At 44.3% G+C, this 71,014-nt stretch overlaps 3 protein-coding genes, 4 non-coding genes and 1 pseudogene across 12 annotated transcripts; 2 read left to right on the top strand and 6 right to left on the bottom strand.

Moving 5' to 3' along the window:
• Positions 1–13,715: 13,715 nt before the first annotated feature.
• On the bottom strand, positions 13,716–18,784 carry LOC123093864 (SKP1-like protein 21). Of its 3 annotated transcripts, none has more exons than XM_044515923.1 (10): positions 18,474–18,784; positions 17,303–17,449; positions 16,995–17,219; positions 16,488–16,679; positions 16,291–16,401; positions 16,093–16,168; positions 15,193–15,281; positions 14,941–15,101; positions 14,418–14,539; positions 13,716–14,123 (listed from the first exon to the last, which is right to left on the bottom strand). In XM_044515923.1, exons 2-10 carry the CDS (start codon positions 17,336–17,338, stop codon positions 14,107–14,109), a joined length of 1,029 nt encoding a protein of 342 aa, XP_044371858.1. In that variant the 5' UTR covers positions 17,339–17,449; positions 18,474–18,784; the 3' UTR covers positions 13,716–14,106. The 3 variants fall into 3 exon arrangements, with proteins under 3 accessions (XP_044371858.1, XP_044371859.1, XP_044371857.1); XM_044515924.1 differs by having other exon boundaries at positions 14,445–14,539; positions 15,184–15,281; positions 18,474–18,774; XM_044515922.1 differs by having other exon boundaries at positions 15,184–15,281; positions 18,474–18,773.
• Positions 18,785–20,294: 1,510 nt separating this feature from the next.
• Positions 20,295–24,307, top strand: LOC123090358 (plasma membrane ATPase-like; annotated as a pseudogene).
• Positions 24,308–26,520: 2,213 nt separating this feature from the next.
• Positions 26,521–29,128, bottom strand: LOC123089627 (silicon efflux transporter LSI2). The gene is made up of 2 exons (XM_044511256.1): positions 27,874–29,128; positions 26,521–27,257 (listed from the first exon to the last, which is right to left on the bottom strand). Exons 1-2 carry the CDS (start codon positions 29,027–29,029, stop codon positions 26,989–26,991), a joined length of 1,425 nt encoding a protein of 474 aa, XP_044367191.1. The 5' UTR covers positions 29,030–29,128; the 3' UTR covers positions 26,521–26,988.
• Positions 29,129–37,116: 7,988 nt separating this feature from the next.
• On the bottom strand, positions 37,117–37,188 carry TRNAC-GCA (transfer RNA cysteine (anticodon GCA)). The gene has a single exon. It is a non-coding gene; the product is annotated as a tRNA-Cys (tRNA).
• Positions 37,189–48,782: 11,594 nt separating this feature from the next.
• TRNAW-CCA (transfer RNA tryptophan (anticodon CCA)) lies at positions 48,783–48,854 on the bottom strand. Its single transcript has one exon. It is a non-coding gene; the product is annotated as a tRNA-Trp (tRNA).
• Positions 48,855–50,945: 2,091 nt separating this feature from the next.
• On the bottom strand, positions 50,946–51,017 carry TRNAC-GCA (transfer RNA cysteine (anticodon GCA)). Its single transcript has one exon. It is a non-coding gene; the product is annotated as a tRNA-Cys (tRNA).
• A 548-nt stretch (positions 51,018–51,565) lies between these two features.
• Positions 51,566–54,498, bottom strand: LOC123093863 (small nuclear ribonucleoprotein Sm D2). 4 transcript variants are annotated; one of them, XM_044515921.1, is made up of 5 exons: positions 54,320–54,498; positions 54,116–54,219; positions 53,933–54,007; positions 52,027–52,131; positions 51,566–51,933 (listed from the first exon to the last, which is right to left on the bottom strand). In XM_044515921.1, exons 2-5 carry the CDS (start codon positions 54,137–54,139, stop codon positions 51,817–51,819), a joined length of 321 nt encoding a protein of 106 aa, XP_044371856.1. In that variant the 5' UTR covers positions 54,140–54,219; positions 54,320–54,498; the 3' UTR covers positions 51,566–51,816. The 4 variants fall into 4 exon arrangements, with proteins under 4 accessions (XP_044371856.1, XP_044371855.1, XP_044371853.1 ...); XM_044515920.1 differs by having other exon boundaries at positions 54,116–54,177; XM_044515918.1 differs by having other exon boundaries at positions 53,933–54,010; positions 54,116–54,177; positions 54,320–54,482.
• Positions 54,499–56,805: 2,307 nt separating this feature from the next.
• Positions 56,806–56,887, top strand: TRNAS-GCU (transfer RNA serine (anticodon GCU)). Its single transcript has one exon. It is a non-coding gene; the product is annotated as a tRNA-Ser (tRNA).
• Positions 56,888–71,014: the final 14,127 nt, after the last annotated feature.

Raw genomic sequence — 71,014 nt, 5'->3', positions numbered from 1 at the left:
CTCATGGTCAATTCTCTCCTCCCTGCAGCATGCTATACTATGGCCACATGGTACTCCAGACAGCTGCCATCTCCTGCAGTCACAAGTGTGCAAGCACAAGTCAACTATATAACTTGAGTTACCAGACTGAACTTTGAACAATTGTTGGCCAGCTTCTAAGACATGGCAATTAGCAGCAAACTCAGTGTTCTTGTCTAGTTTCTTCCTGATCTTTGGGCATATTCTCTGCCCTGCCCACTTCTCTATGGCCTTGATACGTCTCCAACGTATCTATAATTTTTGATTGGTCCATGCTATTATATTACCCGTTTTGGATGTTTATGGGCTTTACTTTACACTTTTATATCATTTTTGGGACTAACCTACTAACCGGAGGCCCAGCCCGTATTGTTGTTTTTTGCCTATTTCTGTATTTTGAAGAAAAGGAATATCAAACGGAGTCCAAATGGAATGAAACCTTTGGGAGCGTGATTTTTGGAACGAACATGATTCAGAGGACTTGGAGTGGAATTCAAGCAACATCCGAGGCGGCCACGAGGGTGGAAGCCCCCCCCCCCACTAGGCGCGCCCCCTATCTCATGGGCCCCTCGGGCATCCACCGACCTACTTCTTCCTCCTATATATACACACGTACCCCGAGAACATCAGAACAGACCACAAAAACCTAATTCCACCGCCACAACCTTCTGTATCCGCGAGATCCCATCTTGGAGCCTTCGTCGGCTCTCCGTCGGAGGGGGAATCGATCATGGAGGGCCTCTACATCATCTCCAAGGCCTCTCCGATGAGTTGTGAGTAGTTTACCACAGACCTTCGGGTCCATAGTTATTAGCTAGATGGCTTCTTCTCTCTTTTTGGATCTCAATACCATGTTCTCCTCGATCTTCTTGGAGATCTATTCGATGTAACTCTTTTTGTGGTGTGTTTGTCGAGATCCGATGAATTGTGGGTTTATGATCAAGTTTATATATGAGAAATATTTGAATCTCCTCTGAATTCTTTTATGTGTGATTAAGTTATCTTTGCAAGTCTCTTCGAATTATCAGTTTGGTTTGGCCTACTAGATTGATCTTTCTTGCAATGGGAGAAGTGCTTAGCTTTGGGTTCAATCTTCCGGTGTCCTTTCCCAGTGACAGCAGGGGCAGCAAGGCACGTATTGTATTGTTGCCATCGAGGATAAAAAGATGGGGTTTATATCATATTGCATGAGTTTATCCCTCTACATCATGTCATCTTTCTTACTGCATTACTCTGTTCTTTACGAACTTAATACTCTAGATGCATGCTGGATAGCGGTCGATGTGTGGAGTAATAGTAGTAGATGCAGGCAGGAGTCGGTCTACTTGTCACGGACATGATGCCTATATACATGATCATGCCTAGATAATCTCATAATTATTTGCTTTTCTATCAATTGCTTGATAGTAATTTGTTCACCCACCGTAATACTTATGCTATCTTGAGAGAAGCCACTAGTGAAACCTATGGCCCCGGGGTCTATCTTTTATCATATAAGCTTCCAATCTACTTTTATTTGCATCTTTACTTTTCCAATCTATATTATAAAATACCAAAAATATATTTATCTTATCATACTATCTCTATCATATCTCACTTTCGCAAGTGGCTGTGAAGGGATTGACAACCCCTTTATTGCGTTGGTTGTGAGTTCTTGTTTGTTTGTGTAGGTGCGTGGGACTTTTGAGGAGCCTCCTACTGGATTGATACCTTGGTTCTCAAAAACTGAGGGAAATACTTACGCTACTATTGCTGCATCACCCTTTCCTCTTCAAGGAAAACCAACGCAAGCTCAAGATGTAGCAGGCCTCTCTCTGTTTACTCACTAGCCTTTGCATGATCTTGTAAAAAATGTATTCCAGCATTGACAACACTGGCATTTCTCTGCCCTCCAGAATGTAGCTGTTAAATACTTCAGAGTTATTGTTCAGCAGAATATCACACTTGGAAAAGACACTAAAAATGATTTACACCATGTCTTTGGATCAAGTCTTTCAGTCCAGTGGAAGGCAGTTGCACTGTGTCCATCCATTTTCTCACAGTTTTGGCTCCACTTCACCCTGTTTGGTGCTCTTGCAATGGCCCACAGATCTTGCTTCAGCAACTCTCCTTTGTGCTTCTTATTGAAATTCTGATAAATATGCCTAACACAAAACCTATGCTCAGCATCTGGCCAGATTTTTTGCACAACATTGATCAAACCTTTCTCCTTGTCACTCATAATAGTGAAAGGAGCAGTATTTGTGATGTTAAGGTCATCTCTCAAAGTAGTGAGAAACCACTCCCAAGAACTTGTGCACTCTACTTCTACCCAACACATTGCAATGGGGAAAATGCAGTCATTAGGATCAATACCTACTGCACTAAGTAACACTCCTTTAAACCTATTTTTCATGTGACAACCATCTGTTGGGGAACGTAGTAATTTCAAAAAAAAAATCCTACGCACACGCAAGATCATGGTGATGCATAGCAACAAGAGGGGAGAGTGTTGTCCACGTACCCTCATAGACCGATAGCGGAAGCGTTATAACAACACGGTTGATGTAGTCGTACGTCTTCATGGCCCGACCGATCAAGCACCGAAACTATGGCACCTCTGAGTTCTAGCACACGTTCAGCTCGATGACGATCCCCGGACTCCGATCCAGCAAAGTGTCAGGGAAGAATTATGTCGGCACGACGGCGTGGTGATGATCTTGATGTTCTAACGTCGCAGGGCTTCGCCTAAGCACCGCTACAGTATTATCGAGGTGGACTATGGTGGAGGGGGGCACCGCACACGGCTAAGAGATCCAAGGGATCAATTGTGGTGTCTATGGGGTGCCCCCCTCCTCCGTATATAAAGGAGTGGAGGAGGGGGCCGGCCAAGGGGGGTGACGCGCCCAAGGGGGGAGTCCAACTCCCACCGGGAGTAGGACTCCCCCTTTTCCTATTAGGAGTAGGAGAGGGAAGGAAGAGGAAGGAAAGGGGGGGCCGGCCCCCCTCCCAATTCGGATTGGGCTTGGGGGGGTCGCGCCCCTTCCCTTGCTCCTTTCCCCTCCTTTCCACTAAGGCCCAATAAGGCCCATATACCTCCCGGGGGGTTCCGATAACCTCCCGGTGATCCGGTATTGTCCCAATCTCACCCGGAACCTTTCTGGTGTCCAAATATAGTCGTCCAATATATCGATCTTTATGTCTCGACCATTTCGAGACTCCTCGTCAAGTCCGTGGTCATATCCGGGACTCCGAACAACCTTCGATACATCAAAATATATAAACTCATAATGAAACTGTCATCGTAACGTTAAGCGTGCGGACCCTACGGGTTCGAGAACAATGTAGACATGACCGAGACACGTCTCCGGCCAATAACCAATAGCGGAACCTGGATGCTCATATTGGCTCCCACATATTCTACGAAGATCTTTATCGGTCAGACCGCACAACAACATATGTTGTTCCCTTTGTCATCGGTATGTTACTTGCACGAGATTCGATCGTTGGTATCTCAATACCTAGTTCAATCTCGTTACCGGCAAGTCTCTTTACTCGTTCCGTAATACATCATCTCACAACTAACTCATTAGTTGCAATGCTTGCAAGGCTTAAGTGATGTGCATTACCGAGAGGGCCCAGAGATACCTCTCCGACAATCGGAGTGACAAATCCTAATCTCGAAATACGCCAACCCAACATGTACCTTTGGAGACACCTGTAGAGCTCCTTTATAATCACCCAGTTACGTTGTGACGTTTGGTAGCACACAAAGTGTTCCTCCGGTAAACGGAAGTTGCATAATCTCATAGTCATAGGAACATGTATAAGTCATGAAGAAAGCAATAGCAATATACTAAACGATCGTGTGCTAAGCTAACGGAATGGGTCATGTCAATCACGTCATTCTCCTAATGATGTGATCCCGTTAATCAAATGACAACACGTGTCTATGGTTAGGAAACATAACCATCTTTGATCAACAAGCTAGTCAAGTAGAGGCATACTAGTGACACTCTGTTTGTCTATGTATTCACACATGTATTATGTTTCTGGTTAATACAATTCTAGTATGATCTAGATTACACTGTAATGATTCTAACACCCATGGAGCCTTGGTGCTGATCATGTTTTGCTCGTGGAAGAGGCTTAGTCAACGGTTCTACTACATTCAGATCCGTATGTATCTTGCAAATTTCTATGTCTCCCACTTGGACTAAATCCCGAATGGAATTGAAGCGTCTCTTGATGTGCTTGGTTCTTTTGTGAAATCTGGATTCCTTCGCCAAAGCAATTGCACCAGTATTGTCACAAAAGATTTTCATTGGACCCGATGCACTAGGTATGACACCTAGATCGGATATGAACTCCTTCATCCAGACTCCTTCGTTTGCTGTTTCTAAAGCAGCTATGTACTCCGTTTCACATGTAGATCCTGCCACAACGCTTTGTTTAGAACTGCACCAACTGACAGCTCCACCGTTCAATGTAAACACGTATACGGTTTGCGATTTAGAATCATCCGGATCAGTGTCAAAGCTCGCATCAACGTAACCATTTACGATGAGCTCTTTGTCACCTCCATAAACGAGAAACATATCCTTAGTCCTTTTCAGGTATTTCAGGATGTTCTTGACCGTTGTCCAATGATCCACTCCTAGATTACTTTGGTACCTCCCTGCTAAACTTATAGCAAGGAACACATCAGGTCTGGTACACAACATTGCATACATGATAGATCCTATGGCTGAAGCATACGGAACTTCTTTCATCTTTTCTCTATCTTCTGCAGTGGTCGGGCATTGAGTCTTACTCAACTTCACACCTTGTAACACAGGCAAGAACCCTTTCTTTGCTTGATCCATTTTGAACTTCTTCAAAACTTTGTCAAGGTATGTGCTTTGTGAAAGTCCAATTAAGCATCTTGATCTATCTCTATAGATCTTAATGCCCAATATGTAAGCAGCTTCACCGAGGTCTTTCATTGAAAAACTTTTATTCAAGTATCCTTTTTATGCTATCCAGAAATTCTATATCATTTCCGATCAGCAATATGTCATCTACATATAGTATCAGAAATGCTACAGAGCTCCCACTCACTTTCTTGTAAATATAGGCTTCTCCAAAAGTCTATATAAAAAACCAAATGCTTTGATCACACTATCAAAGCGTTTATTCCAACTCCGAGCGGCTTGCACCAGTCCATAAATGGATCGCTGGAGCGTGCACACTTTGTTAGATCCCTTTGGATCGACAAAACCTTCCGGTTGCATCATATACAATTCTTCTTCCAGAAATCCATTCAGGAATGCAGTTTTGACATCCATCTGCCATATTTCATAATCATAAAATGCGGCAATTGCTAACATGATTCGAACAGACTTAAGCATCGCTATGGGTGAGAAGGTCTCATCGTAGTCAAACCCCTTGAACTTGTCAAAAACCTTTCGCGACAAGTCGAGCTTTGTAGACAGTAACATTACCGTCAGCGTCAGTCTTCTTCTTGAAGATCCATTTATTTTCAATTGCTTGCCGATCATCGGGCAAGTCAACCAAAGTCCACACTTTGTTCTCATACATGGATCCCATCTCAGATTTCATGGCCTCAAGCCATTTTGCGGAATCTGGGCTCACCATCGCTTCTTCATAGTTCGTAGGTTCATCATGGTCTAGTAATATGACTTCCAGAACAGGATTACCGTACCACTCTGGTGCGGATCTTACTCTGGTTGATCTACGAGGTTCAGTAACAACTTGATCTGAAGTTTCATGATCATCATCATTATCTTCCTCACTAATTGGTGTAGGTGTCACAGAAACCTGTTTCTGTGATATACTACTTTCCAATAAGGGAGCAGGTACAGTTACCTCATCAAGTTCTACTTTCCTCCCACTCACTTCTTTCGAGAGACACTCCTTCTCTAGAAAGTTTCCGAATTTAGCGACAAACGTCTTGCCTTCGGGTCTGTGATAGAAGGTGTACCCAACAGTCTCCTTTGGGTATCCTATGAAGATACATTTCTCCGATTTGGGTTCGAGCTTATCAGGTTGAAGCTTTTTCACATAAGCATCGCAGCCCCAAACTTTCAGAAACGACAACTTTGGTTTCTTGCCAAACCACAGTTCATAAGGCGTCGTCTCAACGGATTTTGATGGTGCCCTATTTAACGTGAATGTGGCCGTCTCTAAAGCATAACCCCAAAATGATAGAGGTAAATCTGTAAGAGACATCATAGATCGCACCATATCTAGTAAAGTACGATTACGATGTTCGGACACACCATTACGCTGTGGTGTTCCTGGTGGCGTTAGTTGCGAAACTATTCCGCATTGTTTCAAATGTAGACCAAACTCGTAACTCAAATATTCTCCTCCACGATCAGATCGTAGAAACTTTATTTTCTTGTTACGATGATTTTCAACTTCACTCTGAAATTCTTTGAACTTTTCAAATGTTTCAGACTTATGCTTCATTAAGTAGATATACCCATATCTGCTCAAATCATCTGTGAAGGTGAGAAAATAACGATATCCGCCACGAGCCTCAACATTCATCGGACCACATACATCTGTATGTATGATCTCCAATAAATCAGTTGCTCTCTCCATAGTACCGGAGAACGGTGTTTTAGTCATCTTGCCCATGAGGCACGGTTCGCAAGTACCAAGTGATTCATAATCAAGTGGTTCCAAAAGTCCATCAGTATGGAGTTTCTTCATGCGCTTTACACCGATATGACCTAAACGGCAGTGCCACAAATAAGTTGCACTATCATTATCAACTCTGCATCTTTTGGCTTCAACATTATGAATATGTGTATCACTACTATCGAGATTCAATAAAAATAGACCACTCTTCAAGGGTGCATGACCATAAAAGATATTACTCATATAAATAGAACAACCATTATTCTCTGATTTAAATGAATAACCGTCTCGCATCAAACAAGATCCAGATATAATGTTCATGCTCAACGCTGGCACCAAATAACAATTATTTAGGTCTAAAACTAATCCCGAAGGTAGATGTAGAGGTAGCGTGCCGACTGCGATCACATCGACTTTGGAACCATTTCCCACGCGCATCGTCACCTCGTCCTTAGCTAATCTTCGCTTAATCCGTAGTCCCTGTTTCGAGTTGCAAATATTAGCAACAGAACCAGTATCAAATACCCAGGTGCTACTGCGAGCATTAGTAAGGTACACATCAATAACATGTATATCACATATACCTTTGTTCACCTTGCCATCCTTCTTATCCGCCAAATACTTGGGGCAGTTCCGCTTCCAGTGACCAGTCTGCTTGCAGTAGAAGCACTCAGTTTCAGGCTTAGGTCCAGACTTGGGTTTCTTCTCCTGAGCAGCAACTTGTTTGCTGTTCTTCTTGAAGTTTCCCTTCTTCTTCCCTTTGCCCTTTTTCTTGAAACTAGTGGTCTTGTTAACCATCAACACTTGATGCTCCTTTTTGATTTCTACCTCCGCAGCTTTTAGCATCGCGAAGAGCTCGGAATAGTCTTTCCATCCCTTGCATATTATAGTTCATCACAAAGCTCTTGTAGCTTGGTGGCAGTGATTGGAGAATTCTGTCAATGACGCTATCATCCGGAAGATTAACTCCCAGTTGAATCAAGTGATTATTATACCCAGACATTTTGAGTATATGCTCACTGAAAGAACTGTTCTCCTCCATCTTGCAGCTGTAGAACTTATTGGAGACTTCATATCTCTCAATCCGGGCATTTGCTTGAAATATTAACTTCAACTCTTGGAACATCTCATATGCTCCATGACGTTCAAAACATCGTTGAAGACCCGGTTCTAAGCCGTAAAGCATGGCACACTGAACTATAGAGTAGTCATCATCTTTGCTTTGCCAGACGTTCATAACATCTGGCGTTGCTCCAGTAGCAGGCCTGGCACCCAGTGGTGCTTCCAGGACGTAATTCTTCTATGCAGCAATGAGGATAATCCTCAAGTTACGGACCCAGTCCGTGTAATTGCTACCATCATCTTTCAACTTTGCTTTCTCAAGGAACGCATTAAAATTCAACGGAACAACAGCACGGGCCATCTATCTACAATCAACATAGACAAGCAAGATACTATCAGGTACTAAGTTCATGATAAATTTAAGTTCAATTAATCATATTACTAAAGAACTCCCACTTAGATAGACATCCCTCTAATCCTCTAAGTGATTACGTGATCCATATCAACCACACCATGTCCGATCATCACGTGAGTAGTTTCAACGGTGAACATCAATATGTTGATCATATCTACTATATGATTCACGCTCGACCTTTCGGTCTCCGTGTTCCGAGGCCATATCTGTTATATGCTAGGCTCGTCAAGTTTAACCTGAGTATTCCGCGTGTGCAACTGTTTTGCACCCATTGTATTTGAACGTAGAGCCTATCACACCCGATCATCACGTGGTTTCTCAGCACAAAGAACTTTCGCAACGGTGCATACTCAGGGAGAACACTTTTACTATGATAATTTAGTGAGGGATCATCTTATAATGCTACCGTCAATCAAAGCAAGATAAGATGCATAAAAGATAAACATCACATGCAATCAATATAAGTGATATGATATGGCCATCATCATCTTGTGATTGTGATCTCCATCTTCGAAGCACCGTCATGATCACCATTGTCACCGGTGCGACACCTTGATCTCCATCGTAGCATCGTTATTGTCTCGCCAATCTTATGCTTCTACGACTATCGCTACCGCTTAGTGATAAAGTAAAGCATTACAGGGCGATTGCATTGCATACAATAAAGCGACAACCATATGGCTCCTGCAAGTTGTCGATAACTCTGTTACAAAACATGATCATCTCATACAATAAAATTTATCATCATGTCTTGACCATCTCACATCACAACATGCCCTGCAAAAACAAGTTAGACATCCTCTACTTTGTTGTTGCAAGTTTTACGTGGCTGCTACGGGCTTAGCAAGAATCGTTCTTACCTACGCATCAAAACCACAAGATAGTTTGTCAAGTTGGTGTTGTTTTAACCTTCGCAAGGACCGGGCGTAGCCACACTCGGTTCAACTAAAGTTGGAGAAACTGACACCCGCCAGCCACCTGTGTGCAAAGCATGTCGGTAGAACCAGTCTCGTGTAAGCGTACGCGTAATGTCGGTCCGGGCCGCTTCATCCAACAATACCACCGAACCAAAGTATGACATGCTGGTAAGCAGTATGACTTATATCGCCCACAACTCACTTGTGTTCTACTCGTGCATATGACATCTACGCATAAAACCTGGCTCTGATGCCACTGTTGGGGAACGTAGTAATTTTAAAAAAAATCCTACGCACACGCAAGATCATGGTGATGCATAGCAACGAGAGGGGAGAGTGTTGTCCATGTACCCTCGTAGACCGGTAGCGGAAGCGTTATAACAACGCGGTTGATGTAGTCATACGTCTTCACGGCCCGACCGATCAAGCACCGAAACTACGGCACCTTCGAGTTCTAGCACACGTTCAGCTCGATGACGATCCCCGGACTCCGATCCAGCAAAGTGTCGGGGAAGAGTTCTGTCAGCACGACGGCGTGGTGACGATCTTGATGTTCTACCATCGCAGGGCTTCGCCTAAGCACCGCTACAGTATTATCGAGGTGGACTATGGTGGAGGGGGGCACCGCACACGGCTAAGAGATCCAAGGGATCAATTGTTGTGTCTATGGGGTGCCCCCCTCCTCCGTATATAAAGGAGTGGAGAAGGGGGGCGGCCAAGGGGGGTGGCGCACCCAAGGGGGGAGTCCAACTCCCACCAGGAGTAGGACTCCCCCTTTTCCTATTAGGAGTAGGAGAGGGAAGGAAGAGGAAGGAGGGAGGAAGGAAAGGGGGGCCGACCCGCCTCCCAATTCAGATTGGGCTTGGGGGGGCGCGCCCCCTCCCTTGCTCCTTTCCCCTCCTTTCCACTAAGGCCCAATAAGGCCCATATAACTCCCAGGGGGTTCCGATAACCTCCCGATGATCCGGTATTGTCCCAATCTCACCCGGAACCTTTCCGGTGTCCAAATATAGTCGTCCAATATATCGATCTTTATGTCTCGACCATTTCGAGACTCCTCGTCAAGTCCGTGATCATATCCGGGACTCCGAAAAACCTTTGATACATCAAAATATATAAACTCATAATGTAACTGTCATTGTAACGTTAAGCGTGCGGACCCTACGGGTTCGAGAACAATGTAGACATGACTGAGACACGTCTCCGGTCAATAACCAATAGCGGAACCTGGATGCTCATATTGGCTCCCACATATTCTATGAAGATCTTTATCGGTCAGACCGCATAACAACATACGTTGTTCCCTTTGTCATCGGTATGTTACTTGCACGAGATTCGATCGCCGGTATCTCAATACCTAGTTCAATCTCGTTACCGACAAGTCTCTTTACTCGTTCCATAATACATCATCTCACAACTAACTCATTAGTTGCAATGCTTGCAAGGCCTTAAGTGATGTGCATTACCGAGAGGGCCCAGAGATACCTTTCCGACAATCGGAGTGACAAATCCTAATCTCGAAATACGCCAACCCAACATGTACCTTTGGAGACACCTGTAGAGATCCTTTATAATCACCCAGTTACGTTGTGACGTTTGGTAGCACACAAAGTGTTCCTCCGGTAAACGGGAGTTGCATAATCTCATAGTCATAGGAACATGTATAAGTCATGAAGAAAGCAATAGCAATATACTAAACGATTGTGTGCTAGGCTAACGGAATGGGTCATGTAAATCACATCATTCTCCTAATGATGTGATCCTGTTAATCAAATGACAACACATGTCTATGGTTAGGAAACATAACCATCTTTGATCAACAAGCTAGTCAAGTAGAGGCATACTAGTGACACTTTGTTTGTCTATGTATTCACACATGTATTATGTTTCCGGTTAATACAATTCTAGCATGAATAATAAACATTTATCATGATATAAGGAAATAAATAATAACTTTATTATTGCCTCTAGGGCATTTTTCCTTCACCATCAATGAAAATAATAGGTCTGCATCCCTTGAGCCACCCCCTTTTACATGCATCATAAGACCAATATAGAGTTTTCAAACATTCCCTGCCCAGTGGGAAATCTTTGTCTTTAACAAGCTCAGTTGACAGAAGAAATGTAGACCCAGGGTTGGTATTCCTCAATTCATGACCATAGTCCCAAAGCCTACTGAACTGCTCTTCTTCATCACCATGGATCTCCTTAAGTTATGCAGTACTTGCCCTAGCTAGATTCCATCCGTTAGGGGTGACATGAAATTCCTTGGTGATCTTTCTTGAAAATATACCTAGTGACATCTTCTGGTCATCTCTAAACTCATCTATGAAGTACTTGCACAGGAATTTTGCTGTCAGTGACCTTATCTTCCATTTCTTCTGACACATATGTTCTCCATAGTAAGTCTTGATGACAAATCCCCCTGTCCTGTTGTCATTGCCAGCATACAAATACCATGGGCAACCATTTTCACAAACTGCTTCAAGTCTCCTCTTGTCATTCTTTAACTTCTTGATCTGCACTCTGTTTCTAACTGAATATGCAGTCAGTGCATGTCTTAGCTCAACCACATCAGCAAATACCATCCCAACTTTAAAAACGGGGGAAATCATGTACACCTTTGCATTGAAGGCTTTAAACTTGTACCTTAGTTCATCTGCTTGCTCAGTTGATAGGTTGAGATCTTCATCCTCAAGCAAGTGTTCAGGCTCCACATCATCCTCATCCTGATCAGCTTCTTCATCAACATCAAAGTCAATGTTGTGATCATAAAGATCATCATCACCATCATCTATGTCATAGTCACTATCACTAAAATCAGAATCTGAAACAACTACATATTCAATAACTGTTTCTCCATCTTCAGTTAGCATGTTGTGCTCAGCACCCTCAATAAGCAAATTGTGTGGGTCTGTTCCAATTGGTGCAATCTCTGAGAAGGGATCTTCAGTTAGCATGTTGTTCTCAGTACCCTCAATAAGAAAACTCTGTGGGTCTGTTCCATTTGCTGCAATCTCTGACAAAGGGTCTTCTACAAACACTGAAACTAGGCTATGGGAAGGGAATGCACTTGCTGCTGCAAAACTTGTTGTTGTTATCAAAGGTAGGGGCAATGTGCACACCAAGTCAGACCTGAAGTTGCTGATGAAATCTGTATGGTCAACCATGACTACAGGCATCTTATGCTCAGCACTAGCTCTGATCATATGCTGCACATCCTCATCACTGCTAATTCTGATCAAATCATCTGATATTGGTTTATTTGGTTTGCTGAAGTAAATGATGTGCTCACTCACAGGATATCCCAACCAAATCAACTGTTGTTCAAGGAATGCATAGGAGAAAGTGCCAGAGTCAACATAGTCTAGCACCTCAACAGAAGGGTTCCAGTACTCCAGGTTACTGATTGGGCCACAGAAAATTCCACCATGCTCAAGCTCCAGTGTAAAAGATGGACTGTCCACCCTTTCTCCAGTTGCTGCATCACACACTGTATTCAAAACAAAGATGCATCAGATTTAACATACTTGAACAAAAGCTTAAGGTTCAGTTAACATACTTGAACCTTTCAGTTAACTACAGTAAGTTGAAAAGATTCGGTTATACAGTAACTGAAAAAAATCAGTTAACTACAGATAACTTAACATATTAAGAGAACTAAATAAAACTAACCATAAATGAAATACAACATTAGCAAACCATTAACAAAACCATTCAATTCACTGAAACTTCGCTGCACATACCATTAGCACTACCAAAACTATACTAAATGGTGTATAACAAAATAGCCAAGTTTATAATCTGTACAAAACATCTTCAACAGCAAAAAGGAGTTAAATTTCACAACACAAGCTGATGCTTGAGTAGAGTTCAAGCTAAAGCAGAAGGAAAAGCCAACAACAAAGGCATAAACATCTAATTTGTCTGCCATAAACCCTAGCTATCATGTCGAACCCAAACCTAAACTCATCGGCCGAAACCCTAGCTGCACTTCGCCATACATGATCCTAAGCAAAAAACACCACTACACGACCCCGATTCCAGCACAAATGGACGCGATTCAAGCTGCAAACGGCGGGGCGACGAGCTCAGAGCAGAGCAGAGGCGGGGCGACGAGGAGAGGGACGAAAAGAAAGGAGAGGCGGGGCGACGAGCTCACAGTAATCAGGATGGTATACACCGAACGGTCGGACGAGATGAGCAGATGCCGGCGTCTCCACACCGCCGGCGAATGGCGGCGACGACGCCTCCGTCGCTGACGTCACCATTGCCAAGCCAGCCTGTGAGCTTTGTCGCCCCCACAACAACCAAGTGAATCCTCTCAAACCGGCCGTGAACTCGATTCCGACAGATTTAATTCAGGTGTGCTATATTGCGGGTTGATAAAAGGAAACGGCACGGGGTTTTGTGCAAAAGTGCGTGCGTTGACCGGTCCAGCCACCTGTCTGCCAATTGGCGAGCTGTGATTGACCTGGGACTAAATCATCACATAAGGTGCAAGTTGTGGTATGGTGGAGTCAAGTTTTGCAACTTTAGGACTAAATCGTCACATTCTGTGCAAGTTAGGGCACTTGGGGTGCTATTACCTCATTTTCCTGTATGTATTTCAACGTCAGCAACACACACACACATTTTTGGTACCATCAGGAGGAAGCAACCAAGCAGACTTTGCATAAGTACCAACCAACGGAATTTCTTTCACAGCAGTGACGACATCATCATTTCTTACAGTTGCACACTCTGCTCTGTCCAGGAAAATTGCGACGACGGAAAAAACAGAGTCGACCCAGAATGAACAAACGCTATCCAAGAAATAACACGACCGGACCGGAAAATTTTCCCCCTTGATCTATCTAAAACCTTGCTATGCTTCATCCCAACTTTGACGAGCCGGACCCTGCGCCAGAAATGGCAAAGGGAAACAGATGCACATTGTCTGCAAGCTCGGTTCCGAGTTTCAAGGCCTTTTCGGCAGCAGCTGCTCACTTCGGTCTCTACCTCTCTTCGAAGCTGTATGTGCACAAGTTTCCTAGGCTTCAGCTTGCTCATCCTGCCGCACGCCATTCACCTGTGATTGAACCCTGCGGCCACATACAAATTATCACTTGACCCAGTTATGGAATGAGCTGGTGCAAGAATGAGGTAATTCCTACTTTACGTTGGACTAACCAAACACTGTCCTTTACTCCCTCCGTCCCATAATATAAGACGTTATTACAACCGATATACTCATACATCTGTTGTAATAACATCGTATATTATGGGACCGAGGGAGTAGTATGTAAAACCTTCTGTTCTTCCAAAACTACATTCAGTGGAGTGGGCTAAATTCTATACTCACTACCGTTTCAACTATTCTATATGGAAAAAATTACCAGAAAATCTCTGCAGAGAACCATTACCACCAATCAGCTGCGACTCAATTCTTCTTTCTTGACCCAAATGCATTCTTTCAGGCCAAACAGAATTCAGCCTCCTAGCGAAATCTTCAACTTCCCTGTTTGTTCAGAAATGAAGCATGCCATTAATGCGCATGAGGGCTTTGGCACAGGAATATGGGCAGTAAATTCGTTATAGCATTTTCAGTACACATAACAATAGAATAATCAAATATAAACATTTAGCTTGCTCCATATTACAGCTGAACCATTTGATATATCCTCAGTTCTGAATTCTAAACACAGCGACTTCTATTGAACAGCAAGTGAGCACAAACAGGGGTTTCATTATTTCAGGAAAATGACATCTATTTGTAACTGAGCAACACAATAGTAGATGCACAATAAGCACCCCATAACACTTCAACCCATTAGGAAAAATAATGTGTCAACATAGTACAAAATCAGAAACTAAGCTAAGGGCCTGAATAGATGTACAAAAGAGAGATAGATTCCTTACCTATCAAGCTCTTCCTGCATTGCAGGATCAAGTCCATCATCAAGATCACCATCTTCAAAGGGGTACTCATTATCATCTTGCACATCTGAACTTGGGCAAGGAGCTCTAGAAATATTATTAACAGCACCCGCATTGCATGGTACCGCACGGGCACCTTCCTCCTGAACTCAACAGATAGAAAGATGTAAGAAATAAAATTATTCACATAGCATACACTGAAAAATTAGGGTTACAACATATAACCTTATTTACATGTTCAGGGTCAGCCTTTGGGAGGTTCTTCGGATCCTTCCTTCTCTTGTTCTTTTTCTTATTCTTACCAGCTTTCCCACCTCCAGAACCTGTCAGTCAAGTGGACAGCTGGTTACATGCAGTCATGAGGAAAGACTGATGGAGAATGTTTCCATGCTGCATGCTTGCATTGTAGGTATTGGTTTATCTTGAAATGGTAACCAAGCTCAGCCAATAGGTCGATCTTATAACAGAAGAAAATCACAAGGGAGCAACAAAATACTCCCTCTGTCCGGAAATACTTGTCGGAGAAATGGATAAAAGTTTATGTATTTTGAACTAAAACACGTCTAGATACATACATTTCTCCGACAAGTATTTTCAGACGGAGGGAGTACTTAACATTAGTTGACAAATCAGAAGTGCCTAATAGATGTGCCATCGTAAATTAGATTGGTCCTGCAGCTGACTATTCTTAGAATCATCACACTACTCCCGCATTGTCCCATTAACAAGAATATATTCATTACTGTTCCTACTGGGCAGCGAATCACCCAGATAATCTAAAGCTTTACAGTACCAAGGTATCCACACCACATTTTGGAACAATTCAATCTACACTAACCATTTTCAAAAGCCAATTCCAATCATTATCCCAGTCAGACATAAAATCCGTAAGGTGCACCCAGTGAAGAAACCAGTTACAGAAATATGGGAGCTCATGAAAAGCTGACCGACCAAATGCTCAATTACTACTAACTGGCAGGGAATTATGGGCATATGCATTCACTACGGTAATAACTTGATCCTTGAAATATAGCCAACGCATATGCATTGGTTCAGGACAGCAACTTTTGTTAGCAATTTATGATTACTATATAGAACAACATATAGCCAATATAACTCGGTCCAGTTACATACCTCCATCCCCATTTATAAAACAAAGTAACTCGTCCAAAGATCGCTCATCCTTTTGCTCTTGCTGTACCTGAATATCCTGAAACAAACCCAACATAACATGTAAAATTCAAACATGAGCAAGACAACTAGATGAAAGAGATAAACATCATTGCACAACATATCAAAGCATGCAAAACAGGTGAAATCTATCAAAATTACCTTTAGTTTCTGGCGCTCCTGTAGTTCTTTCCGTTTCTTTGCATACAATCGATTCAATAAGCGAATCCTGGGATCATCGTTTATATTTTTCAGTGGCTCCAATTTTTCTTCCTGCATGTATGTAAGCTCACAGTAAGTGCTGCCTCAAATTAATAAAGAAAACTCCTGCTGATCCTCAAAAAGAAAAGGTTACATGCCTCCGTTAAGTCATCTGGTAAATGAAAAATATCACGGATTTCCTCAGGTGTCTTCCCTTCAATGATTCGAGCAAGTGCTCGACTAGTAAGATCAACCAATGGCTTTAATTGAAGACTGTCAGCTGCAGATGTCAGCTCACAAAGTTTTTCGGTGTCTATCCTAACAAACTTCTCATCAAATGACTTCCGCTCCTGCGCAATAAACAAAAAGCCTAATAAGATAACTGGAACAGAGGTAAGCTTGTCGACTATTTTTAAATGTACAATCCTAACAGAATACAACATCCAAGTCGGTGAAACTTTTTCCCAAGAAAAATAGTTGAAGCATTCAGACAATCATCCTTATGGTGAGAAAGTAATTCCATAATATCATGTGATTAATAAGGAAACAAAAACAGTATATAACAATCTAAACTTAGACGATGTCCATGGGTTGAAGATGCAAAAAAAGGGAAAGCAGTAAAATAAGGTAAAATGGAGAGGCCAGGAAGTTAAAACATACGGTACCTTGTTGGAGCGCCCTGGGACTTGATGAAACCGACAATAGTCAAGAATCAAACTCAAACTTGATGGATTAACTCTTTCTGGGAGAGCAATAGCATGATTTTTGGATGATCCTGTTCCATTTTTGACAATTTCTCGACATATCATAGGGCAGAACATGGCAACCTCTTCCTCCACTTGCTGTATGGATCCATCAAAGCACTGAAGCCAAATATAAGTCTTCAACGACTGCAAGTTGATAATAAAACTAGTAATGAGTATTTTTCCTTCAAGGCAAACGAATTCCAAACTAATAAATGCACGGGTCATACCTCTGGTTTTATTACTGATAACTCACTTTCTGACATTCTTGCCAATGCCAGAAAAAATATATGGGAGGAATTGGATGCAGCAGAAAATTTACAAGTAACTCCTTTTTAGGTATTCCTCAACCGAGTACTCCAATGGCCAGCAAATAACTGTGCAAATACAAAATTCAGGTATCCCTTATTTACTCTTCTGAACAGGCAATGAACTTAATTTATTTTCTTTGGATTATGCAAAAGCAAGTGATAACCATATCTGAAGAGGGATTTCACATCTAAAACCCTTTTACTCAATGTGGTGCATAATCAAAATTGCCACAAGGAAAGAAACAAGCTGCTGTCCCTGAAAATGTACTGCTGGGCTCACGGCATCGGTTCTGCGCAACATAACTATAGAAGCATACAATTCCAACGAAATGGATTACGCACACACATTCAACAGCTGAGTGGCATGTCAAACATGACAAACTCATCTGTAGCCACAGCCTCAGTTTAGTTACTGTTTTAAGAGGAGCACTATATGGACCAAAGAGCAGTGGCAGACATATTGGGAAATCTAGTATGCGCGCCTTACTCTGATATATGATGATGCCTTCAAAGATTCAATGGCAATAAGCAACAGAAATATGATTTGGCAAACTACACAGCAGAGAGAGCAATCAGTTTAATGGTTTCAGTGAACTATTGTCTTGGACTCTGTGGTGATGGGACAGATTGGAAAAACCAATCTATGCACCTTATTCGATTTTACAGACGTCAATGGGAAGGAATTGAGTCCAATTGAATCCGGCATCCAGCAATGGGAAACAGTCGTATGGGGGAAAAGTCACTCCTAATCAAATCAACAGAAATTCGTCCCTGGGGCGCCCGTTAGGCCCGGCGAGCCCAGGCGCGCGGACCCTGGAACCCTAAACGGATGGGAAACGAGGGCCGAACCCTCGCGCGAAACGCAACCGCGCCCGGAAATGGGGGTTAAACCCTAGCGGGGGAGAAACCGCCGCGGAGGGCGCGGCGGGCGCCCTGGGCGGATTGCGAGGGCCGCCAGCCCCAGAACCCCCGCGGGGGCGCCGGGGCCGGCGGCCAAAACCCTAGCGAGTAGGCCCGGGCGGCGCGAACGCGGGGGCGGACGCGGGGAGGGTTCGAGTGGTTGGCGGCGGCGGGCGCGGGGCGGGCGTACCTTGGGGCGGCCGGGGCGGGCGGCGAGGAGGAGGGCGGCGGGGAGGGAGGGAGGGCCGCTGCGGCGGCGGTGGCGAGTGGCGGCGGCGAGGGGGGGGCGGGGTGGGGAGGGGAGGGAAGGAGGCGTGTGGTGTTATTTGGTTGGTGGGCGTGCGCCTGCCTGCGGTTTGGTTCGGTTCGGGACGGAAAATGGCGAGCGGAGGAAGCCGAAGCGACACGGGAGTGCGAGCCCCCCTCACTCCCTTATCCATCTGCCTCGCCCATCCGGCCCACTGGCGACGCTCCCTCGCTCCCTCTACTAGGCCTGGGCCTGCCTCTTGCTCCGCTTATGACCCACTGGCCGGCGGGGAGGGCGACGGCGGAGGAAATGGCGGAGCTGGTGAGAGAGAGAGAGCGAGCTCCCTCGCTGACCCGCCGTGAGTAATCCTGCTCGCTTGGGGCCGTCTGATATGGGCCCCTCGTCGTCAGGCCCCTCGTCTGGGCTCGTTCATTCTTAACTGCTCTGCATTTCTCCATTCATCACCCGTTCATTCTTAACTGAAGAACGAATTCCCTCCCAGAAAAAAAAAACTGAAGAAACGAATATCAGCATTTCTGGCTTCAAATTCAACCTCGCCCAACTGATGGGTGATTCGGTACACAGATTCCGCAGTAATTCTGCTAACCATTTGATTCGAGTGCTAAGTAAGTTGCCTCGGATTGTGATTAAATTGTTGGCCTGGCCTGTTCTTTCGGTCTTCACAGCTGCATAATCACCCTTTGATTGTGATTATGGGTTATTCAGCTGAATGAATATATACTCTCTGTTTTTAACATTCACCTAATGTATATAGTTCAACCACAAGTGACCACCACTACTCTTGAATCTTGACTACCTTCTCAGTTTATTTAGGCTTCATTTGGATGTTAAGGTGGATATTTCCAGGGAGTAGATGCACCGGTTGAAATATTCTTGGCCAACTAGAAGACCCGTGGAAAATTGGCATCGGCATTTGGTTCAAAAGTGCAAATCCCCCACACTACAGAAGCGCAGGCGGAGACTACCGAGAGGAGAGGCAGCTGCGGAGGGCGTCGCAAGCAAGCGAAACAGGGGAATCTTTGCCGATGTTGCGAGTCGTGGATCTGATCCCGGGGACATAAGGGGGGTTGGGCCGACAAAACCACGTGGACTCGAGCGTCCAAATGTCCACGCAGTTGGCCCGGGGCTGACTCTCCACGCGGGCTTTCCACCCAGGGAACGGGCCGGGATCCCGGGAGGATCCCTCGCTACCAAACGAGCCCTTAGTGTGTTTTTAGTCCCCTTCTCTTCGAGGTGGGCCATGTCGGTCCCAGCATGGAGTGCTAAACACATATTGTCATCTATGATTGTCACAATGCACGGCTTGATGTTTGAAATTTGGCGGTCAATCTCACCAACTGTACTCTCTGTGTTTATGGCAAATTCGCATTATGTTGTGCTGCTTTGCAAGTTAGAGTAACATTGTTAAATATTGATCAAAAAACACAGTGAATGTTGGTACAACTCAATGTGGTAACAGCTAGATTTCCTATTTCTTTTCCCTAGATCCCAGAGAGCCCCTCTTCGTCAGTAATACCGAGCTCACCTCTCTCCACCCATTCTGATCAAGGCAACTGTTGGCTATCAGCTCTTCTCGACGAGAGATACAAAAAGGCATAACAATCAGTAACTAGTTTACCATCCACAATTTGTATCTAATTTGGAAAATTATTGTTAGCCAGGTCATGCAGAGAATCATTTCGTTTACAGGTTTGTGAATAAAATGCAGCTTCATAAGGTCAAATTTATTGCCCCTGCAGGAGGGCAGCATGTTCAGAGTATTCCTGATGACGATCTTCTCGCTCTGGGGATGGCATCATCGATCTCTTCCCCGAGTACAAGACCATGGTCTGTGTCATACTCAATTCCATGTCATGGGTTACTGTACTAACTACAGTCGTGTGTCTCTCGCCATCGCATCAGCTGATAAGAGATATTACATGCTGGCCGCGGTCATCTTTTTACTAGCTACGACCTTGATAGCATGCTTTACTGTAAAGCTTGTCGTGGATTATGCTAAGGCACCACTGGAGGCGAAAGCATACGCACCGAGGGCCAAGGTGCTGAGAGATGGGAGTTGGGTAGATCTGCACGCAGCAATCTGGTCCCTGGGGACATGATATTTCTCAAGGGTGGGGACATTGTCCCTGCCAATGCTCGTGTCCTCCGGTTTCTGAAAATCGACACCATTGATTGGTGGGATTCCAATGGCAATGCCTGTTGTCCTCTACCTGGCATTAGCATTGGGATCTCTAAGGCTTTGCTTTCTGGGAATTGCTAGCCGAGGAACAGTTGCACTTGAAGATATGGCCAGTACGGATGTGATGCTCTTCAATTTGACTGGTACTTTGATGTGCTAAGCCATGTTTTTTCCGGGACAAGATTGAGTTGTTTGCTAATGGTGTTGACAAATATCAAGCTATTATATTAGCTGCACGAGCATCAAGATCTCAACATGAATTCTATATAGAGCCAATTGATGCAGCTATTCTGAGCCTCTTGGATGATCCAGAACAGGTTTCCTTTCCTCTCATTATGTTATCTTTTAATGCCTATGTGTATTAATGTTTGGTAAACTTAACAAGCATACTGATAATGTAGGCAAGAGCTGGTATTGAGGTCTTAGAGCACCATGCCCGCTTCTTTGTTGCACTGAAGATGATGTTCCTAATTACATACATTGATAGCAATGGATCCAAGTGCTGCGTATTCAAAGGTGATCCTGCGAAGGCAAGTCACAGTGTCAAAAATGCATAGAGGCAAGCAAACAAGCCCCACTTCCATCACCATGCACGCATTTGCACATATTGTGTTAGTACAGGCTCATTCCTTGGTCATCTTTTGTTTTCATGCTATAGGTGGCTCATCAATGTGGCTGCAGCAAAGCAGTCAAAGAGAAAATAAGCATGGTAATGGATAATTTTGCTCTTGATGGGTATCAAGCCATAGCTGTAGGACACCAGGTGTGCAACTGAATTTCACATTAATTAGAATTCTGCAATACCCAAATTTATTGCATGTGTCATTTAATTTATATTATTTCCTCCAGGTGGACTCATGCTGGGAGTTCATTGGTCTTCTACCTTTCAGAGATGACCTTAGAAGTGATAGCGTAGATGCTATTGGTAGCCTTATCAATTTTGTTTTGGATATTAGAATCCTCACAGGTTATTCAACCGTTCAGCTGTCTTGTCATTTCCTGTAATAAATAGTTCTTCAGCAAACAGTTCATTTTCTCTCCTCAGAAAGCTCATTGTTGACTACAAAGCAAGTATGTGGAAAGCTTGGAAAACTAGGCATCAATGTGTTACCTGCCCACTCAGTGTTGGAGTTACCTCGTAATAACAGAGAAGCTCACTTAAACATCAATGGGATTTCCGATCTCTTTCCAGGTCTGTTCTTATCTTTGGAGCAATGTCCATTTTTCACATTTCCTTTGTATCTTTGGAAGAAGTTTCTGTTTATGTTGACAGTTTGAGTAGTACTTCTATCCTCTCAAGAAAGTTACAGCACACAATTTTAATAACGTTAAGGCTTTGATATATGGAAGGCACAAAGGTACTAGTCTTACGATTTTGCTATCTTGATTTATTAGTGCAGAGGATAACAGTGATATAGTGAGAAGGCTACGAGATTTCGGATGTCTTTGTGCAATGGTTGGGTATGAATTTCTTGATCATGATGCCATTGGTGAAAGCCATATTGGAATTTCAGTAGCTGAGGCCACTGATTGCACCAAAAGTGAATCTGATCTTGTTTTGACTCAGTCTGCCCTGTTACCTATTGCATCAGCTGTGCAAATCAGTAGGGAGATCTGTCAGGTTATGAGGGGTTACACGGTATGTCATTCGAATGTATTTAAATGTTTGGTTGCTGACATGGTATTTGTTGTCTAAATCATGATAGATGGCTGATCACTTGCAATATGTTGCTTTTGTTGCAGATCTACACTGTCATCAACTGTCCATCTTGTGAGTACAATTATGACTGCATATTGTGTTAATAGTTTTTATAATTGACTGTATTGTGCAATGCTAACATGGATCATTAATTTTGTTGAAGGTTGGTTTCCATGTCATTTTACTCTTGTGGAACTTTAACTTGTCAAGTTTCCTGGCTTTGGTGATTGCCACTTTTAGCTATTGTGGGTCTCAACTGCAAAACGTCCACAACCTTACTCTACCTTATACTCCCTCCGATCCAAAATATAGGTCCTTTTAGACTTCGCCGCAGTAATTAAGGGTGCATGTGCAATGCCAATGCTACCCTTCAGTTATTTCTACAACTTCCTTTCTTTTCTCCCAAATACCATAATTTCCTGAATTACAGGCTCAATTCTTGATGAAATGAATGAGGAGCGAAATAGGAACAACATGAGAAATAGTTCAATGTGACCTTAGTAGGATCTACATTTCGGTTAAAGTTGAAAATGCTAAAAATACTTGCATTATGGATTGGTGGGATTGTATTATTTGTATCTTCATTTCAGTGTTCAATTGTTATTGTCCTTTTTACTTGCACGTACATCCTTTGCAAGTTGAAAGGGTGGAACTGAGTAATTCACCAGATAGATGGAGAGTTAAGAAAATCATTGCAAGCGGTGTTGCTTCTGGTAGCTACATCATTCTGAGTACAGCCATTTTTTTCAGGGCGGCGACACTTCCCGACTTCTTTTCAGTGAGCTTTCTTTCTTCCGGTCTATATACGTTATTTTGGTGTTGAACTGATGTACAGTATAAATTTGAAGGTAGATCGCTGATGGGCTCCGATGAAGAAATTAGAGCTGCTTTGTTCCTTCAGATGAGCATAGTGAACCAGGCTGTACTGTTTGTTAATTCTGACAATTGCTACCTTATCAGATGTCCTGGACCTGTTGTAGCATGTACTTTTATTTTTACTCAGATGGTGAGCTCACCTCCTCTTATCTATGTGTTTTTGTTGCGACCCTTCAATGACTGCATGATAATTTCGATCATCAAACTTCGGCCTTCTTGTGAGCATGATAATTTGGCACAGGATCAATGTGTCTGGCTAGGAATGATTGGCTAACAGTTGATGATGTTAAGAGTTAAGCCATTGTATGGAATAAATCTTGTGCTATTAGCACATTGTTCAAGTAGGATGCTCATGCCATTCTTTCCTCCAATCAGTCCCCCGCCCCCTGAAAGAAAACATAACAGATTTGTATTCATCCTATGAAGATCGTGTTGTGTAGAGATAGTAAAGTTTCTTAGTGCTAGGTATGTTTCTTCTCGATACTCATCATATTAACTGTTTTCTGTCAGGTGGCACTGGCAACCCATAAAGCTGTATATGGTGACTTGGATTTGGCACTACCAAAGGGTGTTGGTTGCCTCAGAGCAGGATTGATATGGCTGTACAACTTTGTGGTGCTCATGACCCCTGTTTTAATTTGTAAGTTTGCTAGATATGGAATTACTTGATGTTCTTTCCTTCAACCATCTGTTGCAACAGTAATTAATCTTCTGCTCTTCCGCAGGTCACTCATGGAGGCGTGCAAACATGACTACTGAGAAGTTGTTGACAGTATGCATACATTCAGCATCATGCGTATGGCTTTGCTCTGGTCACTGTATGTAATACTTGGTGTCAGGCTGCAGCAGCCACTCTCTACTTTAGATGCCTCAAGTATAGGAAATATTTTTGTAGGTGGTCATTTCGCAGTGTATAACCTGTAAATGCCTCAAGTAAATATATCTCGATTGCCAAGTTATGCATTGGCCCCTCTTTATTCAGAAAACACAATTCCGGTTTCACAATATTGTACAGAAGTGCATTTCATTTTTATTCTATGCTTTACGTTAGATGTTGTTTTTATATTTTAAATTCTTTGTGTTTTAAAATCAATTTATGGACTCTAACCCCTTCTGATGCCTTATTATTTGCCCTGTACCATGATGTCAGCTAGCTGAAAAGAGTTCATCGCCAACATGGCACTTTACTGAAGGTACTAGGCTGAAAGGGTCAACTTCAAGTGTGAAGATTAGTAGATGTATCAAAATTGTAATAAGCATACTTCTCTTCTTGATTGGTTTGTCATCAAGACAGTATAGAAAGAATCAACACAGGCTGTGTCCTGTAAAAACCCTTGAATATGGTAAATATATATTTCCATCCTGTAAAATGATATTCGTCTGAACTGCCATTCAGGTAACTGCATAATGTATCGACTATTAGGACTGCGACGCAACAACTTAAGGAGTCCTTCATAGATACTTTCTACGTTTCCAAGTGATGCGTAAAGATATCTTATCTTACCACATTATGAGTTAATTTAGTTATCGCGGTGACACTTGTGCAGGTCATGGGTGGCCATGGTCGCTGGGGAGACTCTCCAAGCCTGCATTTGCATATGCCCAATTGGCGCCTGCCCCAGCAATAGTTATATGGTGGTGCAGTTGGCATGTGTGATGGTGGTTATTGGCAGGTGAGTTCCCAGCGTCATTCTTAGAAAATATTGCTATATTGCAGATATTTATACAGTAGCAAAAAATGTGTTGTCGGATGCGCAACGCTGGTATTGATATCGTAGTGGCATGCCTGCGTGCATCATCCTTGAAATGTCATTTCAATTTTAAACTACGATGTAGATATTTATGTTTATGAAGTGGAGAATGTGTTGTCAGATGCACAGGAAGTCCATTGCACTATAGGAAGGTTGCATCATCCTTAAAAAGTATGCCACCAATTTTAAAAATGTGTTGTGAGATGGGCATTGGAGCAGGCGAGGCCAGCATCACCCTGTGAAATATAGAAGAGGGGTGGTTAGCAAGATATGAAGTTATATGGCAGGAACTATCTTGGGATTGGCTGGCCATTTCCTGCAGAGAGAGGCCGTTAATTAAATGTAGCTTTTGTTGACCCTTTTTCCCTTGGATTAATTAGTGCCAGTGAGGAGAATATACTCTTGCGATATTTTCCTCGTGTGTTCCGCACATTTTCCTTTGAAATGCATAATGGGGAAAAAAGATAAGACTTTTGAATATTAAGTGTAGACACTGAGAGCATATATATACTTAAGACTCAATCTTACAAGATTTGTCAATCACCGACTGTATACGCTTGCGCAAAATATTCTATACATTACTAGGCATCAAGTTCCAGCTCATGAATTTGAGGGTCCGAACAAACTATAGTTCTATTTGAAGATTATTTGTGTTGTTCTTAACCTGAAGCCTGTTTAGGACGCGTAACTTTGGGTTTTGGGGATTCAAGGTTTAAAGTCCCGCCACCATTATTTTTTTTCTACAAAGGGGAGATGATCATCTTTTGGAGAACAGATCCTTACTAATTCCAACTGACTATCATCAACACTTGTGTACGTAAACGCGCATTATTTCACTCATAAATACTCCATTTAGCTTCAACTTTGAGGAGAGGCTTGATCCACAAGTACATGGCAAACATGCTACATATCTAACCGCCGGGATATTAGCAGCATAAATGAGACTTGAAGGCAAAAACTCTTCTGTGGATTCACCACCCCTCTGTGTCCCAACCTTTGATTACTGGAATAAAAAGAACCTTGATGCTAAATAATTGCTTTTGTTTGCAAGATGGGAATACCCTCTTCATATGTAGTGCATGAGTATATTCTGTTGGGTAGTCTGCTATCTTGGTAGCAAGACAAACAGCATGAGGCTAATTTTATTATACTATGCCAGTAGACCAGGTGTTAGATACCATGATTGCCTCTTATACTACAAAACTAAAGGCAGTGAGATTTGCCATTTGGAAAGAGACGCTTGCTTGCTTGTCACCATTCTTATAACAAAGAGACAGAGGACCTGATTCCCTGTCTCTGGGAGCCCCCAACAGCTGCCTAACAATACTTTAGTATATTTTAGTAGTAGAAAACAAGCTTATGATATATTTATGCTTGTACTTATTATGTAGTGATTAATAATTAGGAGAGGAACCAACAGGAGATTTCTTTTCTTTTTTCTTCAAGTACCACCTGCCACATACATACACAAGATGACAAGATAACATTACTTAAATTCCCTTACATCTTGTCATATGTATGCATATAATGCATCATGCAACCACATGTGTTGCACTTGCATATATACATATGTGTTCTCTGATCTGATGAAGCAAATTCATTAGTCCATGCAGATCAATCACCAGTACAGTCCACGGTGCACTGCTTAAATAATTAGCACACCGTGCGTGATAATCATCTCCCTCTCCTTCTCTTCTCACCATTACATACATACATATACTAATTAATCAACAACGCACACAGCAATTAACACACATACGAAAACGGAGGCTATGACCTATACGTACGTACGTACAAAGTGCCCGTATATGCGCTTGTGTATGCACGTACATATGTACAGGCTGCTGGTATATATAAGGAAAGTGTATATTGCATATAGTTGGATCGTCGGTCGGCGGTGGCGAGGGCGATGTTGGTAGATGGATAGGGTGGCTACATCTTTCCGATGAGGGGGATGCCGACGGCGGTGACGATGAGGGTGGAGGGCACGCCGAAGATGAGGTGGTTCCAGAAGGTGAGCTCGTAGGCGTTGCGCGGCGCCCGGCGCGCCTGCTCGCACACGATCAGGTTCGCCGCCGACCCCAGCAGCGAAAGGTTGCCCGCCACCGTGCTCACCCACGCCAGCAGCAGCCACGACCGAGTCACCGCCGCCGGGGAGATCAGAGCCGCCGCGGTCGCCACCTCGTTCCCCATCAGCAGCACTGCACATACCAAAAACACATGACCATCACTTACACCGCCCAAGCTTTTGGGGAGGGGGGCAGTGCCCCCCTACAATAATTTACATCTCTATAAGATTAGTAGTAGTGATAGTTAGAGTATTTAAGTGACTGAGGATAGAAATAATCTTCTTAGAATTACTAGATTTATGGGTCTTTTGATGTTGGCCACTGGTCACTTATCACAAGCAACACCAAATTAACTATTTAAGCTAGCTAGAGTCTAGTGTGAGTGAGTGATGACTAGATAGCAATTCTGGTCCGTTCCATACTTAAAATTTTGCTTGCTGTATTCGGCAAGAAAAACCATGCATCATGCATGCCTGCGTGTGCTAACTGCAGCCGCACCAACATAATTTAATTACTACTTTCATATGCAGTTCCAATTGGTATTTTCCATAACTCTTTTTAGATCAATATTTTCTATTACTTTGAGTGTTTTGTCCTGTCACAGTGTCACCCTTCTACGTGTGACAAATTAGCTAGCCAGGTGTGTGGGTCCATGTATGTGTGTTTTAAACTCCTCTACATATATTATTTTTTCTGTGCATATTTGTTGTACAAAATCCATGCATGCAGCATGCATGCGTATGTATACCTGTTGGTACGTTGGAGGCGAGGTTGGAGAGGAGGAGGATGATGACGGAGAGCACGGAGATGCCGCCGGCGCTGTCCACCTTGGAGTAGGGCGCCATGAAGTTCCAGATGGCGCCCGGCAGCCCCGTCTTGTTGAACCCGCTCACCGTGATGAACATGCCGGAGAAGAAGACGAGCAGCGAGTAGGAGACCTTGACGAGGCACGGCTCGGCGTCCCGGAAGTCGACGACGACCAGCGCGATGGCCGTGGTGATGGCCGTCCACGACATGTTGAGCCCGGCCATGTATGCTACCACCATGCCCAGCGTCACGATGTAGGCGAAGCTCTTGAGGAACAGCTTGCGCCGGTGCTCCGTGCACTGCATGAACCACGGGTGCTTGGTCGAGATGTTCTCCTCCATCATCGACTCGTTCCCGTCGTCGGCCGTGGTGCCGTTGAACGGGTGCGGGCTCTTGAGCGATGCCACGGACGGCGAGCGGCCCCCCTCCTCGACGACCGACATCTGCTTGCCGGCCGCGTCGGGGGCCACGCCCTCCAGGTCCTTCCAGTACATGCAGAGCAGCATGACCATGTTGACGGCCATGCCGGCGAGCATGGCCGGCAGGATGCCGATCAAAAACTTTGGAAACGAGATCTTGCTGTTGAAGGCGATGACCAGGTTCTGCGGGTTGCCGATGGGGGTGGCGCTGGAACCGATGTTGGCGCTGGAGGCGAGGGCCAGGAGGAAGGGCTTGGCCGGAAGGTTCCGCTCGGCGGCGAGCTCGAGCACGAACTCGGTGAGCACGACGCAGCAGGTGTCGTTGGTGAAGAGCGCGGAGGCGAGCGCGGTCACCACGCAGACCCGGCAGAGCAGGTCGCGGCCGCCCTGGCTCTTCCAGGCGAGCAGGGTGCCGAGGTGCTTGAACATGCCGGCGTTCTTGAGGTAGCCGCCGACGACCATGGTGGAGAAGAGCAGGCCGAGGATGGGGAGGTCGATGGAGGCGTAGGCGTCGTCGGGGCTGATCACGTGGAAGACGATCATGAGCACGGCGGAGAGCAGCGACCCCGCCGTCCGGCCGATGGGCAGGAAGGGCACCGACGGGAACACGGCCATCATCCAGAAGATGGCGAAGGCGACGGAGCCGAGCACCACCTTGGGGAGAGACGCGAGCGCCATGGCTGGCTGGCCGCCGGTGTAGCTAGCTGTCTAAGGTGGTGGCTGGTTAGTGACACTAGCTAGCTAGGCCTCGATGGGTTGCATGCACCGGTGTGGTGGCTGGGCTGGGTTGTGCTGAGGAGGACGGTCGTGGGTCGGGGGTATATGTAGGGCTTGGCGGGGTGGTGAGGTCATGGAGGGTTGGAGCTAGCGGCACTCCACTGTCGCTAGCAGGGTAGGGCGCAAGGGGCCAAGGGGCTAAGAGTCAAATGGTGTGAGATCAAAAGGGTAATGTAAACTAAAGGCGCCGCTCACGCCGTCGCCGCCCAATGTACGTCTGCATTGGGATATTATTGGCCCAAAACTATCTACCACTCCTACTAGCTAGGTGTAAGAAAATACATACATATGAACTTGGACAACGTACGTATCACCAACCAATGTATGCATGCACTTGGGCAACACTATGTACGGCGCATCATAGGCTTATGGCACCCCCCCCCCCCCCCCCACCACCACCACCACCACCACCACACAAACACACACACCTCTACTTTCTCCGAAAACCTATTTGTTGTCGATGTGGTCTCATCCGCGCCCCTCCCTCTCTTTTCTCCTCGCGGTCACCCCCTTCACCCGGTCCTCTTGATCATGCCATTTCCCTCTCGCTTGCTTGTCGCCGCCCGCCACCGAGGTAGGGGCGCCGCAGCGACCCACTAAAGCATCATGATGCTCATTACTCATCGAACATCCCAATGCATTCCCATTGTGTGCAGTTGTTTATAGCGAGGTCACTCATTCAGAAAACGCGGTAAAGATGCAGGCACTCACATGCATCCTAGCGATGAACTACGAAATCTTCGAAATGATTCGGCTAAAAGCCTATCAGATATCGCCGATCAATTCTGTCAAAAAGAGGTGTTGTGAGATAGATCAACCCTTGACATTGGCCAAAGGTATATAGGCAGCCTGAGCCTTCACTCTCCATGGAGCTGCCGACACGCTCGATCTCCAAACAATGTATGGAGTGTGCTTCCAAAAGGTGTTAAGTTAGTGCACTTTGCTCACATCGTCAAAAAGGCTGATCGATCGACAGACCCCTGATCCATCCCCTCTCCACAAAACCACATATATACACCACTAGTATATTAGTTACTGCCTGATGATTTTCCAGCTGGTCCCGCACGATCAGGACGGGGAGATTAGCGCGTGCTCGTCGGTGCTAATCTTGCGCTGACGCTGATTAGGACATGTACAATGGTTGATAAGATAGTTTTATCTTAAGTTTTGCATGTAATTAAGAGATGACAAAAAACATGTCTACAATGGGTCATCTCTTAGTCTTATCTTCAATAACAAGCTATTCCTAAAAATGTGGTGAGACATATTGTGCTAAAAGATCATCTCTTGTCTTCTCTTAAATAAGAAAATACAAGCTTTTTCTTATGAATTCTCTCTCCTCCACCTCATCATTTATCATATGTGGCATTGCTAAGATAGAACCATTGTACATGCCCTTAGCTGGCTAGTTAGGCCGTCGTTCGAGCTTCAAACTAAACCAGCTGACAGATGGAGAAGTTGAGCCCGGTATATATTGCTCACTTTGTTGTAAATTAATTATTACTTGGAACTCCTAGCTTTGTCTTAAGTTCCACTGTTCAGGGCCTCTTCTAATCAAAGGATTTTTCCTAGGAATTTTGAAGGTTTGGAATCCTTAAGAAATTTTTTCTATGTTGGTCGTTGGTTCACATGGTTGAATCCTATAGGATTTTTTGGTAATGTTTTCTTTGTACTAGTACATTAATGTTAGCATCCACTCAAAGCTCTTGAAACGACTTCTTTGATTTTCTTGTGATGCAACTAAACAAGCCAAAATCATGTAGAATTCAAAAGGGCATGATTATGTAATCCTATGATTTCTTTTTTGATTCATGCATTTTAAAATCCTGTGAATCAAAGATGCCCTTAAAATCCTGTGACCAAGTATGCAAAAAAATATGTTAATATCTACAACATCATTTATAGTATATTTATTCATGGCAAATCTAATGAAACTTGATATTGTCTATATTAACACATGTTTCTACAAACTTGATCAAACATAAAGAAGTTTGATTTAGGACAAAACTAAAACTTCAAGTAATTCAGAACGAAAGAGAGTACTAATCAACTCGCACTGCCACTTTCAAAGCTAGCTGCTGGCTAAATTACAGATGTTAATTAGATGCCGGTCGACTGCTCTCTTTCATTATATGTACTTTGGGCAAGTGTCAGCTTCAACCTTTCATCAACATGTTGATTAATCTTTTAACTAGTATAATTAAGTTAACCGCGCGATTGATTAGAAGGGGCCACGGCCGGTACTCTCACGCCATTGGCGCTGGCCAGCATTAGACGCACGAGAGAACTAACACGATATGATTAAATAGGATGATGTGTCGGTCTGGCATCCGTCGTGGAACATTTCGTGGTGGGGCGTGGCATATATGTGTACGGCACGATCCAAGTGTGTGCTGCCATGATGCAAGCAACCATGGATGACACAAAAGAATATATACTACTCCACCAAATGTCACATCTCTTCCACATGGCAAACTCTAGGGTTTTTATCGCCTTTTCGAACGAAAGGGGCATGCTTAACTGACGAGAGTGGGTCTTTTAGCACATCCTGCTATCTAGGCCATTTAGCTTTGCATCAAGATCCGTGCTCCCTTGCTATATAAGTTCTTTTTGTACTTTGGTGTGACATAAACATCTAGAATGAGGGAGTTTAGAACAAGATTTATTATTACTTTCGTATTTATGGTGCACCAAGAAATCGAAAAGATCTCTGCACAAACTGTGAGCGTGCACGGTTACACTCCCACGAGGCGGCCAAGACAACAAAAAGAAACCTAAATCTCATGGTGGATCTTTTAATTTGTTTGTGGCATGCTTTTGTTTGGTACTAATTTCTTAAATAAGTTCCCCTTTTCGACGAGTTCCTTAACTAAGTAGTGCTTTTGCAAAGCTCGATCACTGACCATATCCGTTAATAAACAGTGGTTGAACATGTGTATGAAGATCCACAATACTCTAGCTAAGTGCAATGTGAGGTTAAAAAGTTCAACCACTATTTAATTGTTTTATTGATTGATTAGCTCCACTGCTTCCCAAGTGGTCTAGGTAGTGAGCATATAAATTAGGGAACCTAATCACCAAATTGCCAATTAAGGGGGAAAGCTAGGCTCAACTAGCTAGAACCGGAAATATCACACACCACACGCCATACGTGCATGCATGTTGCCCTGCAAGCAGCACGCCAAGTGGAATGGATCTCCCAGCCCACTATCGACATGCATGAAATATCTACATGTAGTGGTTCTTAAGGCGGCTACTAATTACCTCAAGTGGTTAGTTAATTACTATCGTGGACACAAACGCATGATCTGATTTGTCCTCCTCGATTGTGTATTCAAACTAGAACTTCCTCCGTCCGGAACTAGTTGTCGCTCAAATGGATGTATCTAGACAGAGGGAGTGGTTGTTAGGATATTAAACGCATGATTTGATTTGTCCTCCTTGATTGCGTATTCAAACTAATAGTAACACGATGAGTGTACTATAGCATACCACATAGGGCGGACTAGTTGCATCTAGCATTTTCGCATATGAACCCTACGTGTTGGTTGGGAGGTTCTCTCTTCTCATGGGTGCAGGTTCTCAAGGGCGTGGTTTGAGAGGTTTGCCCTGCCATACAACCATGCCCCTTCATCTACATGAGCTCTCCCTTTTGTAACCTTTCATAAGGAAAGTTCCATCAACAGGTTGGAGCATATATTGACACGTATATATAGCTAGGGATTTACACTAGCAAATAAATGTTAACTCTTCTGACAGGTAATGTACCACTTGCTCAAACCCGATTTACGTGGCACATGTCTGGTAGGGTGAGTTGGTATGTGTGCGCGCGCTCTTGCTCTCTTTCCTCGTTCTATAAGGATTATAGCATATATGTTACGTTGGTGTTTTCCTCGTCGACTTGCAATGTGCGGTCAAACTTTGTACACATAATACCATTCAAGTCCAATGGCCCTTTGAGATTGGACCCTCTTATCTAGTGACCGTTTGCTGGAGGGGTGGCATTTGCGAACGTTTCGTGGCATTTTTAGTTGGTCGGGGGGAGTGGCAGTTTCTTCAGAAGAGCATGGCATTTTCAGAAGAACACAAGATCTATGATCATGCTATGTCGACGTGTCCCTGCGTCGTGTCCTTGATGAAGGTGGTGGATTGAAGCTTGGCTTTGGGGATGAGAATCCGGAGTTCAACCTTGTGTTGGACTCGCCATCATCGGTGCACGTGCGGTGATTCCTTCTTGGAGACGTAGCCTAGGAATTGTGTATTTTTCGTTTTGATGTCGGCTTGTAACATACAGTTAGTGGTTATCTGTTGGAGTTACTGTCAAGAGGCATGCGAACTCGGGTTTTCTTTTCGCTTTATTTTTGGGTCGATGTTGTTCGGCTGCTGGATTTTTAAATAATATATATGATTATATGCATCGTCCTGGTGCAAAGGCCGAGGTTATCCTCCTTTTCAAAAAAATGACATTTTCTGGAATGAAGAATCAAAACCGTCATCCTCCCAGAAAATGCCATGTTCTTCTGAAAAAACGGTCACCCCGATACAACTAAAACTGCCACGAAAGAACGTTCGAAATGTCATGCTCTCCCAGCGAGCGGTCGCCAGTTAGCTTTTCCATTGAGGTTTCAACATTTTATCGGACTAGAGTCTAGCTGAATCTAGATTTTAGTGGGCCCAGGCCCGCGTAAAATTTGAAAAATACTCCCTCTGTTCCTAAATATAAATCTTTTTGGAGATTCCACTATAAAGAGCATGACATTCGGATTAGACGTCTTTTAGAGTATAAGTTAACTCATTTTGCTCCGTATGTAGTATATAGTGAAATCTATAAAAGGACTTATATTTAGGAACGGAGGAAGTAGCATGTATGCAGTTGGTAATTAGCACAAGCAAGGAGTTAGGAAATCTACATGCACGTCGTATGCAGAGAGAGTTTCAGACGGGCAGTTGGGCACTCTCGGCATGCATACGTCAGGCATGACCAATCTAGCACGCTAGCTAGCTATAATCAAGCTAGCCACTGCGATCAAGGAGAAGAATTGCTGCTACTAATTAATCTCCAGAGAAACGGCATCAGCTAGTGAGCTAGCAAATGCATCCAACTTGTAGTAGCTAGTTATCTGTCTGGTACTAGTACTAGGCATATGCAAGCTCGACCGGCCGGCGACTGAACATGTCGGACGATCACAGCCTCCCATCGATCCCGTGGGGATTAGCAGCTAGCATACATAGCTCCGTGAGGCTCTGATCGATCCAACGAACGAACTACACGTTGCACAGACAACAGAGATTGACCAAATCGGTGCTGATTAATCGCGTTTGGACAGACAAGGGAGACAGATCGATTCGCAAAACCTATTATCAGTGCCCATCTTAACCAGTATAATTTCTCATTAAAGCCTAGCTAGTAGTATACATTCTGTCTGACCCACTTTTCACCTGACGGGCTACATCGTCATATAGATCACCTTTTTTTTAAGGGAGGATAAACCCCGGCCTCTGCATCAATCGATGCGTGCAGTCATATAGATCATATAGATCACCTATGCTAGGTTCTGAAAATTTATGTGTACTAGTGTTGTCCCATCAATCCATGACTTAAAACATAAGTACATAATTCTTCATATGTAAGTGCATGCGGCGTCAGATTTCAGGGCGCCTTTGGCTCTGCACCTCCCGATCGGTTTGGCTGCATGCATGCAGATGATGGATGCGCGGTCCTGATTTGATGCAGGGTGATTGTGTTGCTACCTAGCAGCTTCGCTCCTCTCTGTCTTTACCACTTGCTTGCATTGGCTCCAAGCAAAACAAAAGGTAGGAGCGATGTTACTCCCTCTGTTTCATAGTTCTTGTCGTGGTTTTAGTTTGAATTTAAACTAAAACCACGACAATAATTACGGGACGGAGAGAATAGATAGGATTGTACGTAGGACGGCAGGAGGAAGGTCGCCTTTGTTCGTCTCTATACATGGATATTTTCATCGAATCTGGGTAATTTCTTGTGGCGGGAAAGTATATTAAGCAATAGGGTGACGGTTTTCCAGTATCAAAACCTGAAACTAATACAATTACTAAAGAAAGAAAGAAAAATGACTTTGGCATTTGATTGCCGTTTTCTCTTCGAATTAACGAGCAATAGTGTGTATGAACTCTTTATGTTTGTTTCGCCTCGTGATCTGATGTTAAGAGAGTCAATAACATCTCCCATTTATCAAAAATCTGATCGTTTTCGTCGATCGCGACAGAAAGCGCTTTTGTTTTGCTCCCATGAGTGAGTGCATCGGTTTCAGTTGCAGAATGATTACAAACGGTCGATATAATCCATCAGTAATGTCTTGGGCTATGTATCTTCTTCACCCTGCGACTTGTGGAGCCTGCGTCAGCACCAACATCCTCCTTAATTCCTACAAGAAGTCAGTCGCTAGTTCCTCACCTAATCTGTATTGCTCTTTTCTTTCTTTCTTTCTTTCTTTCTTTCTTTGCTGGTTATACTGTTTAGGTTCTCACTCATGCTCATCCATCAGATGCATGGCCATTATCTCATTCATTTCGAGTAATTGACAAAAAACTACCACATTTCACGTATCCGTCCCACAGAACTACCACATTTTGAAAACTGACCAAAAACTCCAGATTAGTGCTAATTTCGTGACAAAAAACTACCAGATCGAGTTGAAGACCGATTTAACCATTTTAAACCCCTTTCTGACAGAGCTGGCCCACCTGTCGGGGCTGACGTGGCGGGAAAGTCAACTCCATTTATTTTTTACCGTTAAGTTGACCGTTACGACAGGTGGACCCCACACAGCATCACCTTCTTCCTCCACCATGCCCCTGCCTCTCGTCTTCTCCAGGAAGCCAGCCAGGAGCAGCCGCTCGAGGTCCGACTCGGGGAATGCCTCTCGTCTTCTCCAGGAAGCCAGCCGGGAGCAGCCGCTCGAGGTCCGGCTCGGGGAATGCCTCTCGTCTTCTCCAGGAAGCCGGCCGGGAGCAGCCGCTCGAGGTCCGGCTCAGGGAACTCCCTCTGTTCCTCCGGCGGGCTCCTCACCGCCCACAGGAACCGGTGCCCGGAGCTCTCTAGCCCGCGAGCGATCTACTTCAGCTGCGCCGCCGAGAAGGAGCGCGTCGGCGGGGGTCGGCAGCGCGCGCAGGAAGGCCCGGAGCGCGGGGTTGGCGAGGCGGAGCGTGTCGTGGGCGCGCCTGACCGGGTGCGCGGCGGGGTCTGGGCTGGGACGGACCGGGAGGAGGCGGAAGGCGATGGAAGGGTTGGCCGCGGCGAGTCGGGCCACGGCGGCGGCCGAGGCGGCGTCGCCGTCCGGCGGGTCGACGACGGCGAGGACGGCGCTGCGAGGCAGAGCCGACCGGAGCTAGTTCACCTGGCGCTCGTGCTGGGTTCCGACGTGGTGTAAAGCGAGCAGGCGGCCGGAGCTCCCTAGTTTCCGTCTCATGCACAAGAGGTGTTTGTTGAAATACCAAAGAGAGAAAGGAGGGGAGGAAGAAGAAGGTTGATGATGACGTATGGGTCCCACCTGTCATAACGGTTAACTTGACGGTCAAAATAAACAGAGTTGACTTTGCTGCCGGTCCCACATGTCATAAACAGGTTTAAAATCATAAAAACGGTCATCAACTTGACCTGGTAGTTTTTTGTCACGAAATTAGCACTAATCTGGAGTTTTTGGTCAGTTTTTAAAATGTGGTAATTCTGTGGGACGGATACGTGAAATGTGGTAGTTTTTTGTCAATTACTCCACTCATTTCCCTAGCTTAGCTCCATTGATTTCAGGTGTACTGGGCTGTCTCATTTTGTTTTGTGTTGGCAAAACTACTTGTTCCATGAATGTTGTTATCTCCTATCCATTTGGAATTTGGACCCACATGTTCAGTGATGTGAAATGACGTGATCTCTTCTTACGCTACTGTAGTATAAAAATGGTAGGCTAATAACGTGGCAACCTTAACAAAAAAAAGGGGGGGAGTGGAATGGAAGGGCCCAACTGGGTTCGAACCAGTGACCTATTGATCTGCAATCAATTGCTCTACAACTGAGCTATGGACCCTCTTTTGCGAATAGAATGAAATTAACTGTACTTAACGCAACGTTTTTACAGTGAGGACATGTGCCTTCTTCTTTTGCGAAAAGAGTATAGTATAATTTCAAAAAAAAAAGAGAGTGGAGTATTATTGCGTGGACTTGTGTTTGTATTTATTCTAGGAAAGGGTTTTGATATTAAGAAAGGCATATTTTAAAAAGAGTAGAGTATTTTTTTGCGTAGTTTGTATTGCTTTGATTTCAAAAGCTTATACTTTCTTATATTGACAAAAAATAATCGAAATGAGTTGTGGATCCTCTGCAGTTAATTGACCCATAGTCAATTGCTCTATCACTGAGCTATGGACCCTATGCTGGAAATTAATTGAAAATTTGACAGTCTTTCTTTGCGATGAGAAATTAACGATCCTTAATTTAACGATTGATAGTGGGGAAATGTGGCATGTTTGCTTCTTCTTCTTTTGTGAAAAGATTGGAGTGTTGTTCTATGGTATTTGTCTTTGTATTTACTCTTGGAAAGGTTTTTGATAATAAAAAACATATATTCCAAAAAATATTTGTTTTTAAATATGTATACTACAAGTTGGTATTTTTCAATTACACAAAAATGGTGGTAACTGCACTCTTCTGAATATAACCAGTTGATCATTTTTAAAATTGTGCAATTGCAATATATTTAACTAGTTGGTCATTTTTTGAATAGTGCAATTGCACATTTTTTGCTTATTGGCAAAAAAATTGTGAATTCTTGGGTTAAATACTAAGAGACCAGCTTTTATTTGGCTTTATCTTTTTTTCTCCTTTCTCTTGTACATACTACATGCCTAGAGATACTAGGAAAGGGAGGGGAAATCAACTACAATGGTCACAGGTCGAAAGTTCATTCCAACCAGATAAATAAAATGCAATACAACTATTTATTTTAGTATCTTTTTTAATACTCACGTTTCATACATAGAAACCATTATGTGGTAAATAATTCGATCCATGGAATCAACATTGCATATAACATAATCACGTCAAAAACGTCATCCATATTTCTCATAGTAATACAATTATTATTGTTGTTAGTATTGTATAGCATTAATAAGAAAGAATCATATGTAGTTTGGTACATACAAAAAAATTGTTTCGTACATGCATATTTCTCGCAAATGTAATTCAACCGAAGGAATAAAAAAACTATGCATTAGAGTGGACCAAATGCAATCATTAACCACATACATTGAAGCTAAATTTTCAAGAGTCCAGTTTAATTCATCACCCTTTGAATAATGAACATTGCTTCGGCACCCCCCCCCCCCCCCCCACAACCTAGAAATGTTTACGGATTTTTGATGGAGACTCAAGATGAAGATTAGAAGGTACCCCTTCGATCAAAAAGGATATTATAGGTTTGTGTAGCCAAATCAACGTATTAAATATGTTTGGTCTGCGGGCTAATAGGGCAATAGCCTTTTTAAGGGTGTGCCGAAGCAAAACTCTGAAAAGTTTGTATTCGTTGGATTCCAGGAGCTTATACTTTCCTATGTTTGTATACAAAGAATGTGACCTAGGTATTTGATTGTTGTGTTCGTACATATCAACTTGTTGTTCCTACGAACGCATGCCCGAAAACTGGCATGAACTCTTTATGTTTGTTTCGGATCGATTTGACGTGAACATAGTCAATAAAATCCCCCTTTTTATCGAAAATATGATCATTTTCGTCGATCACGACTGAAAGCGGTTTTGCTTTACTCGATGGTTAACTCTCACCGCTAGTAGAAAAAGGACCTATTGTCCTGGTTCGTGAGGGCCATTTGTCCCGGTTTTTGAACCGGGACTAAAGTGTCGGTACTAATGCCCTAAACCTTTAGTCCCAGTTCTTGCATAAACCGGGACAGATGGGCCTCCACGTGGCCGGTGCGGCGAGCCCAGGCAGGAGGCCCTTTGGTCCCGGTTGGTGGCACCAGCCGGGACCAATAGGCATCCACGCGTCAGCATCTCAGGTGCTGGGGTTTTTGTTTTTTTAAGGGGGGGCGTTGGGGGTTTTGGAGGGTTTCATATATTGTGTTAGCATGCTAATTAATAGAGAGAAGCGTCCTTTCTTATCTCCGTGCTTGGTCGACGCTACGTACTATACGTATAGAGAGGACTAGACACGCTAGCTAGTTAAGCAAATGAAGGAAACAGAAGATCGTCATGAACAGATGCATACAAAGAGAAGTGATATCGACCACCTCTCCTTCTCTGAGAGATTGGTCGAACAACAAGTTCTCGTATATCTATCCGACGCTACTGGCTACATATATACAATATAAGTATCTTTTACAATATAATCTCCTAATTAAAATTGAACGCATCAGGGTCCATATAGTATTCTCTGTCTTTAGCGATCATGTGGTCAAGAAAGAATGTCGTCAATTCCTCTTGAATTCCTCGCATACGATCTGGTGCTAGGAGTTCATCTCGCATCCGAAATATCTAATTTAAAGAAGGGGTCAATACATATATATGAATAAATGAAACTGAGCACAAATGATGGTAATAAAATAAAATTGTGAATATAATTATTTACGCATTTCATATTGTTTCTCGGAGTAGCCCCGCTCACAAGTCGTGTGGCGGATGGACTCGCAAATGTAGTATCCACAGTAATTAGTCCCTTCTTCCTGCCACAACCACTTTACAAGAAATAGAAGTCAATCAAACTGATAATTAGCAAGCATGCTAAATGGTATTGATGAAACTAGCGCTTGAATCACTAGGAGATGCGTGGAACATATATGCTACTATAGTACTTACTTTCGGGTGTCTAAACTGCAGCTTCTTTGGCAGTCCCGGAGTTTTTGAGGTGAATTTACTCCAAACCCTGCCAAACAAAGAAAACAATTACTTGATATCAGGAAATGAATAAATTGACGTTGCCGATATGGTGCGATAATGATAGATTTAACTTACTTCTCTAGAATTTCAATCATGTCCGCGTACTTCTTGGGATCTTTTCGTCTCGAGTCTAAGACGGTTACTAGTCCCTGCTCAAGCTTAATCTCTAGGAGAATATAGTGGAAGCTGCGCACGAATGCATAACTCATCAATTACATTACTATAACCTCGACTAATAAGGGAAACCGAATATGCACAAGATAGTAACACTCACTCGAAGTTGTAAGGGAAGAGTATTATAGCTTTGTTTTGATTTAATATAAACGATTATAGCAGCTTGGCCTCGGTATTTTTGGCCTGAAATTTAACCATATATGTATCTATGATATTTGTGTTAGGCTGGTCACAGTGGGGAGGAACTTAGAAGCAACATCACACACTCCAATACAACTTTGCTTATGTGGCATGTATTTAATGAAGAGAGAGGTGCTTGTGGTAACTAGCTAAGTTACCGGAACATCACACACTCCAAGAAACAATGAGTCTATAACCTAATAAATACATCGTTGCATGACACTACATAGATGTTCCTACCCACTATGGAGGTAGTAACATAGTCTAGGAAAGTGTGAAGTTACTAGCTTATGTTCTTGCCCATTGTGACCAGCCTTAATGAACCCAATATTACCGATTTGTCTTTTCTTCAATTCGGCGATCTTCAATCTGCATAATATAGTGACAATAATTAAATATACATGCAATGAAAGAGTTGACCTATATATAGAGACTTAATGACAGAAGTAGTACTACTTACAGGCAGTAGCAAGTGATCATTAACTTATCGAGGGCCTTTAGATTGAAAAACTTGAAGAACTCGTCAAATGGAACATTCAACAGATCAATTCCAATGAGGTCATGCTCCTCTTTAACTCTGAGCGTCAAAATATTCCTCCACTCAGACTCTCTGCAGGTTTTCATATACCAATCATGGAATCTTCGCATCATCGTTGTTAGAGCTTTTCATCTTTGACGAGAGGCTTCCCGTACACGTATCTGTGTTCGTCCACCTTCAAGAAATCAAAATGTGCATCGTCGGGCAGGTAATCTCCAAGATCGTTATAACCGGGCACCATCCCGCCCAGATGATTCGCGACGATGCTAGACACCTGGAGCGGGGGCAACGATTGGTTCGCTTGTTCGCCGAGCTGGGCAACTTTTTTCCCAGCTCGTCGTTCTGCTACCTTTGAGCACTGACAGTACTTCCCGACCGCTCCGCTTCGATAAATGACTTCGTAAGAATGCGCTCATAGTTGTCTTTCACCGGAGACTTTGGTGGTTTCGTCAGGGCAGCCAGAGTATGCTTTGCTTTTACCGGATCTATCTTCTCCTCCGGAGGTGGATTTTTCTTTGCTTTGACCCCTTCAAAGAAGTTGGTCACTTCGGCTTGCACGATCTTCGCGTTTTCCTCCTGGCTCCTCTCATATGGTAACTTCTCTGGAGTCTTCAGAGAAGGACCGTATCTGTATTGCCTGCCTCTGGCTGTATTGCTAGACACCGGAGCAGACGGAGCGGCTGCGGCTATCTTTCCTTTCTTACAAGGCGGAGGAGAAGGACGACGCACCGGAGGAGCCGGAGCGGCGGCGGGTCTCTTCCGCCCTTGTTGACGAGCCGGAGAAGGAGGAGGAAGCTGGCTGCTCGGGCGCGCCGGCGCAGGCGGAGAAGGAGGCGGAGTGCCGCCATGCGCCGGAGAAGGAGGCTGAGTGCCCTGATCACTCGTAGGAGGAGGCGGAGTGCCCTGACTCGCCGGAGGAGGAGGAGGAGGCGGAGGCGTCCAGTTCGGAAGGTTGATGAGCTCCTTCCGCCATAGGCATGGAGTCTTTAGAGAAGAACCCAGCCGAATCTCCCCTTCACCCATAGGGTGGTCAAGTTCAAGGTCCTCAAATCTGTCCGTTATTTGATCCACCATCACCCTAGCATATCCTTCTGGAATCGGCTGGCCGTGGTAGGTCGAGCCAGGTTCATTAGGTATAACAGAGCCAACAGCCGCCTTGACTTTCAATGTCATCCATCGCATCATAAGGTGACAATGTTGAGACTCTGTGATAGCATCCACGGGGTAGCCCGTGAAGACAGGCTCCAGCTGCTGAGTCTACTCGGTGGAAGCCATGCTGCTTCTCTGTTGAGATTGCGGGGTAGCTTCAGGGGAAGCTTGGGCAGGTCGTTTGCTGCGATCTGCTTCTCGTTCCTCTAGCCCTTGTACCCTTTCGTGAAGTGCCTGCAGTTGGCTATGCTCCACTTTATTCCTCCTCTCTTGGGTTTTGTAACCCCCTGCGTCTGGAAACCCAGCCTTCCACGAAAGGGAGCCTGGCGTGCCTCGTGTCCGTCCAGGGTGCTCAGGATTCCCGAGGGCCATTGTGAGTTCGTCCTTCTCTCTGTCTGGAACGAACGTCCCTTCCTGTGCTGCGGCGATATAGTGCCGAAGCTTCCTGACGGGTATTCGTAGTTGCTTTTCCGTCCAACGCACTTCCCTGATATAGGGTCCAAGGTTCCGCCAACCCCGAAGAACCAAGTCCGGCAACGGTCTGGCCATCTCAATGTCTCTGGTTCGACCCCTTTAGCAATCAGGACATTCTCAGCCTTGTCTCACAAAGGTCGGGCTTTGAGGTAACCACCTGACCCCGTGCGATGGTGATGCTTCTTCTTCGCAGCATTAATCTTGTTTGTCGTTGACATCTTCTTACTCTTTTCCGATGTCTTGTGGGCCACAAATGCGGGCCATTGATCTCTGATCTTCTCAAACCGGCCGATGAATTCTGGTGTCTTTTCTTTGTCGACAAACGTTTTCAGCTCATTCTTCCACCTCCTGAATAGTTCTGCCATCTTCTTAAGAGCATGAGACTTGATCAATTCCTCTTTAACTGGCTTCTCTGGATCCTCCTCTGGCGGTAGGGTGAAATTTTCCTTAAGCGTTGTCCAAAGATCTTCTTTCTGCATATCAGAGACATAAGACGTCGGCACCTCAGGGTCTTCCTTCTTTGGCTTTAACCATTGCTGGATATTGATCGGGATCTTGTCCCTAACAAGAACCCCGCACTGAGCACGAAATGCATCCCTTGTCCGGATGGGTTCAATCGGCTTGCCATCGCGCGCGATTGCTGTGATCTCAAACCTTTCATCCGAGCGCAACTTTTTCTTCGGGCCTCGTTTCTTTACCGAAGTTGAGCTCGATCCGGAGGGCTAGAGAAAAAAGAAGAAAGACGAGAGTTAATTAATATGTGTACATATGAAAACAATGAATGCATCAATTAACTAGTCAGCACGGGCTTAACTAATATATATATACCTGGTCGGACTCGGTTCGATCACGGTCTCCTTCTTGTACCTCCATTGGGTCACTGGAGCCATCATGAACATACCCCTCTTCTTGTACCGGCATTAATGGGTCACCGGAGCCATCATGAACATAGCCCTCTTCTTCACCCGGTCCTTCCTGACCATCAGTGTCATTGAGAAACGACGCAACGACATCACTTCCTTGTGCAATTATCTCCCCCAACATCGCTTATGTTGCTTCATCTCGGGAGTGCTCCGTAGTTTCTGCAAATATTTACAACATGTCAATTATTATTCAAACATGGTACAGATGGATATATATATTAGTGGCAAACATAGAACTAGCTAGCTAATCACAATAAAGAATCATGTTAGTGGCCTCGACGCTGCTTCTCTAGGGTTTGGGGTGGCCTAGACAACGCTTCAAGGGTTTGGGGTGGCCTCGACACAACGCTTCAAGGGTTTGGGGTGGCCTCGACGACAACGCTCTTTTAACTTGGTAATTTGGGTGGCCTCGAAAGAGTTTGTCGGGTAGGGGCGTGGCGGGAGGGGGTAGGAGACCAACATCATTTTTTCTCTAGGGTTTGGGTGTCCTCGAGAGTTTTGGTCGAGCGAGAGGGCCGAGGGGGGTGCTCCCGTAGTATAAGTTATCACCGTCGAGAGTGGGTATATATATCGACCGCCCCTCATGTCGAAGTTATCCGGGAGGGGGTTATATCGACAACGACGTGACATACATATACATGAGAAAATAATGTTATTGGGGAGGGGGTATATCGATACCCCCCCCCCCTCGTGTTGAAGTTCTCGGGAGGGGGTATATCGACAATGACATACCCGATAAAAAATAAGAAGACAAAAGAAGAAATAAAAAGAGGAGAAGAAGAAATGAATAGAAGAGAAGCAATCGAAGAAAATAAGAAGAAAAAAAGAGAAGAAGAAAGGAATAGAGGAGAAAGAAGAAAAAAAATAGAAATTTTCTATTTTTTTCTTCTTTCTCCTCTATTCCTTTCTTCTTCTCCTCTTCTTTTTCTTCTTTTTTCCTCTTTTTATTTATTTCTCCTCTTCTTCCTCTCCTCTTCTTCTCCTTTCTTCCTCTTCTTATTTTCCTTTTTCTCCTCTCATTCTTTTTCTTCTTCTTCCTTTCCTAGCTAGATATTTAAAAAAATTCTAAAAATTAAACTAACCTAAAATGTACTAAATCTAACTTTTGCATATATGAACATATATAAACAAAGAACATACAAACATATATACATTTTTATAAAAAAGCAAAAACATCATATTCTATAAAAAAATCATATACATATAATCTGGAAAAAAACATCATATTCTATAAAAAATCATCATATATATGAACAAAAACAATTATCACATATATTAAAAAATCAGGGGAGGGCGCCGCCGGACCAAGGTGAGGAGGGGCAGGGGCGCGGGGTCGGGGCAGGGCGACGAGCGGCAACGGCGACGGCATCGGGGCAGGGCTGGGGCGGCGCGCGTCGGGGCAGGGCCGGGGCGGCGCATCTCGGGGCAGGGCAGCGAGCGGCGACGGCGACATCGTCGGGGCAGGGCGGCGAGCGGCGACGGCGTCGGGCGAGGGCGCGGGCGACGGTGTCGGGGCAGGGTGGCGAGCGGCGACGGTGTCGGGCGATGGCGTCGGGGCAGGGCTCGGCGGCGACGGCATCGGGGCAGGGATCGGCGGCGACGGTGACGAGGAGCAGCGTGGGGGCGTCGGGGCGGAGAAGAAGTGATTTTTGCAGAAACTGCTAAGTGTTTCTTATATACCCAAGGCATTGGTACCGGTTCGTGGCATCAACCGGTACCAATGCCCACCTTTAGTCCCGGTTGGTGCCACCAACCGGGACCAAAGGCCTCTTTTCAGCAGCCCAAAGTGCGGTAAGCAGCGGCCTTTGGTCCCGGTTGGTGCCACCAACCGGGACCAAAGGCCCCTGTGCTGCCCGCGTCGCGGCCAAAGTTTAGTCCCACCTCGCTAGTTGAGAGGGGCGCGCAGTGGTTTATAAGCCCCACTGTCGCACCCCTCTCGAGCTCCTCTCCACTGCAGGCTTACGGGCCTACTTGCTACTGCTTTGCTTGATGGGCCTTCTGGGTCTACTGCGGGCCTGAATCCTGGCCCATGGATGAGTTTCTAGTCGTACTCACGCCGTGGTGGCCCAATTGGTGGCAAATTTTTTATTTTTTCCCTTTTTTGTTTTCTTTTTTGCTTTATTTATTTTGTTTTGTTTCTACTTACAACAAAATACTTATTAATTTTATTTTATTTTGTTTATAATTACTTATTAATTTTATTTTATGATAATTCTTTTTGCTATTAAAGTTTCTAACAAAAAAAGTTCTTTATGAAAATTCTTTTTGCTTATAATGATTTTGAACAGAAATACTTTGATAATTTTAGTTGCGTGAATTTCATATAATTTTAGTTTCAATAATACTAGAAGTTGCTTATAATGTTTTGAACAAAAAATACTTTGATAATTTTACTTTCATAAACTTTATTTATGTTATTAAAGTTTGTTTTGTTTCTACTTATCTATTTATTAAAGTTTATATTATTTTGTTTCAAATTACTTATTTATTTTATTTTATTTTGTTTCTGACTTCATTTGTTATGTTTCATGCATTTACTGATTATTTTGAGCTATAAGACCATAAATTGAAAAACATTTGAAATGGACTCTGAAAAGGTTCCAAGTTGGCATGGTATCATCATTTCACCCACATAGCATGTGCAAGAAAGTAGAGAGGCTTACGGCAAAAACTGGATGCACTTCGTGTACAAAAACAGACAATCTCCTTCGAAGTATCAGGGTTTCATACGGAAACTCGTCTATTACAAAGGGATTTCAATTTTTTTGAACTTATTTGAATCCCCTTGTTTTTCTGTGTTCAAAATGCACCATTCAAAGCCACATCATCAATTTACAGCCCTTTGTGATTTCATTTGTTATTTTTCATGCATTTACTGATTATTTTGAGCTATAAGACCATAAAATTGAAAAACATTTGAAATGAACTTTGAAAAGGTTCCAAGTTGGCATGGTATCATCATTTCACCCACATAGCATGTGCAAGAAAGTAGAGAGGGCTTACGGCAAAAACTGGATGCACTTCGTGTACAAAACAGACAATCTCCTTCGAAGTATCAGGGTTTCATACAGAAACTTGTCTGTTACAAAGGGATTTCAATTTTTTTTGAACTTATTTGAACCCCCTTGTTTTTCTGTGTTCAAAATGCACCATTCAAAGCCACATCATCAATTTACAGCCCTTTGTGATTTCATTTGTTATTTTTCATGTATTTACTGATTATTTTGAGCTATAAGACCATGAAATTGAAAAGCATTTGAAATGAACTCTGAAAAGATTCCAAGTTGGCATGGTATCATCATTTCACCCACATAGCATGTGCAAGAAAGTAGAGAGACTTACGGCAAAAATTGGATGCACTTCGTGTACAAAACGGACAATCTCCTTCGAAGTATCAGGGTTTCATACGGAAACTCGTCTGTTACAAAGGGATTTCAATTTTTTTGAACTTATTTGAACTCCCTTGTTTTTCTGTGTTCAAAATGCACCATTCAAAGCTGTAAGACCATGAAATTGAAAAGCATTTGAAATTAACTCTGAAACCAAAGTACATACATAGTTCTCCAGAGCATTAAAGCCAAAGTAGATGCATAGTTCTCATTGAACAACATATAGCTCTCCAGAGCATCTAATTAAACCATACACTGAAATTATGTAAAACATTTCAATGCAAAAACAAATGCGATCATAACCGCAACCAAGATAACAAATGATCCAACTACATAATGATACCAAGCCTCAGTATGAATGGCATATTTTCTAATCTTTTTAATCTTCAACCGCATTGCATCCATCTTGATCTTGTGATCATCGACGACACCCGCAACATGCAACTCTAATATCATCTTCTCCTCCTCAATTTTTCTTATTTTTTCCTTCAAGTAATTGTTCTCTTCTTCAACTAAATTTAACCCCTCGACAATAGGGTCGGTTGGAATTTCCGGTTCAACAACCTCCTAGATAAATAAAATCTATGTCACATTGGTCGGCATAATTGTCATAAACAATAAATGAACCAAATAGTTATGAAAAGATAATATATACCACATCTAAATCATAGACAGGACGAGGGCCGATGGGGGCGGATACCAAAACCATCACACTATATAATAACAAGGAATAATAAAAGTAAGAAAATTAGACAAGTATCTATCTGAAGTCAGAATTTTTTTTTCTTTCAGAAAAGAAGATAAGAACAAGAGGCTCACCACGGTGGTGCCGGCGACGAGATCGGCGCGGGCAATCGACGGCGGTGAAGACGGGGCGGGGACGGGGCGGGACGGACCACTAAATCTAGACAAATCTCGTTGAAAATGGAGCTCGGAGGTCGAGTTTCGAGAGGAGAAAGCTTAACTAGTGTGGCTCAGGCATTTCATCGAACACCTCATGTGCATAGGAGGTGAACTAGAGCACCCAAATGCCCTTCCCTCGCCGGCTTGACAAAAACAGAGCACTGTGGAGTGCTCTGCCGCGGCGGTGGGTATATGTAGGCAAGTTATTTGTCCCGGTTCGTGGCATGAACCGGAACTAAAGCCACCCCTTCTGTCCCGGTTCAAACCACGAACCGGGACCAATGGTTGTGGGCCAGCAGCGAGGACCATTGGTCCCGGTTCGTGGCTCGAACCGGGACAAATGGTTCCACACAAACCGGGACCAATGCCCACGAGGCCCCGGCCGGCCCCCTGGGCTCACAAACCGGGTCTAATACCCCCCATTGGTCCCGGTTCTTGAAGAACCGGGACTAATGGCTGGCCAGGGCCGAATGGTAGCCCTGTTTTCTACTAGTGCACCCACGTGATACCACCCACCTGTGAGTTTGTCAGTGCATTAGTTTCAGTTGCAGAATGATTACACATGATCGACATGAGCCATCATTCATGTCTTATCTTAAGCTATGTCTTGTGTGAAATCCTGCAGCGTCAGCACCAACATCCTCCTCCCTTGATGCAAGGAGTCAATCACTAGTTCCTCACCTAATCTGCAACATTTCTTTCTCTCTTTCTTTGCTCGTACAGTTTACTACTGTTAAGGTTATCATTCATGCTAGCTGCTAAATCAGATGTATGAACGAATAAATGAATGAAGCCATTACCTCATCAATGCATGGTCATTGGTCTCATCATCTGCCTATCTTAGTAGCTCCATTGATTTCAGGTGTCTCCTTCTGTTTTGTGTTGGCAAAACTGGATCCATATTTTCTCTTGTACATCCATTTGGAACTGGGACCACATGTTTGGATATAATTAAATAATTAGTAAGGTCTAAAGTGGGGCAAACTTTCAAAAGAGAAGGCAAAGGGCCCAACCGGGTTCGAACCGGTGACCTATTGATCTGGAGTCAATTGCTCTATCAATAAGCTATGGACCCTCTTCTGAAAATAATTTTGGAAATAATTCCTTAATTCAATGTGCTTTTAACATAGTACAATCGCAAATGCTCATGTACACTCACCCCTATGATGTATGCACGCACACCCTATCCTTATGAGCATCTTTGAGATACTCAGCCGACACAACATCTTGAGATTGACGAAATCACCACTGACACCTCATAGTTGACAGGAACGGCTCCTCTTACTGAACGATCATCACCGAAAAGTCTGAAATAAATCCAAAAAAATGAGGGCACCAGACGTGAGCCATGGTGGGCTAGTTCCTCTGTACGGAACCTAACCATCTGGCCTACATTCAGTTCTCCTTAATTCAGTGTTTTGATAGTGGTGAAAAGATTAGAGTGTTGTTGCGTGGTACTTGTGTTTGTATTTATTCTTGGAAAGGGTTTTTATATTAAAAAACATATATGTAAAAAAACTTTATTTATTTTAAAATATGTATAGTGTTAGTTGGTATTATTTTTAAAATTATACAAAAATAGTGCAATTGGATTCTTTTGCATATAACCAGTGGTTCATTATATACATTCTGCAATTGCAATATATTTAATTGATTGGTCATTTTCAAAATTGTGCAATTGTACTTTTTTTTTGTCTAATGGCAAAACAAATGCGAAATTTTTGGTTAAATACTAGGAGGCAGGCTTTTATTTGGCTCTATGTCTTCTTCATTTCTCTTGTACATACTAGAGGCCTAAAGATGCAAACAAAGGTAAGGGGGAAATTGGGGGTAACTTTCCTTGAAAACAAGGTGGTCGTGTTCTGTACAGTCACAGAACAAAAGTTCATTCCAACCTGATACATGGAATGAAATACATGTTTTTTAGCATCCTTATAAATAATCATATTTTAGACATAGAAACCATTATATGTTACAATTATTTGATGCATAGAGTTGACATTGCAAGTGACATAATCACATCAAAAAATTGTTCATATTTCTCATAGTAATACAATTATTATTGTTGTTAATGATGTACAACATTAAAAAGAAGAAACATATGTAATTTGATATGTTTGTTTCTCAAAGTACTTAATTAGCTACATAGAAAAACAAAAGTTCCGTGAATGCATATGTCTCGTAAATGTAATGCAACCGAAGGAATATAGGTGGGTGTGGGGGATATACTAGAATACTATGCACTTGATGGGACCAAATGCAATCATTAACTACATTGAAGCTAAATTTTCAAGAGTCCAATTTGATTCATCAACCTTCGAATAATAGTTAGATGAAAAGATTGTAGGATTCCAAAAGCTTAAACTCTCTCCGTTCCAAAATACTTGTTGTGATTTAGTTCAGCCACGACAAGTATTTTGGAACAAAGGGAGTGCTTTCTTATATTGGCAAAAATGACCTAGGTATTTGATTGTTGTGCTCGTACATACCTACGTGTTGTTGCTGCTTACTCATGTGTGGCATGAACTCGTTATGTTTGTTTCGGATCGGTCCAACGTTAGCAGGCTCGATAAAATCTCCCCCTTTTTATCAAAAACATGATTGTTTTCGTCGATCACAACTGAAAGCGTTTTTGTTTTACTTGGTGGTTTACTCTCACCCACGTGATACCACCCAACAATGAGTGAGTGCATTAGTTTCAGTTGCAGAATGATGACACACGATCGACATGAGCCATCGTTCATGTCTTATCTTAAGCTATGTCTTGTGTGAATTCCAATCCTGCAGCGTCAGCACCAACATCCTCCTCCCTTGATGGAAGGAGTCAATCAATCACTAGTTCCTCACCTAATCTGCATTGCTCTTTCTTTCTCTTTCTTTGCTGGCTGCTGAATCAAGATGTATGAACGAACGAATGAGGCCCTCATCTCATCAGTGCATGGTCATTAGTCTCATCATCTGCCTCCATTGATTTCAGGTGTCTCCTTTTGTTTTGCGTTGACAAGATTTGTTCCATGTTTTTTCCTGTATGTCCATTGGGAATTGGGCCCCTCATGTTTTGTCCCGTATATCCACTGGGAACTACATATTTGATATAATTAATAATAATATGGTCTAATAACGTGGCAAACTTTGAAAAAAGAAGGCAAAAAAAAAGGGGAACTGAAGGGCCCAACCGGGTTCGAACCGGTGACCTATTGATCTGCAGTCAATTGCTCTACCACTGAGCTATGGACCCTTGGATGAGTGGTTGCATGCATTTGGTCTATACATAGCAAACTCTATGCATTGATTTCCTTGCTTCACTGTTTAGGCCATATTTTTTATGGCCTCAATTTCTTTTCCATTTTTGAAAACATCTTAGATCTGATAATGTGAAAAAAGTTCCTCCTTAGATTATACGGCCTCATTGATTCATAGAAAAAGGTAAAACACAAAATTACTCATGTAACCTGTAAGAGAAATTTGTGCAGAAGAGTGTTTGATACCACAACAAAGGCGAACGAACTCCACGGTTTGAGTGGATGAAAATGCTTCTCCAAAATATAGTGCAAATGACTCCTGATTTAAACTGAAAAATATCCCCAAGGATGCAAATCCTGTGAATCGAAGGAGCCCTCGGTATTTGACATCGAAAAGGTACCAGGCAAATGGATTGCACTACAATATGACATGAACAACTAGTACAAAGTTGAGTCATCTATTTTGGAACGGAGGGAGTATCACAATACGACGGAATGGGCAACTACCGATTCACAAACTCAATGGAACACAAACAAAACATTCTGAAACTGAAAACTCTCTTCAGCAGACATATTGATGATCCGAACAGAGGCTACCAGTGCACGTTGTTAGATTAGATACTACAAAAGACGTGAATTCGTAACATCCAGACCACAGCACCAAACCATTAATCAGTACAGGCAATGCTTGCTTGATAACTGTCTTACACATTCCCTGATCCAGAGCATTCGGCATACAAACTAACAGCAGCATAGCGAAAAGAGACTCTTCTGGTTTACGCCGAGTCGTCAAACTCATTTCGGGTTCCTGAGGACGATGATGACCGAATCCCCGCGGAGGAACATCTTGCTTATGAACCTGTCCTTGTTCACCGGGAGAGCCTTCTTCTTGCCTTTACCAGTCTTTGGAACCTGTAACGGGCGGAATGGATGTTAGTGCACGCAGCAATACAAGACAAGACAAGGAAACGGTGCATTTAGCGGGTGGGATAATGTGCCGCATACCTCAGTCCACATCTCCCTGACATTCTCAAGAACCATGTTGCAATGACGATCAAATGCCCTCACGCGACCAAGCAACTTCTTGTTGTTCCTGCAGTTGATAAGCACCTAAGGCAGAAGAGAGGATACATCATTAGAACAACTTGTAACATGGAAAACATCACCTACAGGCTACAGTCGGTGCAAGTGCAGTCACCTAGAGATCTACTTCTCCCCATATTTGTTACCAAGTAGAAGAAAGAAACCAGTTTATTGCAATTTACATCATAAGCAAACAAAGCAAGCTAAAATCTGTGACAACAAGATGGTTGGTTACTGATACATTACACCTTGATGCATTTAACGTTGCAGTACCAAGAGGGTGTCAATGTTACAGAGGGCAATTGACCGACAAAAAGGAGCAGAGAAACTATGGTATTTACTCATTATTACACGATTCTGAATTCAACTTCTCAGTATTAAGATAGCAGCACTATTACAAGGGCAACTGATGAGAGGCTGCACAGAAACTACAGTTCATACTTAATAACTACTTATATACACGATGGTGCTTTTAACTTTGCAGTACTACACATTAACAAAGGCATCTCACCAAAAGCTGCACCAAAACTATGGTTAATTACTCATCTATGGTCAGTGCAAGTGCAGTCACTTAGATGTCTACTTTTCCCGTATTTGTTGCCAGTAGAAAAAATAATCAGTGCACTTGCAGTTTACATCATAATCACATCAGGCAAGCTAAAATCTAAATACTCATATCTGTGTTAGTGCATTTAACTTTGCAGCATTAAGAGGGGAACACTATTACCAAAGGTGGTTGGTTGAGGAAAGGCTGCATGTAAACTATAGTATTTACTCATATACTCCCTCCGTTCCTAAATATTTGTCTTTCTAGGGATTTCAACAAGTGACTACATACGGAGCAAAATGAGTGAATCTAGTCTCTAAAATATGTCTATATACATTCATATGTGGTAGTCCATTTGAAATCTCTAAAAAGACAAATATTTAGGAACAGCGGGAGTATTACATGAAGATGCATTGAACTTTGCAGTACTAAGAGAGCAGCACTATTACCAAAGGCAATTGATGGAAGTCTGCAAATAGACTAAGGTCAGTGCAAGTGCAGTCGCATAGAAATCTAGTTTTTCCATATTTGTTACGGAGTAGAAGAAAATAATCAGTTTACTTGCAATCATAGTCACATCAAGCGAGCTAAAATCTGCGACAACGAGATGGTTAATTACTCACACATTACACGTTATTGCGTTTAACTTTGCAGCACAAAGAGGACAATCCTGTCACAAAGGGCAATTGATTGACAAAAGGATGCAGAGAAACCATCGTATTTAGGGAGTGTTTGGAGCTACTCCGCTCCAGACTCAGCTCGCGGAGCTGGCGAAGCTGCAGGGATAAAATAGTGGAGCTGGAAATTAGGTGCTCTGCAGATTCTGTAATTCCACGGAGCCGGTGGAAAGCCGAACAGGCCCTTACTAGTTATTACACGATTGTGAATTCAATTTTGCAGTAGTTAAATTCTCATGTACGCAATGGTGCATTCAACTTTGCAGTGCCACACTATTACCACCAAAGGCATTTCAGGAAAGGCTGCACCAAAACAATGGTCAATTACTCACACATTTACGCGATGGTGCGCTTAGCATTGTAGCACTAAGAGGGAAACTAGTGTTCGCTTGCACGACAGGAGCACAGGCAACTAAGCCGTTTGATTTCTTTAGCAAGTGCACGCACTACGGAGAACACCAGCTCCCCAGAAGGGCAGGTGCTCGGTTAAAACAGATATGCAGACAGACAGTAAGTCAGTAAGTACTACTACTACAGAAAATCTGCCCTTGCTAAGCTGGGATCTCAACCAATAGAGGCAAGAAGTCGACCAAACCAAACCAACCTGGGTGTTGTTCTTGACGCTGAGCATGAGAATGGACAGCGGCCCCGTGCTGAACTCCTCCTCCTCCTTCTTCCCCTGCTGCAAGCAACACAAAGACGGAACCAACGACCGTGTCAGTAAGCTGCTGCGGCGTATGAGAAGGCATGTGGCTCTAATAAGTTGCGAGAGCCGCTGGATTCTTACATCGACGGGCGCTACCTCCGCCATGGACGCGACGGCTGGCTGACGGGGCGAAGGCCGGCGACCTGCGCACGGAACAGACCGAATCAGCGGCGGCAGTGAGAGATCTGTACACGGCGAGAAAACCCTAGGTTTCAGCAGTAGCGTCGTCCCTCGGGATGGAGGAGGCGGGACTGGGCTAAGGGATGGATGGGGAGGACCTCGTACCTGGAAACCCGGGGGGACGGCGGAGGGGCGGCGAGGACGGACGGACGGGAGCGGCGGTGGCGGCGAGGAGGCGGGTCCAAGTTTTGGGGAGGGGAGGCGCGGTGGCGAGGGTGCGGCCGGATAGAGAGAGGGGCTTCTTCGCTAGGGTTCTCGCGGGCCTGTGGGCTTCGTTCCGCTGTTTCTTTGTCGGCGCCTGCGCGCACCGAGCGGCCCGGAAGGCGTTCCGAAGACACGGGTAGCATGAGGTGGGCCTTGTTTTTTTTACTTGGGCTTTCTGGACAGTTTTTCCTTGGGAAAAAAAAGGCCGAAGCCGAGATCATGCCTCAAAAAAAAAACTGCGAGATCACCCCTCAAAAAGAAAAAAAAACAGCTGCAAGGTCACGGTCCAAACCCGCTCCTTAGTTATTTGTGGACTGTCCCCTCAAAAATAGAGTTATTTGTGGGCCGGCGCAATTGTCAAAACAGAGAGTGGAGGGCTTGACGACGGGGTTTTGATGATGGTTTTGCTCTGGGTAGTGGGGGGTAGAAGCGGCGGTATTGGTGTGCTCTGGCGGGATGGAGTTAATTTGCGGGTCAAGAGTTTTTCAAAATACCATACTGATGTGGTTGTGTTAGAAGTAGGAAAGGCAGAATGGATATTGACATGCTTCTATGGCTAGGCTAACAGAAGCCTTCGGCAGCAGATTTGGGATACGATGGCTCGACTACTGGGTGAATCTACACTTATGTGGCTTTGTACTTGAGATTTCAGTGAGGTACTAGAGAGAGGAGCAAATGAGGCCTGATTTGAGAGATGTGGATCAGATGGCGGGATTTAGGGAGGCAGTGGATCTATGGGGACTCGATGATCTCGAATACATTCGTGTTGATTGGACCTTTGAAAAACGAGTGAGTGGACAACAATTCTGTCGAGTCGGGCTTGACAGGCCTTTGGTGACGGCCAGCTGGAGTCCTATGTTTCCCTTTGCGTCACTATGTCACTTGCTGGCTGCAAAATAGGACCACTGCCCTATTGTGCTATGTAATGAAGTTGAAGCTTCAAACAGGAGGATAGTTGTGGACAAGCCATTTCATTTTCAAAATATGTTGGGAACCCATCATGACTTTGTACCCATGGTCGAGCGTACATGGAACAGTTGGGAGGTGGCCAGCTCAGTTGCTTTGATGAAAGCAAAGCTAGATAGGTTGGCGAGCTAGGCCCGACAAGAACTACGGTCACTCGAGGAGGTTGGGTGAGCTGTGTGCGGAACCGAACACGCAAGAGCCATCTTACAAGGGAAAGATTGAAGCAAGAATTGTGGAGGTGAACTTCGCTCCTGGATTCAGTACTCGGCAGGCGGGCGGAGGGGCCACAACTAGTCACGCGTGTTGCAAAATATACAACACTTGGTGCCTCATTTTAGGGCTGCCCAAAAAATGCAAAAAAAAATGTGGTTGGGCTGTTGTTGGATGTTTTTTTGTCTTGCCCTGAAAATAAGGCAGCTATTGGAGGAAAGGAACGCTTGGTTCTTGGGTGTATATACATGAAAAAAATAGTTACATAAAAAGTCAAAAAAATCTGAAATTTTTAATAATAAACTTGACCTTTCATTGTACTCGTAAAAAAGTTCCCACGAAAGAAAAAAAAATCGTTGACTTAAGAACGAAAAAATGAGGTTAAAAAAGTGTGAATAGTGACTTGTATATAGCAATAAATTACTATTTTTTCCATGAAGTCACGTTGTTTTTTATTCAAAAAATTATATGCTAGTGCAAAAGAAAGTCAACCTTATTGAAAAAAAAACTTATGAACATTTTTTTACTTTTATAATTATTAGTTTTCTCTATATCGGGTGTACATACACCCAGGAACCAAAGGGCATTTTCCAGCTAACGGAGTTGCTCTTATGTCCTCTTCAACACGAATTGCACTACACTAAAAAAATGTGTGTATCTCTTGAATAGAGTGTACAGATTCAAGTTCTTGTAGATATTTGACCTCCCTAATGGTTGAGCTCTTCCAGACAGTTCAAATGACAGATATATTTCAAAATATGAACCAAAGCTAATATGGACCGATGGCGCATATGGACAAGCGACTAGTAAAAAGCTGTTCGATTTTTGTTAACAATGGTTGGAATCCGTGAATGGATGCTTGGAAAGTGCACTGGTGCTCGGAATCCATGGTTTAGGATTGCCTTTACTAAGAAAATTGGGTGGCTTCAGAAACGTGTTGTGCACAAATCGTGCATGAAAGATCGTCCGCACGGCAATTTCCTTGTGCAAGTGACCTGAGAGAGACTTGGTTATTGATATGCCTTTATGGGACAGTACTGCCCAAAGCCCAAAGGTAGCAGGTTGTTAGGAGAGTAAGGAGTACATTTGGTTCCAGATGTTGACAACTTGTATGCTTACATTTGGTTTTCTCCAACCAATTTGTCTCTCTCATGTGCTTTGCGTAGTCGCATATGTTTGAGAGAGTTCCGTTCGAAGGATGGTCACCAAGCGACGCTTTGGCCGAGTGGTTAAGGCGTGTGCCTGCTAAGTACATGGGGTTTCCCCGCGAGAGTTCGAATCTCTCAGGCGTCGTTTCTTTTTTTTAGTTTCCCCTTCTTTTTTCTGGATGGGCCACAATTAACAACCTGGCTTTGGTCGGCCTTGGGCCTACCGAACGACAGTCTTGGCCCATCAGTAGCAACATTTTGTCGTCCCCCCTCTCTAAAAACAAAACAAATCAGCGACATTTCTTTCTCATCCCCCCCCCCCCCCCCCCTCTCTCTCTCCGTGTGTATTTTTATTGGATTTTTTCTCTTTGTTGTGGGATCAACACTTTGTTGTTGCTTTCGGCGTAGTGTTTGGTTTATAGTATTGCGTACGTGCATGACCATAATCCAGTGGCAGCCAGCGGTATCATTGTACGCGACGCATCGTGCACGGGTCAGCCGCACGCCTCATGCGCGATCTGCCTGTCTATTAATCTGTGACTTGACGGTGCCACATATGGCAACCCAGCCAAGCAAAGCCTCGCCCGCCGCTAGACACCTACAACTTGACACAAATATATACGTACATTATCATGGCAACTTGGATGACGATGCCTGAGCTAATCGCATACGCTGGAGTACGTACACGTACGTTTTTATACTGACTGGCTGAACTGAACTCATCAAGCCGTGCAACCAATTCGCTGCACTCTCGACCGATCTTTTCTGCTGGATGGATCGTAGTGGATCGGATGGTGTCAAGCGGTGGATCGAGCTGGGTGCATGCATGCACGCACGTTGAGCCGGGCACGTGGATCATACATACCGAATCCGCACCAACTCCGTCCGGATATACATTTCATTGATCGGTTGACGGGCGTACGCTTCTGTTGGCTGACGGGGACACTCCAACAGCAGCTGGGCAGCAAGCACAAGAGGAAATTAAGCCTGCAAACGCATGTGGACGGACGGACGGGGCATGCCTCGCTCAACAACTTGCTTGTCTGCGCGCGCGCCACCTCAGCCATGCATTATAGACCTCGCCCGCCCGCTAACGACGACTTATTATCAGCTGATCCTCCTGATCATCATACAATCATCATCTCACAAATTATTAATCATCTTCAAAAGACCATGCGCCAAAAGGAAGGGACGCACCTAACCTAACTGATCAATCAAAACCATATAAGCAGCTAGCTTAATTATATGTTGCACGTACACGGTCCTGCCTCCTGTATGGGTTGAAAAGCGACCGAGGCAGGCCCGGAATTTCATTCATCGTACAGGAAAGAAACAAAGAGGCTAGTAGGCTTTTGCAAAGCGCAAAAGGCTCCCAACCGAACCGGTCGGTCGACCGTAAAGAAAGTAGTATTATACATTAGCAAAGCGTCTTTGTAGACACCGGTATTTCTGCAGCATGCGTACGTACTTTATGTAAGTATATATATATACGGATAAAGTAAGCAGTGGTCCGCCCGTGCCAGTACACATTGTCTTTCCATGCAAAAAAAAAACAGTACACATTGTCTTTTCCTTCCCCCAACAACAGAAAACGAGTACGTAGGTACACGTGCGCTTGGCTGCATGCGTGCTTCGTACGTACACGTGCATGCACCTGCGGTTTGATTTGATCCGACACCACAGCCCTTCTTTGCTGTTGAAACTGAACCAGGAGCCTGAAAAGGAAGAGAGTTCTTATTCTTACTACTACTCCTACTGCTGTTGTACGCTAATAAGCGGGCAGCTGCGACGCACCGAGGAGATCGAGGAGAATCACGCGACAGCGAGAAAAGGTTGCCACACTTGCGGTTTTGTTAATTTGTACTTTTTTTTTGAGGGATTTGTTAATTTGTACTTTTTTTTGAGGGATTTGTTAATTTGTACTTAACCAACCACTTAATTAGGGGATTAACAAGCGCCGGCAGGCGGTGGTGGTGCACTGGTGTGGTGTGGACGGTAGAGCCAGACAGACAGCACAAACGACAACCTAAACCGCACGTCCAAACATGCAGAACAGACGGGACAAAGCAAAAAAAAAAACATCACGGAGCCGGCCAGGTGATTCCTTTGATTCTCTCTCTCTTTCTCTCTCTCCAGCAAATCCCAGAGCACATGCTCCTCTTTTTTTTTTTTTTTTACTTATTATCTCTCTTTCGAGCTTGTAAGTACAAACGGCAGAGTTCCATTTGTCCCTCCAGGACTACTACTATTTGCCTGTCGGTTGTTCATTTGGGAACGCGTGCATTTAGTTAACATCACGCCATCTATCGATCTATATATACTACTCCTACTTGAATTCTTGAAATGAAAGACAAAAAAAGTTAATTAACCTACGCCACGCATGCAGACTCGCTCACCAACCCCCAGATCTATATAGACGGAGTCACACCACACGACCAATGGCTCAAAACGTCAAGTCCAGTTCCTAAGCCTAAACATCAGGGGCATTGCATCATTTCTTTTGTAGTTGAGGTGCATTGCATTTTGCTTTTTGTTAATTGAGGTGTATTGTAATTGCTGCATGTAAAACACCTTAATAATATACCCGCAAAACAATATCTACACCCAGGCGCCTCAAATGCCCGGGCAGGCCGCCGGGACATTGGCCGATTAAAAAAACCAACCCATTTGGGCCCCTCAAACTGGCCTGAAACGTCCGAGTTGACCGGTACCTCTTATACCCAACTCAAATTTAGGACAGATATGAGGAGGCCTGAGCGCGTCTGCCGCGTCGGATGGACGACCGGGTCCCGTAGGAAAACACTCCGAAACCCGGCGGTCCTAAGCTCGTATCCTCCATCGGACCGATGGCGCCGCGTGTCACCACTTTGGCGGGCCGCGTAATGCCCTAGCTCGGCTATTTAAGCCGACCGCCGGACACCAAAACCCTACCCGTCCACATTTCATCCCCTCCCATTCGCCGCCGCCGCTTTCCACCCATCGGCCGCTCGCCGTCTGCCACCAATAGTAACCATGCCACTGCGTCGTCGGGTAAGGAGCTACCCATATCTCACGCCGGAGCGCTGACTTCAGCTCCTTCAGCAGATCCTGGCAAGGCGTGATCCCCGGATCGCCGGGGCTACCTTCGGAGTTCGGACGCGGTGGGATCCGGAGGAGGAGGAGGAGGAGGATGGCGGGGAGGATGCAGAGCAAGAGGAGGACGAGAAGGACATGGGGGACGCAACTGTAGGCGGAGCAGTCAATCCTCGATTCCTTCCAGGTGGAGACGAAGTCCAACCGCTGTCACCTGCAAGAGGCGGAGGCGGAGCACACTGCGCCCATTGAAGAGAAGCTCACGTAAATGGATGAGGAGGAGCCGGAGCCCTCCTACGCACCCATCTACCCGGCACTCGGCATGGAAGTAGTGGACATCTCCGACGACGAAGCGTAGTGGCTAGCATGATGTGTGTAGCACGTATGGTTTTTTTTTTGCATGTTTTTTATGGATTTAGGGATGAAATATGAGGTAGTCAGATGCATAGCACAAAGTATGAGGTCTGACCAGTCGGTGCCCGCGGACGCGCCCGGTCGCGTCCGCGAGCGTTTGAGGGGCCGAATTTGGTGTCTGCAGCTGTAGATGCTCTTAAACGCTCGGGCAGGTCGCCCAATCACTAACCGGTTAAAAAACTTGACCCATCTGGGTGCCTCAAACCGGCCTCAAACGTCCGAGCTATCCAGCGCCCCTCATATCTAGCCCAAATGTAGGGCGGATACGGGGCTGCCCGGGAGCATCCGCCGCGTCAGCCCGACCAACCCCGACCCCACTTCATCCCACAAAATCCCCAATCCGAAACCCTGGCTCAGTCCACTCTCCTTTCTCACTCTGTCTCTTCTTCTTCCCTCCTCCAATTTCTCCGATTCCGATCCACTCCGATGACTCCAGCGAGCATGTCGAGCGCCGACAACCGCTCCAACTCTAACCTCGATGTCGATGAGGAGCTGGCTCCGCATTGCCCTCGAGAGGTCGAAGGTGGACACGGGGGCAGTTCCGGACCTGCCCCCTCGTCGCTCCCCCGTCGAAGTAGCGCGGGCGCCGGAGCTGGCTCCTCAGTCCACGCCGCCCCTCCGTCATCCTCTTCCCCATCCGGTCGCTGCTCCGCAAGGGCAGTTGTGGGTGTTAGTACCCACTCCACCGCCCCGAACGCGCATGCTGGAGTTGTAGGCGCGCTGCATGCCGTGAGAGGTAGCTGGCAAGGGAGAGGGACGCGACGGCTCCTCGCTTGGGTCTACCGTCGGCCACTTACGACGGCGGAGATGGACGCTCGCTAGTTCCGCCGGAAGAACGCCAAGGCGACCCGGCTTGCCATTGAGAAGTCAGAGTGCCAAGCAACACGGGTGGCGAAGCTGAAGCCGGAGCAGGATAGGGAAGTCCGGCGGCTGAAAGGGCTAATCGTCCTCTTCGACTCCTCGTCCGACAACGGCGACGACCATGCCTCCTTCAACGACAACTAGGATGATCCACCACCAGCCGTGGACGCCTACAGCTACACCGTCGACCAGAAGGGCAAAGGGCCGACAAGGAAGTAGTGAAAGATCCAATGTCTCCACCTTTAATTTCAAGCTTTTAGTAATGTAGTTTAAACTTGTTTGTCGTTTATGTGGATGATGTGAACTTTGATGATCTTTTGGAGCTCCATTGATGATCAGAATGTGCATTTCTATGTCCGTTTGATGATCTACGTAGTTTTATCTATGTTGCATGCTTTAGTATTGACATATGGTATCGAATATGAGACACACAGATGCGAACGACGTGATTTGTAGACTGTAGGTGAGTGCCCGCGGACGCGCGTGTCTGCATCCGTGTACTGACTGGTCAGTGCCCACGGACGTGCCCGCACACACCCGCGTGTGTTTGAGGAGCCGGATTTGGCATTTTTACAAGGCCCACTTTACGATCAAAGGTTTTTTATCGGAATTTTAGAGGATTAGAATCCTTACGTTTTTTATCGGAATTTTAAAGGCCCACAGCCAAGTACATGCGTTACATAGCCCTCAAAGCCGGGCACCTATGATATGCAAAGAAAGGAAACTAAGCGTAATCTCCCAGGGGCACAGCGGGGAGCAGGGCATTCTTAACAGCCAGCATCTTCATGTCTTCAGCAGCAAGCATCAGGTGAACCTCTTTGATCTGCTCCAGGATTCCCCACTTCATCTTTTTGAAAGGTTGCGTCGGGGTGCCAGGCCAATCCAGCGGCGAGGCAGGGCTGGAGTTTGCTTGAGCTGGTTTCTTCTCTGGAGCCGCGCTTGGCCTTGAACTGTCAGGGCTCCTGAAGCTGCTCCTGTGGATCCCAAAAGCTAGCTTGGGGAGGAAATGTATTGGCGAGACACCTCCAGTGTCCACCAGCCCCATTTTCACCCCATAGTCAGCTGCAAGGGGGCTTTGAGGATGCAGGATATCCAGTACAGCATCCTCTGCATTTTCTCCTACAAATCCTTCCAGTATAGGACCATCCATCTTTTTGAGTGTCCTCCAGACCAGCCACCAGATCTGTTTAATATCAGACCATATAGCATTATCAAAAACATGTTTATTCCTAACTTTCCATAGGCACCACAGTACACAAGCACAAAAGGCATTTAGCACTTCATGATTTTTGACTGCAGGCCAAAATTTGGCAATGGAGAAATAGCTAGACCCTAAATCAACAGAAAAAAGGAGGAGACCTCAGTCCAGATGCATTTTGCTACTACACAATCAAAAAACAAATGATCTATTGTTTCCTGATCAGAGCAGAATAGGCATCCAGGGGTTTTGTCAATCCCCCTCTTAAGCAAATTGTTTTTAGTCATCAGTTTGTTATGAGCCAGAAGCCAGAGAAAAACTTGAACTCTGGGTGGCACAATAATAGACCAAACTGAAGGTATAAAGACAGGTTTCACTCCTCTAAAGTTAATGATGGTGTATAAAGAACTGGAAGAGTAAACCCCCTTGGATTCATATTGCCAGATCATGGCATCTTCATCTCCAGTGAGGATAGTCTCTTTTATGATTTGTTCGAGGCAGTACCATTCTTCCCTCATAGCAGGGGAAAACACCCTTCTAAATGTAAGTTTGATAATGTCCCCATCCCAAACATCAGAAACAGTAACACACTGTTGATGACAGATAGTATAAAGTGGCCAGAACTGGACAGAGAGGGAGGAAGTGCCAAACCATATATCCTCCCAGAATCTGGTTTTTCTCCCATTCCCTACTACCCATCTATAACCAAATTTAAGAGCTTTAGCAGCCCACATAACTCCTTGCCAAAACTTGGATGAAGCTCGTGGTCTACAGGCAAATATATTAGGAGAGTTCCTAAGATATTTGTTGTCTACAATCTTTTCCAGATCTTGCCCTCACCCTGGGCATATCTTTTTGATCCAGCTGCCTAACAAACATAAATTGAGGTCTTTAATATTAGGGACCCCAAGTCCACCATGCTCTTTTTTCATACAGACCAAATGCCAATTGGCTAGATGGAGCTTTCTGTTCCCCTCAAAGTCACTCCACAAACAATGAGCAAGCTGACTATTAATTAAGTCAAGAGCCCATTTGGGAAACTTAAAGAAGGACCGTAGGTAGATAGGAATACTAGCCAAATAGGCCTTGATCAGAGTTAGTCTAGCTGAATAGGAAAGCAGTTTTCCTCTCCAACTAGCCATCTTTTTCAGAATTTTATCAATGAGGGGTTGAATATCTTCCCTTCCCAGCTTATCATAATGTAGAGGAATTCCTAGGTATTTTATTGGAAACATACCTACAGTACATCCAAAGATATTAACAAAAGGGGATAAGCTGTCTCCCTCAACACCCAATGGAATGAGTTCACTCTTTGCATAGTTTATTCTCATCCCTGAAACTTTTTCAAAGCAAGTCAGGATCATTTTCAAGTTGGTTGCTTTACACTCATCCTCATCCATGAAGAGGATGGTATCATCTGCATACTGCAAACAGATCACCCCTCCAGGGATGAGATCAGAGCAGAGCCCTTTAATTAGATCATGAGATGTAGCTTTGATGAGCATCCTAGTCAAAACATCTACTACAATATTAAAAAGAAGGGGGGATATAGGTTCCCCTTGTCTCAACCCTTTGTTGGTAATGAAGAAGTCACTCTCCACCCCATTCACCTTGACCCCTACAGAGCCATTGTGTGTGATTTGTTGAATCCATTTAATCCATACAGGACCAAAGTTTCTCTTATGGAGGATCTCCAGCAAGAAATCTAGGTTGACCTTATCAAAGGCCTCCTCATAGTCTAGTTTAAGCACTTTGTCAGAATGAAAAGTGGAGTGCAACACTTCATGTGCAGTCACTACACTTTCTAGGATATATCTCCCTTTAATGAAAGCAGACTGGTTACTAGAGGTGAGGAAGCTCATAATAACAGCAAGCCTATTGGTCAGAACTTTTGTAAGGACTTTAAAAATACAATTCAGTAAGCTAATAGGCCTCAATTTCCTCATGTTGGTAGCATCCTCCTCCTTAGGAATGAGGGAAATCATGGCAAAATTTAATCTATAAATATCTAGGTTGCCAGCATGGAAGTCATCAAACAGAGCCATAACATCATGTTTGATTATCTCCCAAAATTCTTGTAAAACGAGGAAAGAGAGGCCATCTAGACCAGGTGCTCCTTCAGAGTATGAGCCAAATATGGCCTCCTTAACTTCTTTTTCAGTGAATGGGTCTTGAAGTGACTTATTCATGTCTTCAGAAAATTTTTCCTTAGAGGAGAAAAAAATCCTGATTCAAGCTAAATCCACCTCTATCTTCTTTTTTAAAAAGATCTTTGTAAAAATCAGAGGCTATTTTTAACATTTCCTTGGTGTCAGAGGTAGGGCCATTGGGACCATCAAGGGAATTAATGAGATATTTCCTTCTCCTCTGATTAGCTACTGCATTAAAGTACTTGGTGTTTCTATCACCTTCTAGAATGTCTCTATCCCTAGACCTTTGTCTGGCTTTGGTATCTTCTTTAATCCAAATAAACTGGAGTTCTAGTAAGATATTATTCATCCTAGCATTCTCCACATCAGAAAGACAGTTGTTTCAGATTTGATATCAAGCTCATCATATTCTTCTGTGAGGGCAGCTTTTTTCTTCCTAATTGCTGCTTCTACATTCTTACTCCAACCCTTGGAAAATTTCCTAAATCTTTCTCTTGCCAAATATCTATTGGCTTAGCCTTATTAACTGGGGCAGTCCAGTTCTTAATGACCAGCTCATTGAATTCACTATGTAACAACCATCATTTTTCAAACTTGTAACTAGAGGGCCTAGGCCTGCTTCCTAGTCCAGAATCCCATAGAAGGGGGTGTGGTCACTCCCAGTTCTAGGGAGAGCTTGAGAAGTACATAAAGGAAAAATAGCCTCCAGCTCAGTGATGCAGAAGATCCTGTCTATTGTAGTCATAATGTTATTCTCCTGGTTGTTAGCCCAGGTGAATTTCCTACCTAACATCCTAATTTCCAGCAGGCTCCATATCTCCACCCAGGCATTAAATTTACCTGCCCAATGGTGATTGATATTTCCATTACTCTTATCCTGCTGGTATCTAACTAAATTAAAATCCCCTCCTATTAGAGTGGGCATTTGCTCATCTACAAAAAGGCTATGAAGATCAGAGATGACATCATCTTTGCCTTCCTCATATGGGGAACCATATACAGCTATAACTCTAAAGCATATCCCACTAGATTTGACTTTAAGTTTGCAGGTGACAGAAAAATTCAAGGAGATCCAATGGAGGACCTCAAATATATCTGCATCAGCACCCACTAGAACCCCTCCAGAAGTGCCCACAGCACGGAGGTGATGCCAGAGAAAGTTTTTATTACCACTAATGGATTTGAGGAAAGCAGGGGATAGCTCCTCTTTTTTGGTCTCTTGAAATGCAACAATACTAGCATTTGTTTTGGCTAGGGTATCAATAATACAAGTCATTTTACCTGGGGTAGTAATCTCCCTAATATTCCAGAACAAACAATTCATCTAAGAGGTTTTTTCTTGGGGTGCTTGCCTCGCCCATATTTGGAAATTTTAGTCCAGATGGCACTCTGATCATCTACAACATTGGAGATCCCTTTTAACCCTTCAGGTGTAGTAGGGGATCCCATGTCAGATCCTGGTTTATCTAGCCTAGTAGACTTATCCAGGGACTGTTTTCCAACCACATGTTCACCCTCTAATGAACTATGACCGGGGTTATTAATTGTGTCTCTATCATTATCTAAATTTTTTCCCAGGGGAGATGGCCCTGCAGGCCTTCTAGGGATCATATTTCTAGAGACTACATAAGCATAAGTATCTATATGTTCATCAATTTCTACTCCAACCATCTTAGCTATAGAAATAAATGCAGGATCTTGAAAGTTTTCAAAGGAATTTTTCTTAATTGTACCTTTGTGTGTAGATTTAGGCTCTTCCAGGTTTTGAACTTTTTTTGATCCCACAGCAATTTCCATGATGGTTCTTCCACCTATATCAATCTTGTTGCTCTTCCTTCGTGCCTGGATTGGGCCCCATTTGTGTTGCACTAGTGGGACTTTAACATCATTGGGTGAGAGATTTGGACTGAATACTATCTCTTCTTGATTCTCACTAGTTTTTTCAACTCCAATCTGATCCTCAAGCATGCTGATATTATCTTCATCTTCCTCATCCCCAATTTCCATTTCTTGCAGCATTTTGAAACTTTCCTCCATGGAAATGGGGTCTTGGAGTTGCTGAAGGTATGCCAACACATTCTGCTTGCCCTGACGAGATGTCCCAGGTGTGGAGCCACTTCCTCCAGATTGAGAGGATGTTGCATTAACAGTGTGATGAGAGCCTCCAGCTCCATTGTCACAGCTGGTATTTTGCTGCACTTCTTTCTCTTTGCTTTTGTCAATATCCTCATCCAGAAGATCATCTTGGTCCAGTTCTTCTACTGGTGGCTCCACAACTATCTTAATCTTGTATAGCTTATCTCCTATCCCAAAAATCCTTGTCTTCTATGGTTCCGACCATATGTTCTTCTTTGATCCCATTTCGGGCAAGTTTAAGCACTTGTCTTCTGTGGATCAATACACATGTCCAACCTTTACTTTGGTCTGTTGTCGAGTATTACCCCCTAGTATCTCGAGATTGTCATGGAACTGCATAACTTGTTATGAGTTCTTCGTCAAGTACTACATTCTCATTGATTCCAATTTTTCCTGGGTTTTGAGTGGTTAGTCACTCGAGTACCCCAATAAATGAATCGAGTCCGCACTACGGTTCAACAACTCTTAGTAATCTTCCTTACTTATGAGTTTGTACCCGATCACGTCATTCCTAGCCTGATCGACTACATCATTATCTTGCTAATTTTAACTCTGCTACCTGGTCCTTATTCTTGGAGCACAACTTTTGACGATGAGCTAGGCTTACGTCGATCTTCCTTGTCCAGTTGCTTCACCTTGAAGAGCAAGCTTGGTTCCAATTTGGTGCCGTATCCATGGTTCCATTGACCTTTCGCGGCATCAGTCCTTTTGCTTGATGTAGTCGTTGTTCAATTGCTTCTTCGTGAAGCCTCTAGACAAAATTTGTTATGATCATCATCAGCATTCAGAGCTCTTCCAGGATATCAATTGAATTCATGATGAGAAATACCATCCTTGCCCTCGATGATTTGTGTTGCCATCGACAACTTTATTGCCTTCCCTCCAACACAAACTTGTTCGTGTTCTGTGTTATACCTTGAGTTCCTTGCTATCCAGCATTTGTTCTTCTTTACCTTGGAGTATTACCATCTTTTATGTCAAGATTGTCATGAGGATTACTCCACCTCTTAAGGATTCTTGGTATAGTGATACTTCTCACCATCACCATTCTTCCTTGGTCCCCGTGTTGTTTTTAACCAGGATACCAATATGCTAATAATGTTGCTTGAGTTCTGTACTTCTAGCAACCCTTTGCTTTGGAGTTAATGGTCGGTAGTTTCATTCTAAGTCTATTGCTTATTGAATCATCATTCAAACATTGATCGTGCTACCTATTCCAGATTTCCGGGGGCACCCTTCTATCATTGTAAATTGTGTATGTTTTCCTCGAGCATACATCATTGTATCATTTGATCTGACTAATGTTATCTCCTTGTTCACATAATTGTGGAAATCCATCTTTTTGGAAATCTCAATGAATTGTCGCTGAGTTCATCAGCCACCTCCTCATTCTCTCCCTGGTTTGATGATGAACTCTTGTTTCGAAACTCGCTTCCATAGTTTAATTCCCGAGAATCTTACAATGTCATCTCGACAATTTGTGTTGCACCTTTTCTCCTCAGACATCCTGAGTCTAAGGTATCCTGACACCATTCAGATCCGAATCTTGGTCAGGTATGATGGTTGGAACATATTTCCAGGAGTTATAACATCTTTACATGACCAGGTAAGGTGATGTCATGCCTAACACACCTGGCCGGAGGCCCTATTGTTATAGTTTCCTTTTCAACAAGGTTATCCATTCTTCCATGAGGAAATTGTAAGACTTATTCTATAAGTTGTTCCTGATGGATCCTTCGTGTATCCAGAGTCTGACCTTTGCTTGAGGACCTTGCCAATGCTATCCCGAAGCATGTTTGTGGTACTCCGATTTTCAATAAGAGCATTTGAAGAACAATGCTAACTTTTCTTTGTCCATTATCTAAATACCGTTGTTTGGGTTATGTCATGGAATTTGTCTCTCCTTACCTAAACGGTTATCTACTTTCTATCCTGTCATGGATATCATGCTCTGCTTGTCCTTGGGAAGGATATATTCCTGAAACATGCATTTAAACACATTTACCTTTCCATTGTTTTGTTTAATCTGATGGTCACCTTTTCCTTTTCATTGATTTGTTTAACCTTTCTGGTGATCTATATGATCTAAGCAGTAATATTTTTCTGCTTATGTAAACACCTAGGTGTACAATCGTGTTGGTAATACCCTGTTACTATTGTTGATGACATTCCTGTAACCATCGATGGACGAGAACTTTGCCTAATGGTCCGCCTTGTTCAACGAGCAGGAGAATGGTTCTCTTCATCCCTCGTGCTTGGTATCGATGTTGTTGCTGACATAACTGACGGGCTATCCTCTGACATGCCTTACTTACATGATTGTGCAAGATGTCACCACCCTTCCTACTTTCAACCCACATGGTGGGCCCATAACCCACAGTTCCACAGGATGAAAACTTGACTCTCCTATACACCCTGTTGTCGAAGTTATTCCTCGTGCTTGACTTCGTATGTGATTCACGGGCCACCTGCCTAGTGATCTATTCTGGTACCAGACGCAATACTTTCCCATTGCTCTGAACCCCTGTCACATTTCGTATCAGGCAACGAACGATTGCCTATCCGCTTGAAGCTTCTTATTGCCCCGTCTTACTTTGCTCTCGATGCGTTTCATTTGTTCAACTCGATAGATACTCATATGATCACTCTTGGAATACCCCCAGATGATTCTCCCTTATCACATCCTATCGTTGTGGGGCTGCCCCTTACCTATGCGTAAGTACGATGGAGTTCCCCGAAGAAAGGACGACAACTTCATCATGATGCATTGGAATAAAGATTGAAGACATCAACGAATGGGATTAACTTCTTTGAGAAGATCCGTTAGCATATCGTAACCAGAACTTCCCCCTTGCTCCCCTCCTAAATCTCGGGACGAGATTTCTTGTAGTGGAGGAGAATTGTGACGCCCAGATAATTAGGCTACAGTGAAACTCTGCTAATGATGCCATGTCACCTCGATTACTGTTGCTAATCTCGCGTTAGTCCGAGAACGCTTCGAATTCAAATTCAAAATCAAGCAAACAATAAACGTTTTTAAATATTAAAACTAAAATGTTTGGAGTGAGCCAAATAACCCATATTAAATATTGGTGAAGAAACAACACTTTTGTAAAGTATTTAAATACACTATAGTAAGTAAAACAACAGCAAAACAATTATTTTAAATACTTTTAAATGCTAAGCAAATGTTAATCTACTTTATATAATAACCAAACTTTTTGGAGTAGGTGGCCTATGTCATTATGCTAATTTAGGAGTAGGGGTTATATTTTTGTAAAGCTGTTTTGCTAACTAAAATAAATAAAATAGAAAACAAAACAAAAATGTAAAGCTTAAACAAAAGAGAAAAGGGAAGAAATCCCCCCTCCCCTGGGCCGAATGGCCCAGCTAGCCAGCAGGCCACCGGGCCGCCCAATCGGCCCACCTGGCCCGAGCCGGCGCCCCACGCCCTCCTCCATATCCCCCCACTCGGGGAAAACCCCACCGACACCCCTGCACTCCCCCGAAAATATCTCCCCCACTCGCCCCCCACTACGCTCACCTCCCCCCTCGATCCGATATGGATCGGGGATGAAACCGCCCCCCTCTCTCTCTCGCGACGCCCTGCCCACACCCCGTCGCTGGACCACCCCCCATCACCGCACACCCGCGCCGTCCCGCACACGACGCGCCCGCGACCGCGCCCCGACGCCCAGCGCTCGCCGTCGTGACGCCATCGTCTTCGACCTCTCCGTCACCGAACCGCCGCCCGACGCCGTCCACCGCCGGACTGCCTCCTCGCCTCCTCGTCCCTCTCCTCGCCGGAACGTCGTCCCCGTCTTCCTTCCCGAGCACCGCTGCCTAGACCCCACGGCCCCGTGGTGAGCCCCCGGCAACTCCTCCTCCTCCCCTGCTCCGGCCACTTCGGCCATGGCCTCGCTCACCGCCACACGCACGCGCGCCAGCCGCCCGGACCGCGTCCTGTCCTGCGTCGTCGCCACCGCCAGAGCTCTGCTCTCGTGCGCGGCGTGCCTCTTACCGCATCGTGTCTCCCCGCTCGTGCCCGCCCCTCCGGTTGCGCAGCCCCGCGCCCGTCCCTCATGCTCCCGGGCCGTGCCGCTCGCCGCCGTTCCAGGCCGGCCTGCCGCGCCGGTGCCCCTGTCTGTGCGCGGGCGTAGCCCCTGCCGGTTGCGCCTTTGCCAGATTAGGCAGGCCCCTACTAATTGGGGGTTAGATTAGCACTAACCCCCTCCTAGTTAGTCACTAACAATGGGCCTTGCCCCCGTTTGAATTAAAAAAATATCTTCAAGCATAAATAAATAAATAAAATATTAATTAATTAATTAACCAATTAAATTAACTTAATTAATTTTGTTTAGACTAACCTAATCATTAGGTAAACTAATTAACTCTGTTAACTAGCCTGCTAACTAAACAGACTATTACATGTGGGACCCCC

The sequence above is a fragment of the Triticum aestivum genome, chromosome 4B (assembly GCF_018294505.1).
Source record: "Triticum aestivum cultivar Chinese Spring chromosome 4B, IWGSC CS RefSeq v2.1, whole genome shotgun sequence".
NCBI lineage: Eukaryota > Viridiplantae > Streptophyta > Magnoliopsida > Poales > Poaceae > Triticum > Triticum aestivum.
The sequence above is the reverse complement of the archived record's forward strand: the minus strand, read 5'-3'. Positions and strand labels throughout refer to the sequence as shown.

What these genes read in the sequence shown, in the direction of transcription:
- LOC123093864 (XM_044515922.1), bottom strand. Translation starts at nt 17,338, where the DNA reads ATGTCAGAAAGTGAGTTATCAGTAATAAAACCAGAG. An exon ending in TCCCAGGGCGCTCCAACAAG is followed by an intron (nt 16,680 to 16,994) that starts GTACCGTATGTT and finishes TTTATTGCGCAG; the next exon opens with GAGCGGAAGTCATTTGATGA. An exon ending in TACCAGATGACTTAACGGAG is followed by an intron (nt 16,402 to 16,487) that starts GCATGTAACCTT and finishes ACATACATGCAG; the next exon opens with GAAGAAAAATTGGAGCCACT.
- LOC123089627 (XM_044511256.1), bottom strand. Translation starts at nt 29,029, where the DNA reads ATGGCGCTCGCGTCTCTCCCCAAGGTGGTGCTCGGCTCCGTCGCCTTC. An exon ending in CGCCTCCAACGTACCAACAG is followed by an intron (nt 27,258 to 27,873) that starts GTATACATACGC and finishes TGGTATGTGCAG; the next exon opens with TGCTGCTGATGGGGAACGAG.
- LOC123093863 (XM_044515918.1), bottom strand. Translation starts at nt 54,139, where the DNA reads ATGGCGGAGGTAGCGCCCGTCGAT. An exon ending in CGGAGGTAGCGCCCGTCGAT is followed by an intron (nt 54,011 to 54,115) that starts GTAAGAATCCAG and finishes TGTTGCTTGCAG; the next exon opens with CAGGGGAAGAAGGAGGAGGA. An exon ending in GCGTCAAGAACAACACCCAG is followed by an intron (nt 52,132 to 53,932) that starts GTTGGTTTGGTT and finishes CTTCTGCCTTAG; the next exon opens with GTGCTTATCAACTGCAGGAA.